The following is a 60,948-nucleotide window of genomic DNA, read 5'->3' as shown; positions in this document are numbered from 1 at the left end:
CCACTGACCAAAACCCATTGATCAAAGACCACTGATCAAAGACCACTGATCAAAGACCATTGATCAATGGCCATGAGTACCATTCACAGAGAGTTGGGGAATGGCTGCAATCACAGCATTGTAAGATGGCGAAAGATGTACCCTTAGGCCCCCTCCTCGATTCAGAGATGGTCTTTCCCTTTTCACGTAAATGGCCTCCTTGACTCCGCGCTCAAACCAGCGTTCCTCCCTGTCCAGGATGTGTACATCCCCATCCTTGAAAGAGTGTCCACTGGCCTGTAGCTGTAAATAGACTGCAGAGTCCTGGCCTGACGAGGTAGCTCTTCTGTGTTGTGCCATCTGCTTCGCCAAAGGTTGTTTGGTTTCCCCGATGTATAAATCCTGGCAATCCTCCTGGCACTTAACAGCGTACACTATGTTACTCTGTTTGTGTCGGGGGACCTAAAAGCCACAGAGACCCGGTGTTTAGAAAAAATGTGTCTCAACTGCTCCGATACTCCTGACACATATGGGATCACTACAGGTTTTTGCTTGGGCAGCGGTTGTCCTTCTCTCATGGATCAGCTGGAGCTTTCTTTAGGTGCCTTTCCAGCTTTGACAAAAGTCCAGCTGGGATAACCACATTTACTCAGGGCCTTCTTGTTGTGCTGTTCTTCTGCCTCCCTGGCCGCTGTGTCAGTGGGGATGGTGTTCGCTCTGTGTTGTAGCGTCCTGATGACACCCAGTTTGTGCTCCAGTGGATGATGAGTCAAACCTTAGATACTGATCCGTATGTGTAGGTTTACGTTACACGTCAGCTTTTAGATGTCCCCCATTACTGATGGAAATCTCACAGTCTAAGAAGGCTAACCTGCCACTTTTCATATCCTCCCTGGTGAATTTGATGTGTCGGTCCACCGAGTTAATGTGATCCGTGAAATGTGGTACGTCCTGAGATTTGATTTTCACCCAGGTGTCATCCACATATCTGAGCCAATAGCTTGGTGGTGTTCCAGGGTAGGATAGAAACGCCCTCTTTTCCACTTCTTCCATGTACAGATTGGCCACGATGGGTGAAACTGGGGAGCCCATGGCACACCCATGTTTCTGCCTGTAGATCTGACCCTTGTATGTGAAGTAGGTGGAATGAAGACAGTTCCAACAGCAAACACACTTGGTCGATGCTGAGAGTGGTCCTGTTGCTGAGGTTGGTGTCATCCTGTAATCTCTTACGGACTACCTCCAACGCTTACGTGACTGGGATGCAAGTGAAGAGAGATGTAACGTCGTACGAGACCATGGTTTCATCTGCCTCCATAATGACATCTCTCACCTTCTCAACAAAATCCAGGATGTTCTGGATGTGGTGTTCAGAGCTGCCCACCAGCTTGAGGATCGAAGCCAGAAACTTGGAGATGTTATAGTAGGTGACAGAGTCGATCATGCAGACAATCGGTCTTAAAGGAGCACCCTGTTTATGTATTTTCGGTAAACCATACAGACTTGGTGTAGACTCCCCTGGGTACAGCCTGTGGTATGAGGTCAATAGCCTTGTCTTGTTCTAACTGCTTCAGACAGTCTATCGCCCTCTTCCTGTAGCCACTTCCTGGGTCTCGTTTCAGGAGCTCATTTGTATTTTCATCACTGAGTAGTGACAAAAAATTTTTATAATAGTCTTTCTGGTTTAGCAATACTGTGCACCTACCCTTGTCTGCCGGAAGGATGATAATGTTGTTGTCATCACTAAGTGATGTGAGTGCCTTCCTCTCCTTCATGGTGATGTTGGATATTGGGGGCTTTGCATTGCTGAGACAGGCCGAAACTTTCGTCTGTAGTTGCTCTGCTTCCACTTCTGCAATATTGTTGTTACGAATTGCTTTTTCTGTGGCTGTGATCAGCTCCACTAGCGGGATTTGTCTCGGTGTGACAGCAAAATTCAACCCTTTAACAAGGATGTTGAAGAAGTCACTTGGATGAGTGATGAAAAGTTTCTCCCACTGAAAACGCTACGTCCAGATGAACAGAATCCTGGATGATTGAGAATGCATCAAGACTGAATAGACTCTGTTTGAAAGAGACTTCTTCTTCCCCCACATCGCCAAGTACTTGTTTATAGAGGATAACTGCAACACTCTATGGTCAAGATCAATGTTTTGAATTACCGCTGTATGAATAAAATGGAATTCACCTAAAGTGAAGAACAAATATTTCATCAATCATGACAGTAAATCCATAAACTGACTAGAAAATTAATCTCAGTTGTGCAGCTGGAAATTATCAAAGTGACTCATTTGCAAACGCCCTTACTGACCAGCAAGCTTTAGGTTTGCACAATAAGGTAACAGTCAATAGGAGCAGAAGCCTTAGAATTACAGTGTATAACTTGGGAATTTCCAGCTTTGAGCAGAACAGCATGTCTATGTCTACTGGGGGTCAGCAAATGTGGATTTTCACTTGCATTTTTGGTTCACCTCTTCCTGTCAGGCCTGTGAGTACTGCGTATTAAATTGATCCTGTAAAAGTTCAGAGTTTGCCGTTCATTGGGGAGGATTAGTGTAAAAATGTATGATGTCCACTACAGTGGTTTTGCGACACAGAGAAAAAAAATTGAACGTCGTACATTCAATTTGGAAGGTTACATAAAACAATATGACTGACATCCAGTCTCCATGACAATGTTAGGACCCCTTGGGCATCTGTGTCTGTCCAAGTTTTCAAATCCTCTCTGCTGTGGAGTCAGGGTCATCCTGGGACTGTCTGTGGGGGAACAGAGTGTAGAATAAGACTTGGACGAGTGACCGCAAACACAGCGCTCCCGGTGAAATTCCACTGTCAAAAGGGGCTTTTTCCAGGCCTGGTGCACCACAACCCTCCGGAGACCCTCTGTTGACTGTATTTGCAGAGACTGAGAAAGAGGCAGCCCATAGCTGCGCTACAAGTTCTCTATTAAAAATGTAAGCCCTTAAAACAAAAGTGCAGTAGAAAAATGATAAATGCCTACGTTTATTATTTACGGCACCAAAAACTGAAGGTTTGTGGGGGGGAGTTAACACTGCACTCCCTGCGGTTTCCTACCTCCTAGACAGGAAGTGATGCATTTTACAGTTGTACAGTCTGCTCACCACAGGTCAGCTGCATAAGAGAAGAGCGCCACCTACAGAAACCAGAACTTCAACAGGGGAACCTTCTGGAAAGACTGTCTGATTGTTTTGCCATCCACACTTCTGCAGTGCAGAAATATTAATGTCAAGCATCTAAAAAGTGGGATACAATAGAATCCCAAGTACTTTAACAGGTCTATAACACCCCTGCATTCCCTTATTTTGAAAGGGCTTTAAAGTATGTTTATGAAAGTCAGTACTTTTATCAGCTTATGAACTATAATTCCTACAAAAGCTATGAGGCAAGCATGTGAAAATGCTAAAATGCAATGTTTTTCCACTAAAAAGGAATTTTTGTACTCCACAACTCTTTCCCTGAACCTCTTTATTTCAGCAGTACTGTTTTTGAGAAACACACATCCTGTAAATCACGCAGTTTTTCATCCACCTCTGCTGGGACCAGCTCACTCAAGTGTTTGCTTTGGAGCACAGCGCCATCCTGTGGTAAAGAATTAAAGAAAACCAAACAAATATATATCCTTATTTCTGGAATAAAACACATGCTTCATTTGTATAATAGTTTGATTTTATTCAACCTTTTAAAATCATGTTTTAAAAAGAAGTCAGCACAAAAATGAACCCAACAAAGGTATAATTATTTTGCAGATGTTATTCAAGACATATTCATTAAAAGATGCTTGTTTTTTTCTATGCACTTGGATGGTGTGGACAATTTCAAAAATGTGTATTAGGATCTCTCTATTTTTCTTTTTTTCCATTTCCTTTTTTGAGTGCTTTACATATGGCTGCTCTTGTGCCAGAATAATTAAAATTTTTTAATAGTAATGTGTGGAGTGTTAATAGCCACAAAAAAAAGAATTTTAATAAATATCGCTAGCTTGTTATGGCTTTTATAACCAGCTTTACATGGAATTTAATTCCTGGGTATCATGAACATATGTCCCTGATGTCACATATTTATTTCAGTCAAGTCTTACATGTTTGCAGATACGCAGCACTATTCCAAGGAGTTTGAGACCAGTACTGAGTGTGTGTGATCAGTGTCCATTTGCATTGCTCGATTGAAGTTCGACACATTGAGAGTGCTCAGACGAAAGAGGCTAAACGGCATCTGATGAGAACACAGACTGTATATAAAAGCTGGACGTAGCCGCAGTGACCTCACCCCTAAGTTATGACCATCAAGGATTTTCGTGTTTAAAACGAGAGGTGGTGCGTAATAAACATAAACATGAATTTGACTCTTAATAAACACAACTTACAAAATGAACATCAGACTGTATGAATGTAGACTTGAAACTAGTGACTGAGCCCATAAAGTTCACCAGGAACATGTTTAGTGAGATTGTAGATCATGGGAGAAGTAGGGGGATTTTCATGCAAAGATTCTATGCAACTGGATTTCTGCTACACTGACAGTAGCTGCCCCCTGCTGGATAAATAAGAGAATGCAGGTTTAAGGCACGTTCACATTGTCACTGTTAAGACCTGAAAACTATGTCCATGTTTTTTATACAGTCTGCAGTTGAGAATCACCTCAAAGTGTGGTTAAAGGATTTGCTCTCAAGTCCCCGCCCATTTAAAAACATCTCCAGATGCTCAAAAATATCATAAAGTTGATTTAAGCTCTACTTTATCACATTTTTGAGTGCTTGACGTCACGTAAACTGTGATTACATTTCACTGAAAAAGATGAGTCACTGGACTCAACTCAAACTAAAGGAGATGAAGTGGTTCAGGACAGAAAGGCGGGGGCTAAATAAACACACATGCTGCCTGTGCTGATGCATCTTCACAGATTATCTTAAATCATCTTTATCTTGAATTACCCGCTGTTACTCTAAGAGTGAGCTCCAAAACACAACTCGACTGACAAACATGTATTAGTGCTTAATCTCACGCCTCAGAATTGGAATTTTATCTCATCTTTCCTCTTATTCTAAGGTTGAGAGGATAAGTTATCTCCTTATGGGAACAGATTTCAGTAACTTGTATCTAATGAGACAAAGAAAAGACTATTGCGAGTGGTAACATTTTTCTCTGGGTTAGTTCACAAAGCTGCAGAGCAGTGATTAGAGCAACAACGCAAAACACAAACCTGTCCTAAATTCTGTCTGAACTATATGTGCAACAGCATATCAGAAAGACTGATAACAAGAGAATTTCCAGAGTAACCCAAGAGGGGTGTGCTACGGCGCAAGATTAATGTGTTAGCGAGGTAAGCCAGTGTTTTTAGGCTCCCCTTTAACCTGGACAAGGAACGGTTTCCCATTGACGACTATAGGATGAGAAATCTTTTTATGCAACCACAGTCGTGGCCCCCTGGTGGCCGTTAAAAACAATACCAGTTTAAGGCACTTAAGTGTAGGCTTCAGTTGTTAGTCCTACAAGCCATGTCCATATTTTATATGATATGGTGAGTGTGCACAGAGCCTGGTTTAACAAAGACATTTAATAAAAATAACCAAGGTTGTGACTAGGGTTCTAGGTTTAGGGGACTAAATAATGCAATAACTAAATGTCTGGCTGTGCTTTGAAGCACACTCCTATGATGCAACCATACAGATATTTATACTTTGCCTTTAATTGGCATATTGAACCGTTAATGGGAGGGGATGGGCTTTAGTAGTTTGTATACTGTCGATCAGGGGTCCTGTTTGCAGTTCTCTGAGGGCACCTTAAAGCACTTTACAGTGTAATAACATGTGGTCCCTTTAATGTCGGACAATGGTCAGTGCTCAAAGTCTCAAAGACATTAATAAAGAGGACAAATTGAAGACACGGAGCAAGCAAACAAGCTTACTTCAGCAAGAATGGCATAACAGGAGATGCCATAATTAAAACTGTCAGCAGAGCACCCTCAAGTCCGACGACACCAACCTTAACGGCCGAGATGAGCGCCGCAGAATGCTAAATGGACACTAAAATGAAACTGTGTAGGCAAATTTTAATCTTTTGATATTTACTCTAGAAATATTAAGAGCCCGTGGGGACGGGGCGGTCAAGGCGACAGCTAGCAACACATTTTAAAGAGACAACACAAACACAGGTGATTGCAGCACTGCAGATTGTACCTTTTGACAATACTCATGGCTGGTGCTGTTGGATATCAGCAAAAAGCAGAAATCAGACACGAAACTGATGAGGTCTATGTCTATTGTATTGCACATACAGAGACAAACGCTTGTTCAAGTTTGCATACGATAGTTACAAAACATATCCCTTTAGGAACCACAGGTAAAAGGTGAAGGAAGAAAGAAAAACATCCTTAAAACACACACAAGTTAATGAACCACAAGGCTGAAAAGTGGCTAGACAAAGAGAGAAGGAACATCATCTCTCTGCTGTGGCTCAGGTCAGTTTCATTACCTCCACGATGCTGATGATGCAGGATATTTGTGCGACAGGAGCGGAGAATGAAAACAAAGCTCGTCCAGCTGTGGACGTTTGTGACAGTGAACCAGCTGATGCGTTATTCTGCAACGTGACCTGGAACTGATGCACAGAGTGCTCTTGTATCTTTGGCTTTCCTCCTTTGTGTGCAGAAACAGGACAACAGAAAAAAAAAGTAGCTTAAATGCACTTTGAGTTTGAAATGAGTCACTGAAGAAAAGAAAAAAAGAAAATCAGCTGGGGTGTGCTACGCAGTGACATAAATGTCATGATCAGGATTATGGCTTTTATTTTTCCTCCCATACAAACAGACTCTTGTGCAAACACACTGCTCAGGAAAGCAGTCTCATATCTCTGATTGCAAATACAAGAAAGGGTGATTGTGATAATAAAGCACGGTGTTTTTCACACCGAGTGATCCATGGCTATTATTCAGGCAAAATCATCTTCACTGAGCTCCAGTGTGAACACAGCCACAGAGATTTAAAGTGGATTCAGATGGTCCAGCATGAGGGGGATGAATGTGGGGCTGTTTTGTTTGTAGCTCATCAATCTGGGAGTCCAGCCTCTGGGGACAACATCTAATTTTTCAGGGATTCCAGCATCAGCCAAGCTTATTTTGTGCACTGGTCATCACTTATGAATACTGTTAAATTTAAAAAGTTCCCAGATGATAGCTAATGCTCTCCACGGGTACATACAAACAAAGGCTGCTTAAGGTGAGCGAAGTCGAGTGAACTCTGGACTGCTAGCAGCTATAAATAAAAAGTGAAAATGTTCCACTGCCAAAGATCTTGCAGCTCGTCTGCAGATTTACATACAGATATCAGATCTCACTCGTTTGTTTCCTCTGGTGACCGCTGCGGCTGGCGACAAACCTGATGGCTCTCTTCCCTCCAAACAATTATTGTTGCTCTTCAAGAGCCGGTTAGAGTCGGGGCATGAACACTAACAGATGTGCTATGATGTAAAGCAAACAGGCAGTGCGTGCTCACCGCTCAGTGTGAAACTAAGACAGACAAACAAGCTCGAAAAAACCTCTCCTTGTTCTCTGAATCGACACCAGCTTACAGGAAAGCCACCACAGAAAAAAAACATTCTCGCCTTGAAGCACAGATTTTGGTTGGTTTTATTTTTAGCTTTCCAGTCAGATCTGTGAAAATATGATTAAATTAAAATTTGTTAAAAGAAAACTCCAGCAGTATTAGTACCCCCCTAAAAAAAAATCCCATAAAGCAGCATGCTGCATTTCCCTTTCCCTGCCTGCTTAAGACCATACCTCGCCTACTGCCATACGCTGAGTTTGCTATATGCAAAATGAATGCTTAATTCCCAAATCCACCTTTTTTTAAATCACTCTGTGGGGCCTTCCTGCCACACAGAAGGCCTTAAACAACTGCTTTTACATGAGAAGCAAACTGGACATCGTGTGGAAATCCCTGGGGTGTGCTTGTAAGCAACAGTCATGATATGTAGGGGATCACCAGTATGGCCAGTTTTACTGAAGGGAGAAAAAAAAAAGAAAAGAAGAAATCAGCTTGAGCTTTTTGTTTTCACTCGCCGCTCCGTATCATACCTGCTGGTGAAGAGAAAATGCCCTTTTCCCCTCCTTTCTTTCTTTTATTGTTCAACATTACCAGACCACATTGAGAGCAAAAAAAGCTGGATTTACATTCATCCGGTGGTGGAAGGGGAAAAACAAAACAAAACAAGTGACCATAAACAACTGATCTGATCAAATTTAATAAGGCCTGTGCTGCTCCCTCCTGCTGGTCAGGGCGTCACTGCGCAGTCAGCAATGCAGCGGTTAAGACGACACTTTTTTCAAGGGAATTCCGCTTTCCCTTAAATCAATGACGTGATTCACTTAAGCTATGACTTTTAGTCCAGTCTCGACTCTCAATGCATCGTATGGGTCAGCTTCGTAATCTTGTCGCACACCCCCTCCACACACACACACCCACACACAACCATTCTCTTCTGTCCGCAAGACTTACGAAATCTTTTAAAAGAAATAAAGGCAACACTTATAGCTTAGGTCCATCTAAAAGTTCCTGAATCTAAAAAAAAACAAACAAAAAAAAGAAGATATATTAGCCCAACAATAAAATTGCAGGTGATTACCCCCCCCCCCCCCTTTTGTCTTGTAGAAGGCACACAAACTACCACAAAAGTATAGTACTAATCTTTAAATGTGCAAAAAAAAGCCCAGTTGACTTTATTTCCTCAGTAAGGGAAAGGAAAAAGAAGAAGAATATTCAGCACGTTTCTTTTTTCCTGCTTTCCTTTCCTGTTTCTGTGGAGGAGAAAGAGAGCAACAGTGCTGAGTTTATAGGTGTCATAGCAGAAATACGCTCTAGAACCAACGCCTCTGCAGTTCCTCTGTTGGCACTGTGTTAGCAGGCTAAAGGGCAAAGGCAGAGTCTGCATGTGCAGCTCTGATGTGCACGTTCTGTGCACTGAGAAAAGGCTTGCACACCAGCGCGAGGAGCTCTGCTTTAATATGCAACGATGACAGGCATCTCTGGTTCGTGTGATGACTGGAACGACTCAGCAGATCCCCCCCAAAAAACACACACGTGCACACACAGGGACATTTAGAAAAAAGGGGGGAAAAAAGCAGCACTTTTCAGTTTCTTCTTTGTCTGTTTTTGTTTGTTTCACCCTCACAGTTTATTTCTCTTTCAGTAACAGTAGCTTTTGTCAAGAAGAATAAGTTATCCAGCATTGGGAGGCACCTCTGGTCCATCACAGACTGCATCGCTCCTCTGATGGTCCTCGGTTACTCGGGCACAGGTGAGGAGCCGGTGGTTGTCGGCGGTGATGGTTTGGGGGCTTGGAGTGCCTGTGGGTTGACGATGACCTGGATCACAAAGTCCTTCTGGATCTTAGTGTCTTGCAGCCGTGTCTTGTCCGTGAGCAGCTTCCCGGAGAAGAACCAGCGCTGGTGAACGGCGTCGATGTCTTCCTGGACTTGCAGTTGCTTCTTCAGCTGGCCTATGGTGTCAACCATGCTGACGCTGAGACGCAAGTCCTTTCCTGTGGACAGCCGCACCTACAGGGGAGCAGAGAGCAGAAGAGTGAGCTAACAATGCTGCATGGAGAGGTTAGCCAAGTTCCAAATGCAAAGAACTCAAAAACTGGTCCGTGGCTTGTTTTGTGTTGGCATTTTACAGTTTTAACCCCGTAAGAAGTCTTAATAAATGTCAAAAGCTGCATGAATGTTAGTACATAAGCTTCTCTAGCATCTGTTTGCACTTATTAGACACATATGAGGATATGACTCATAACCACAGGAAGTAAATGTTGGATGAAATCTGTTTTTCTGTCCAAAGGTGAAACCAGCTGCTGATAAACCGGCTCAAACAGCTAGCTAACACAAAAACAGAGTAATGTGTAACTACATCAACTTTCCCAGAGCCTGTCAATCTGCAGCAGTTTAACAATTAATCAGGAGAAGCACAGCCACAACATTAATGATGATTTGACCCAGATGTAGTCACACTCTACTAATATTAAGGTTTTCCATATCAGAACATAATAAAAAATTTCCTAGACTTTAGCAGTTCTTGAAACCTAAGACATGCTGCCTTGTTCTTTTTAGAGAGAAGAGACTTTGTTCAGTCTTTGTCTAGTTGTTCTGTCAAGAACTTTAACAGTTCACTTCAGCATGTTAAATGTTAAAGTAGGGCTGTAGAGTCTGAGAAGTGGGGGAATTTTCTGTTACTTCCACTGCTGGGAAGAATGGTGGCTGACATAATTGTTTTCCACATGAGAGTCATCTTTGTCACTGGAAATGGCCTCATAACCCTTCCCACATAGGTGGAAGCAATCGTTGTTTCTCTTAGGGTGTTTTCATATCTGCAGTGCTTGGTCCATTTAAATTGAACTGGTTCGTTTTCCCCCTTGCGGTTCGTTTGTGCAGGTGTGACCACGGTAATCGCACTTGGCTGCGGACAAAAACAACCACACCACTGCGGAGGAGCTGGTCTTGGTGTGGTTCCAAATGAACTCCAGAAAACTTTCTTTACGGTGCAAATGCTGTAGGCTTGAGCTAAAATCTTCCTGGACCCTTGTATGCTTTGTATTCTGGGATGAGGCAAGGTACTATAGATGTACAAAGGTCTGTACAGACAACTAGTTGTGACGTGATTGCAAATTCTTCATGTTCATGTTCAATAGTCGGGAGCACAGCATCTTCTTCTTGTATTTACTTTAGTTGTTCTCACCTCAGACACATCTGGCCAATCAGCAAACTGAACACTCTCACTTGACTTGCAGTGAAACATTTTGGTTCACTTGGAATTAATATAGATTTTTCTGTGTGCAAAAAGAAACCAAAATACAAGCAAAAGCTACAAGTTTACAAAGTCATCAACTGATTTGGAGCAGACTAAATGAACTGTAGGTACGAATAATGCTGTCATTTCTGTCTGGAACTGTGTCGACACACACCTGAATGCTCCAGAATAGCAAACTACTAAAACTTCTGCTTTTATAGAAGTGCTCACACTTGCTGACCAGCAAACAAATCTATTCAAATTACTAGCACCTGGCTGCTATCTACCCCCTTAATTGTTGTGGAAGCAGTAAGGGTGTACTCAGCATTTCACACACTGTTTCTGCATTTTTTTTTATTGCATGATTAATGGCAGTATAAAAAGTCAATTCTATCAGTTTTTATGACTTGCTCAAGGACTACACCACTTTTTAGCATGTTCTGATATGCAAAACCTTGGAACTGTAGTTTTGGCATGACTGTATGGAGATTTACATATTTAGTTTTTTATGCAAACTTTAAGGAAAACCCCAAAACAAAGACTGAGGCAACCATTGCCTCTTGAGTTACTAATACACCCAACTGAATATTCGTCTAAACTTAATCAGTTACTCTGAATTAATATTAGACCAGTACATCTATTTGATTACATTGAGTACAGTGTTTACAGTGTGGATTAATATGCAGATGACACCATTTAGTCCTAATCAGTTGGTAACGTGACCCGTGTCTTACAGGAGATGTACTAGTCGTGGTACCTTGAGCTGGAATTCCTTCTTGGATGCTGCTGGGGGTTCAGGGCTGTCGCTGGGGTCTTCGTCACTACGCTCTGAGATGAGGTTGATGGGTGGTGCCAGGCAGTAGACGGGCAGCTGGTAGCGGTTCCCAAGTTCATCGTAACACTCTGTCAGGGTACCTGAGAAGAGGATGCCACAGAAAAACAGGTCACATTGTAAGTTAAGTCTGGTTTAAGCAGCCTATGTGAGAGTGAGGTGAGAACTGTACTGTATAAGTATACTGTGTGTGTTCTGTCCTCACCGTGTGGCAGTGTGATGCTGGCTCCATCCACTATAGCCTGAGCTAATTCATGGTCGTTACACTCCAAGGCCACAGCGGCTGCTTTCAGAGCATCCCAGATTTCCTTGCGGCCCTCGAAGGCCGGCGCCGTGTCCCAAAACTCATCCCGCTTGCTCCGTAGCTGGCCCTCCGTCATCGGGTAGTCACTCTTCCATTTGGGACGATCTTTTTTCAGAGGCTCGTTACGCCCTGTAAAGGTAGAGGAGTGTATTAATTTAATGCTGAAGTTTCACACTCATAATGCGCAACAAATAAAACAAACACCCCACTAAATTCTAAGGTCAGAGGCAGAATTCTGAAAACATCTAATTTAAGGTAACATTTGAACACAGCATGAGGTCCTCTCATTACAAAACAAGTGTTGATTAATTCACCCACATGTACAATTTATTTCCCTTCTTACTATTGTAAAAATGGAGGAAGAAACAACAGGAATCCAAACACGACAGTCAGTGGAAGTCGTTTTCACAATCCTCATTATCATGTGTGAATGCCGAATGCAGAGAGCAGGCAGCTTGGCTAATGAGGAAAGCCCAGCCTTAACTCTGTTCTTTCATCTCCTCACTGTAATAAACAGAACTGCCAGACAGAAACTCGAGCTGTCATCAGAGAAAGATCGTCCTACCCCACCCTAACATGTCTTCTCAATCTAAAATTAGGAGGTCATTCAGAGTTTGCTGTATCCATGAAGCGTATGCTTACTCTATATCTGTCTATGTAACCTTACCTTCATGTTTCCCACTATTCACTATTAATACAGAGCACACCTAGGCCAGGAGAACACTGACTGATCTGGAGGGAAAGCATAAGGACAACAGGCTAGGATCAGCCACCCATCATTGAAACTTCCAGTGATTTTCCACACCTGTTTGTATCATAGCCGGCATAAAATTCCTCTGACTGAAGCTACGGATGTCCAGAAATAAAATACATGAAGCTATAAATCAACGTAAAAGCTTGACAATAAAACTGAGTACTAAACTTGCCTATAGTTGCTAATGCCTGCGTCACAGCTGCCACACATTGAAGAGTGGACTGATGGAAAATACAGCATACAAAAGGGACACCTCGCATGCAGAGTTGCCTTTCTTCCAGACTAATTATCTATAGTGCAGGAGGCTCAGGACAAGTAATCCTGGTGTAGGATTAGCATTTAAAGGCGAGTGAATCCCAAGTAAAGAAAAGCAGGTTCCTCACTACCACTGAGCAAAAATTAAAAAAAAAAAAAGGCCTGTGGTGTCCATGAGAGCCAAAAACATTTGAATTGATATCCAATGCAGATTAATTGCTGTGTCCCAAATGTTATGCAGCCATCTGCCATCAGATGGAGGATCATTGTTGAGAAACAGCATGAATGCACCAATCTTGGGACTGATCTTATTATTAACACAAATATTGTTAGTCCTTTTAAAAGGTATAAGCACGAAATCGTGGATACAAGCGGCGAAAATGGACTTTCACCCAGGGGTGCATGGTTTTTCCCTGAGAAGTACAGCCATTCAGGATGGGCTCAGAGCCGCTGCTACTCCACATCGAAAGTAAAGGCGGGCAGTTTCTGGGTGAGGTTTCTGGGTGACCGGGCATGTCTTGCTGAGAGGAGGCACCAGATATGCTGGAGAGATTATATCTATCGGATGGCCTAGGAATGGTACAACGTTCCCCAGATTAAGCGGATCAGGTTGCAGGCGAGAGCAAGGTCTGGGCTTCTCTGCATAGGCTGCTGCCCCTGCGCCCCGACTCCAGATAAACAGAAAAAAAAATTGCTATCGTTCTATCGTTTTGTCATTTTAGATTTAAACTTTTATTGAAGTGGTTGGCATGAATATGGAACAGCGTGCATCATTCATAACACACAGCACAATGTGCCACACTTTTCAGTCACAGTTTATTTGTTTTTCTGATGATAATTTGTCACATTTTCAACAGGTGAAGAAGTGTTTTTCTGGAGAACATGAAATGCTCATAATGCTCATAACCAAGGTGCTGCACAGTTAAGCAACATGATTGATTAAGGAATGTGTTAAATGCTTAAAATGCCTTTGTGTAGAGAGTTTTTGACAAATTTAACTTGTTTCTTCATTTTAGAATAGTTAGTTGACTAAATGAAGGGGAAAAGTACGCTAAGAAATTATTCACTAGGAACATCCCTAGTTTTAGCTTTATTTTCATAACTTTTATAGCATTACTGATGAAAACCTACATGGCAATATATACTACACCAGGTAAATAAGTAATTCATACAGAATGAAATGGCAGAAAAGTCGATTTTTTTCACTACCTACAACATGTTTTTGTTTTTGCTTTTTTTAAAAATGTATTTATGGGTCCTGGTTAAAAAATGTTATATTATTACAGAGTAACAACCATTTTTTTCTGTAATTTTACACACCTAATATGTACAACCTGGTTCCACAGAGTCATGGTGACAGATTTCTTTAACTTACAATTTCAAAAGTAAGTTTTTCTACATGATGAAGAAAGGTTGTAGTACTTCTTTCCTTAATATGAAGATATCTGAGGAATTCGATGTATGGTTAAACTTCTGTATAAGATAAGATAAGATAAGATAAGATAACCTTTATTAGTCCCACACGTGGGAAATTTGTTTTGTCACAGCAGGAAGTGGACAGTGCAAAAGTTATGAGGCAAAAATTAGAATACAATAAGAATAAATACAGTACACAACTGTACAGAATAGAATAAAATACTATATACAGTAGAATAAAATAAAATAAATATACAATAAGATAAAAATAGAATACAAATACAAATACTATATACAACTGAGTAAAAATACAACGATGACAGAAAGGATTATTGCACTTAGTATTATACTATTTTTACTATTATATTATTTACTGACAGAAAGGACTATCACTGGTCTGATTAGGCTGTATGTGGCCCATGATGTGAAGATGTGTTTGACATTCGTGAGCTATAGACATATTGCAGTTATGTCAACGTGGACGTACACAGTGTACAGGACACCCAAGTGGGCTCAACCTTGTAGTCAGTTATCTTATCACCACGCTACATCATTCAGCTTTCTGCAGTTAAAGACACGGCCCGCCTCTGTAGTTTAAAAGTGTTTTTAAAGCATCTGTAATGGTACTTAAAAAAAAACCAAAAAAAACACCACATGCATTATTACTACAATAGTGCCGCCACTGTCTTTATATGCTCTGTTTACAGATCACTCAGCTCAGAAAAGCTACCGACAGGTCCACCTGCTCCTATTTTGTAGCACATAGCCCTTAACATGGAACATGCTGGCTCTTAGAAGCTTATTGCATCAGTATCATCAGTAATAAACACTGCATACATTAAAGGCACTATGAGATTCCAAACTCTCATGAGCTCATTGAAAACTCCATTGTGCAACATGGCTCTATAAAACTTGGGTACACCATAAAGACCTCCTCATTTCTAAGATGAAACACATGCTGTAAATCCTCAACTATCTGTTTCCATTCTGCCGAGGCAACGTGACGTAACACTTGCAAAACGCATCATACAAAAGAGGCTTGTGTTACAACAACAACAACAACAACAACTACTTAAATGTCTTCTTTTCAAGTTTTGCCTACAGCTATTGCAAACTGTTTTTTTCCTCCCCACAGTCTGTGTCACTTTATTCTGCATTTATATCTATTGGTTAGTACAGGGCTGCTCTAAAGTCTTGAGCCAGCCCTTATTTCTTTATATTTTGCTTCCAAGAAACCAGACTTGTAATTTTTAATGGGATCTTGAGCAATAGTTCTCCCAGCTTTCTGAAGGTCTTGCAAAGGTTTTCTTTGGACCCTACTCCTTTTCTGTTTGCTTGTTAAGCCATTTAACAACGACCTATAAATCATTCAAGCATCAAAAAGGCTTCTAACTCAAGGAATGAACCAGTTTTGTGCCTAACAGGCAACTTAGAAAAGAGCCAATTGTGAATGGCTTCTTTAGGCACTTTGTTACTAGCAGCCTGTCACCAAAGCACGAAATACCCATTTCTTTTGCTGAATCTATGAACAATGCCAAAGCTTACACATTTTGACAGGCACAGCATTGTAATGTTGTCCTAAAAGTTAATTCCTAAAGAGGAAAGCCGACAGGTGGAAGACCAAAGATAAATGGAGTGGCCTTGAATATCATCTACAACAAATTAAGTGTCTAAAAGTCATGTTCTTAAGAATAATAGCAGACAATCCAGCAAAGACTTGGCAAAGGTCTTTGCTGGATGAATCCAGATATGAGATTTTTGGTTCAAAGTGTTATCAGTAAGTACAGATGAGGTCAGGAGTGGTGCAAAGGGCAATGTCTACAGCAGGGGTAGGCAACTCCAGGCTTCAAGGGCCGGTGTCCTGCAGGTTTTAGATGTGTCCTTGATCCAACACAGCTGATTTAAATGGCTAAATTACCTCCTCAACATGTCTTGAGGTTTTCCAGAAGCCTTGTAATGAACTAATCATTTGATTCAGGTGTGTTGACCCAGGGTGAGATCTAAAACCTGCAGGACACCGGCCCTCGAGGCCTGGAGATGCCTACCCCTGGTCTAAAGCAGTCTACTGCCCCTTAGTCAGTGATGTTGGAGATCTTCTCAAAACTAACGGAATTATGAACACAGGAAAGTACCATTAGGGTATAATCTGCCAAGTAGGGCTGCCACAAACGATTATTTTGATAGTCGACTAGTCACCGATTATTTTTGCGATTAGTCGACTAATCAGATCATCATCCATTAGACGTAAAACTACAGCTTATTGCACCAGCAGCATCTGCTCTTATATAACTATCATTAGCTTACAGCTTTAAGTGTTTAAGGTCTGTGCTAACTAAAAATAAAGACAAGATGATAGTTTATTAAATTTTAATGAAATTTGCAGATTGTTTCGGTGAAGTTTAATAAACTCCTTGCTATCTAAAATATAACAGGACACTGGAGTATATTCTGGAGCATCTCACACTTCTGATAATCAGCTGTCTGCTTGACGTTTATTCAGCTGTGTAAAAACTATAACTTTAATCTCAGACAAACTGATTTACTCAGGAACAAATAAAATACTAAAAAAAAAAAGCCAAACAATAACATTTTAAGTTATCTAAGTGACTCATATATATTTAACCTGAGTAGCGAAAGACGGCGGTGGGTTTGAAAACGATTTGCGGGGAGTCCGGTGTTCTCACGGCGCTAGTGAGCCTAGCCCCCGGCTCGCTAACGAGCTAGTGGGTAACAGATGTCTCCGAAAACGTCGGAGCGCTTTTGAAAATATGTGGTGTCCTGATAAACTGAGCAGATATTTGAGGTTTACACAGCTACATTCTCGCCTGAAAATATGTTAAACGTTTATTTTGTGACCCAGAAAGAATAATAAGAGTAACATTAAAACTAACTAGCTGCCGCCATTGTTGGAAACTGCGCTGGGCCGCGCTATGAATTCTGGGACACAGCTGCTTCTTCTTCTTCTTCTTCTTCGGGGTTTAACGGTAGCTGACATCCTTGTACATGCAATGCTGCCATCTTCTGTTTCAGTCCGTTATTACACTCTTAAATCCTGCCACTTATTCCTGCGTCTTTTGTGATCGTACAAAGTTTCAAACGACGCGTCGACTATTAAATCAGTCGTCGACGATTTTGATAGTTGACGTAATCGTGACTAGTCGACAAATCGTGGCAGCCCTACTGCCAAGCAGTGCCATCTCTTTCCAAATGGTACTGCATGGTATTGATTCACAGTTGGCATTTTTCAGCATGACAATGACCTCAAAAACACTATAAATGCAGTAAAAGCATACCTGGGTAGGAAATATGTACGTGTAACACTATCGGTCACAGACTATCCTTCACAAAGCCCGGACCTCAACGTTATGTGAGCAGTGTAGTGCACATATAATGTCTTAGTCATTAAGCTTTTTTATTTTGGTTAAATAAGGTAACAGAGACTTTGGCCTCATACTGGTTAATCCTCTTCATCTTCCACTGAGATGCTCAGGAGTTTAAAGTTTGAATATTAACAAAATTCATCAGAAGAGGGGATGGGTTGATACACGCAGGCAAACAGCAGTGCTGCAGTACACTCCTATGAATCAGTGTCACTGTGTCTGTACTTATAAGCAGTGAGCTAAACTGTATAGAAAAAGAATAGGGAGTGTGACCGCGTGCAAAAATGTTCACATTATAGGAGAATACTGCTGAAACTGCAGTACGGTGAGAGAGCGCGAGTGACAGAAATAAAATTTATGGGGATAAGTGTGTGTGTCTTAAAAAAAAACTCGGTGAAATGCCTCATAAAACAGAAAACAGCAACAAGGCTTCCTTGTGCTGCAAAAACAGCACACCCGACAACTACAGGTGGCTGATGAAGATTACCTAACGCTAGGAACAAATGCTTTACTTTACCAAGATGTTGCTTTGAACCTGCAAAGACATTTAACAGCTGCACACATTCCCTTGAAATAAGGCAAACTATCAGGGGGGAAGGTGTGGTTGTCCACGTTCTTCCTTTAAAGAGCAACAAAGATAACGCCGCTGCCAGATGACACTGACCGAATTGCCACTGACCAAATCAATATGAGGACGTACTGGCGCACACTCACTCACGTGCTGTAACTGTTTATCTTATCACCACTTTTGTTTCCTTCACCTTTCTGCAGCTAAAGATACAGTCAGCCTCTAAAAGCTACTTTCGGCTGCTCCCACAGCCACAGGGGGTCGTCACAGCGGGTTGCTCTGCGTGTTGGATTTGACAGGTTTTTATGCTGGATGCCCTTCATGACACAACTCCAAAGGGATTCAGGTCTCCTCCCAGGATGGATCTGGGGGATCTTTTCCTTGTCAAACCAATGTTTACACTACACTAAAGATACAATGAGTCTCTGTAATCTGAAAATGATCCCTGAAGCAACTATAATATTTTACAGAATATTTTCAGCAAACTCTGAGCAAAAGTAATTAATCTTAATATTAAGACTGGGTAATTATTTTTGTTTTTCCAATTATAATTCGGGCATTCAGCAAACATAAAAACAAGATAATCATAAATGCAATAAAAATCAAGCCCAAGCATGTACTGTAAACTGTAAGGCCAGAAGTACTGGGACACCCACATGTAACACAAACTGCTCAGCTGTGCCATACCTTGTAGTTCCCGGTGTACAGTTTTTGTGCTGATGTTAAAACCAGAGAAGGACCCCACTCATTAACTTTAGCTGGCTGAGCAGCTGTCTTTCCACTTTGCAAAAAGATGTGACTGATTATATACGTTGTGACAAAGCCTGCATTCAAAGATTAAGAGGTGTGGCCCATTACTTTTGTCCATGTGTATGTTTATGTTGTTTATGCTGGATTGATCACTCTAATAGCGGTCACCCTTTAAATGGGAATGTGCTTGAGACAGCTGTGAAACGGGTTTGGTTCAACCAGAGCGATGATGTGTTGATGTATCAGTAACCCTGCTCGGTACGAGACGAGCCAATTAAGTGAAAATATGACTTGAACGCCTCCAGGTCAGAATCCAGCCTAGACGTGACAATACAACAGCCCAGCTGATTTCTGGTTAGTCTGAGACAGCTGGATACAGACAGTGCTGAGAGCCACTCATGGGAAGGCTGGTTTGAGGTTTGATCTATATTTGCTTTTTACTGAAATTGTAAACCACTGTTACAGAGATGCTTAAAAAAACAAAAACACAACAACACTTGTAAATTATAGACATTGTCAACTAAAACAATGTGTTTCTCCTTAATCAAGCTGTTTTCTAAAGCAATTACATTCAAAATAGATAGACCACCTTGGAACGGGCAGGTTTCACTTTCATTTACAGTTCAGCTTACTTTCCAGTGAATTGTTTTGTTGATTCTTGAGATCCTAATCATTGAGAGCTTTGACATTATCATGGTTAATCAGTCTACCGTTATTATTAGGTGATTTACAAAACTAGCAAGCGAACCTTGTGCATATATATTCAGCAGGTTTTGTATACTCTTATAGCCTGATTGATATTTGACTTTTTAAAAATCAATATTTAAAATAAACTGGAAATTGTGCATTTCTAATCACCTTTCAGTTACATCCATGCTGCTTCTAAATGCGTTACTATCTTATAACGGGTTTCTGCAGATGTTTATTTAAAGTCCAAACATGTTCTTCCATTATTTTTCTCAGCATCACAATGCAAACGAGACTCCTTTTTGTTCCTTTAAGCGTGTGGTAGGCAGACCTAACATGAACATAGTAACACAAATTAGTGAGCTCTTATCCAAACAAAATTGGAACAAACGAAAAAATTGAGATCCCATATGAGCTATCCAATTCTTCCTCTTATCAAATGGGGTTTCTTTATGAGCATGTATGTAACAGAGTTACAGTCAGTATCAGTCTCAGTCACTGATACAGCGGGGCATGATGTGACTTGTTCTTGATCGAAGCCTTGTCTAGCAAAGGGAGCGTGTTGAGTCTAATCAAGTTGGGAAATCAACATGAGCCACTGCCAGAAAGCCTGGGTATCTTGGCTCTGACAGCTTTAACTTTAAATAGCTACTCTGGCACACGACAAAGAAACTTACCTTGAAGGTCATATTGGCATCAAAAATCTATGTTAGAGTCTAATTTTAGGATGCAACTCCATAAGCAGGGGTCAGAAAGTCTATTCAAACAACGCCCTTTTTTATATGGCGAAAGTTGGACTCCATCTTCAAAACCTCCCATCTTTCTGATGCAAACTGGAGACAATTCCCACTGGAAAAAGGCGGACTGAAAAACTTTCCAGCAGTAACAAATCAAGGGGACAGAACCTGCATCCAAATGAATAACAGACATTTAGTTTCCTGAGCAGCCACTCTAAGGCAAACACTGAGCTCAAGTGTGCTTGCACTGTAGTCACACAACCGTGCATGCTTTTAAAGCAATATGACAGAAATATGAAAAAGCTGGAAAGTCTTTTCCCATCCCAAAATGTTTACGTGACCCCCATTCATGAACCTGCCAGGCTGTAAAGCCCTAATCTCCCAATAATGACTGTATCATAACAAGGTCACACAAAATATAATCACCATTGTTTTCTGCAAAAGTAGAAGTTCCCAGTGTCTAATAATTCAGCTGCACTGCGCCTGTGTGTTGATGGTTAACTTTAGTTTGATTAACAAAGTAGCAGTTTATTATTATGTTAACTTCCAGGAAAGTCCGTAACCAACAGACATAAACTGATGTGAAAAGAGAGCAACTTCTGGAATTAATGTAACGTAGCTGGCTGTTACAGTAACCACAACACAGAGCTTACGCCCTAGATTTTAATATACGAAAATCACCCAACGAGCTTACTGTCATCAACTTTGGTACAGATGTTATCTGAATATACAGCTTCACCAGTCTGAACTGATAAGATGAAAAACTACCTCGTCAAAGCTAAAGAATCAAGCCCTTTTTTACTGATACAGAAGAGGCACACATCAAAGTCAGACAGCTACAGCAGAATCCAGTTTCCTGATGTGTGTGAGGAATCGTGAATGGAGATTTCGTGCACCTGCCCTCTCGTGGCTGCTGTTAAACAGAGGTATCGACCTCTGTTTAACAGCAGCCACGACACAAAAAAGGGATGCGAATCACAAGTGGTGGCCAGAAATGCACTCTCAGATAAATCTGAACCTGCTATTGTTATAGCAACACAAAACTATCAACGCCGAAATATTTCTCTTTTTTGGCATCACTGATCATCAACGGACAGAGACACTGTTGACTTTAAGTTTCCAGCTCTTATATTTCAAAGAAACCTCTCCGCATATTAATACAACATCCACACAATGTTGCCTTACCTCCTCGTCCACCGTTCCTGGAGGAGCCCCGACTCTGCGAGTCTTCCCAGCCTTCCAAGTATCTGCCCATACATCCCCCCATGGCTAACGGGCTCCAGATCGCTTTTACGGGTCTCACTGGCTAAACAGGGGCCCCATTGCGGACGAGGACGATGTACTAGGTCAGATGAGGAGGATGGTTTTCACGCACAGGGACGCAAGCCTGATATGTCATTCGTAACCGCACTGAGGGCGGCAGTTAATATTTAAATCACGTTTTGCAGGTCTATACGTTTGAGATTAGGGCTTAAAGTGCCCTCTTTGTAAATAACTTCTGCCTGCGTGTTGACACGCGCACGCAGAGTTCACGGCTCGTGGCCCGCACCAATGTTTCAAGAGTTTGAGCAATCCCCAGCATCTGCCACCAGCTCGTTGTTAGCTTCAGGATATATACAGTATGTTTCTACTGTTTAACGTAGCTGGGCTGACTTGTAAGTGTTGCTATTAACCCGTCCAGACACAGCGCACCTTTCTCGCTAACAGGCTAACAGGGCCAACACGCTAGCTACCACGGCGTAAGTAAACACAAACTTCCGCGCGCACGATATCATTTCCCCGCATCTTCCGTCTCTGACAAACGCAGCGGGTCATTACAGTCTCCCTCTGTCCGCCGTACGAAGGAGTACTTCAGTTCTTTGACGAGCTCGGTACAGTGTTTTCTTTAAATAGCCCCCCTAAAAAATTCTCCCTACTTCGCTGGTGAAAGGTGACCAGCGGCAGTCTGCTAGCGCCGCCGAACTTTTTTCTTTACGCTTGCGCAAAAGCATCCAGCCAGGTGTTGGTTTCTATTGCGTCGGGACTTGACGCAATTATGAACGGAGGAGTCCGCAAATTAATTTGTACAGCGGAGTTATCATATAACAGATACACGTTCTTCTAATGTCAATACTCTTACTTGAAATCATACTGGTAGTAATTAATTGGAACCTCTTGAAAAGCAAAACTTTAGTGGAAGGGAGAGGACGTACTAGTTCTAGTATTTGTAATGCATTGTTCGGACAGTACTTGAATGCAGCATTAAAGGAAAACTAATATTGAAGATTTTCTTCCACCATTTCTATAAATATGAAAAACGTGTGGAAATAATATTATACTGGTTTTAACGGTTTTATTTTTATCAGATATAATCTAAAACCCATCGCTTTTTGCGATTCACCTCAAGTTTTCGCGCATGCGTAGTGCCAGTGAAGTAGTTACAGGGACACGATGGCTGCGGACAGTACCTTGGCGCTGTCTCTGGTGGAGGAATTTGTGTCTGGACTGCAGGACAGCAAGGCCAAAGATGCAGCAAAAGGTAAAAGGCTTTCGTCGCGGTTTGCCGGTGACATTTTTCATAAGAGTAACACCGGAGAGGCTGTAGAGCTGCTCTCCGAGGATGCGCAGCGAGACGTGATGGTTAACTAGCTAACTTAGCGCCACAACATCCTGTGTAGTGTTATAACCGCAAGATAAAGAGTAAGCATTCGCCGTGAAAATATATTTGCTCATTTTGTCGATGTAAATGCACACTCTGAATGTATACATCGAGTTTGAACACATTGCCACTTCACAAGGACTCTTAATTTGATGCTAGTCCGTAGTGGTTAAAGCACATGCTGGTTGCTAGCTGCTGAGTTTGTGTAAGGTAGCCTGTCAATAGCTAGGTTTCATTTGACGTAGACGTGACGTCGACGTAAAGCGCGAAATTTGACTGGCGGTCGGAAGTGAAAAAGATAAGCGCAAAATCACAGACAGACAGTACGCAAAATGCCTATGTCCTGTTGTGTTTACGGATGCTCCAGTAGGTCGACCCGAGAAACTGATAAACGGTATTTTAGGGTACCAAAAATAGCCCAACGAAGAGGAGAAAAATGGAAAATTCTAACCGAAAAACGTAGGAAAAAATGGATTTTAAATTTACGTTTACAGTCGGGAGGAGCAGAGTCTGCCAATGCCCGTGTCTGCAGCGACCACTTCGTCAGAGGTAATGTTATGTTTGCAAACGAACTTATTAGCATTAGGTTGTCGTTAAATTCTCGTTTACTTAGTGCTTTTAAATTAGTAGTCTAATATTGACTTGATTGGGACTATAGGCTGCCCAAGTGCTTTGGATGACGAAGAGTCGGAGGACTGGGCTCCGACGGTCAATCTCGGCTACGAACGAAAACCCAGATCGGAATCAGTTCTCAAACGAGAGAAAAGAATGAAGCTTAAGGCAGAACAGCATCGATGTGCAGAGGCGATTTTGGATATGCAACAGACGGCTGAGAGCCCGGATTTGAGCCTACTTAATTAGGCTACTAACCCTGCCATACAATTGCAATGAGCTGCAATCACTTCTCCATCCTCCTTTGCAATTACCCAAGTCTTCAGAGGTGTCTCGTTAGACCTCTGAGAATGGTTTACCTTGAAACAAACAACTGTCACTCTAACGAAGTCCTAAGGATGTGGCATGTTTGTTGACGTTAAAGCCGCTACCGCTAACTGTTAGCGTGTTTAAGATAAAGCAATATAAGAACAAACACTCACCCTTGCAAACACCAAACTGTATCCATCACGGAGACGTTTTGTTCCAAGGTTGTGGACCCACCCGCTGACAAAAAAATTGTACGCCTCCAGACTCTTGAAAGCTTTCATTTGCTGCCTAGTGTAGTAAGAAGTCTGGAGGACCAAGTAGTTGGTGATATCCACAGCCTCGATAGTAGGCAAATCCTTTACTTCTGTGGTGTATTCGGACATTTTCAAAGAATACGGATCACGTCCGATATATTTTTTAACTATCTGTTTATATCTCTCCCGAGAAACGGGGTCTAAAGTTGCACAATAGCTGCTCTCCTGACTCTCCACAGTGTCCTCCATGTTTACTTCCGCCCTCCACTCAAAAATCGCGCTGCCTCCGCACGTCATCAGAACCACGTGACCGCAACCCAACTATGAACCCTGTGGCCTTACCTTTGAATTATAACCTGGTACAACTACTAGAGTTAAGAGCATGCGTGTTCTTGCATTGCTGTAGCTCATCACTTCACTTCACTAAACTTATTTGTTTGTTTGTTTGTTTGTTTGTTTGTTTGTTTGTTTGTTTGTTTTGTTCAGGTGTCAAAGATGGGAAGTTTACAGTTCTGCAGCTGGTGGAAGCACTGGGGTAAGCTGTGTTCATCGTCATGTCAGGGGAAAATATCAGCCCGAACCAGCCAGAGTTTGCAATTAGGGCTGGGCCATATTATACCGTTCACGGTAATACCGGTATAATGTTAGGCAACGATAGGAAAATGAAATATCGCGATAGAATGGGAGTAAAACGCGCATGCGCAGTGCCTTTGTTTTCATACGCACATGGCCGATTGTTGAGTGAAACAGATGAACCAGAATTGGTTTGTAAAAATGGTGCAACTTCCGTGATGTGGAACTGGTTTGGTGTTTGTCCATCAGATACACAACAAAGCACATTTTTTTGCAGAACATGCAAGCGGCCGTTGTTATTGTCATATTTGTCGGACTAAGATGCTCTTAAATCTGGGAGTAATCTGGGTCCTAAACTCCTCAGGTCAAACAACACTGCAGCATCACTTAGAGTTAAAAACTGTCTAAATTCTTTCATCTTTAATAAAACGATCAGCATTGCTGCTTTACCAGGTGTAACTATAAAGTTTAACTTCCAGGCATCCATGAAAACAAAAGTTATTACATTTAACGGAGTTAGAAGTTAGCAGGAAGCTAGCGGAAGTTAGCTCGCTAGTTTCGCTAGTTACCTAAGCATGATATTGCATGTTCTGACTGAGAGATTTCTGAAAAAAATCAAACGTACAGCTCTGCTATCACTTCCAACATAAATGAAGACAGGAAACTAAACAGCAGTGACGTTTGTAGGGTTACTGAAGTTGGGCTAGCTGGTATATAATGATGTGCTACGTGATCGCTAGCGATACAGCTATGTTAGCATAACATAAACAGTGAAGCTGGAGGACGAACACTAACACTTTTCCACTTATAAAAGTTAACGTGAAGGTTCTTCATGGTTAGAGACAAATGCAATCGCATGGCAGGATGCTGTAAACGGACCAAACTTCAGTCAGGAGAACAACTGAGATAATCCATCCACAATACGAGGTTAGTCATTAATATACTGCAACAACATGGGAATAGAACAGCTGCCAGAGAATTCAACATTAATGAATCAATGGTACAGAAGTGGAGGAAGCAAGAAGAATGAGTTTAATAAAGTTTGATTTATCTGACTGCTTTGTTTCGCTTAATGTGCCTTATAATCCCGTGCACCTTATGGTCCGAAAAATGCGTACTGCACACTGCAGTTTAATGTTGCAAAGCACCTATTTTTAACTTCAGTGGATATTATATATGGTTATGCTCAGGATATGTCAGCCCATTTCTACTGGAAATGCCTTTTGGTTAAACTTTCAGCAAGGAATTTGCATTTGCACTGTTACATTTTTATAAAGCTTTAATGTACATAAAAACCAGCTTCTTGTTTAAGTGAAAATAAATGGAAGGTTGTCTTTTTGCGCTAGTAATGTTGTGGAGTTGTATTTTGTCTCACATCAATTATATCGTCGGTTATATCGTTATCGCAAATTTTCAAATATATATCGTGATAAATATTTTTGGCCATATCGCCCTGCTCTATTTGCAATTATATTCCTATCTAATATCAACTTCCATCTTCATTACCTTTCCTGTTAAAGGTCCAGTCTGACCAGTTCTCAGCCTCACACTCGAGCCCGAGGAGTCCTTCTGCTCTCTGAGGTTTTGCAGGAGTGCTATAGAGAGCTTACAGAGAGAGAAGGTACACCTTTCTCCTTCCATATACTGTGCCAGCATTGCACAGCTTCTTGCAAAGTGACAAATCAAAAATGCACTCAAATAACTACATTTTATATTCATATATGTCTTACGATGACGCTTATTCATGTCAAGGGGCGATCAGCACTCAGCATTTCTTCCTGTTCTTCTCCACAGTGGAAGTGCTTATTGCCTTCTATGAAAACCGTCTGAAGGATCATTATGTCGTCACACCTCCCGTCTTAAAGGGGCTAAAGGAGCTGGTTAGTCGTTCTTTGATAACATTTAGTTTCTGCTCAAATCTGCAAGTTCATTTCAGGCTGAGGGACTTTTTTTGAGAAGTTCCAGATGTGAAGGTTGTGGTTGTGGATTTCCTCTTACTGTTTTGTTAATGTACACCCCCCCCCCCCCCCCCCCCCCCCCCCCCAATTCAGACAAAGTGTACAAACCTGCCTCCTGGCTCAGCTGTGTCCATGTTGAGGTCAGTGTTCCAGGACATCCACGTACAGGTGAGACTGTCATATTGTTGTACATTTAAAGTGTTATTCTGAGGAATAATGACAGTGCTGGGTTGATTTTTACCTACATAATGTCATAGTTTTAATACTTAGTTGTGAGCTTTGTTGTCTTTGTGTTCTTTAAAATGGGAATTGAAGAGAACATGGATTTTACAAAGACCGCATGGTGTATTTTACTTAACCAAAATTATTGCCAAGATCAAGTTGTTGCTTAGAAATAACTCACCTAACATCTATAACTAATCTAGGTCACTGTACTTGGAGGGTTATGCTAATGTTAAAAATTACATTTAAGCAATTTGCAGTGCACGAGTTTGCACCATTAATCAAAGAATTTATTATGATTAACCAAACAATTCACGTTTTATATTCCACATATGATGTCAACAGTTCCACTGTCTGAGTTGTTTTTTCTGACGTTAGTGGACATTTTGTGACTTTTCCTAGTTTTGCGGTGTTTGATTTTTCCGAAACTAATGCATTTAAAACCTAATGTAGCACACTGTCGGAAACATCGTGCCACACTTGTTAGATGTTCTTGTTTCCTCTCTGTTATTGTTTTTGCTGGTAAAACTGACTCATCTAAAACCGTTCCTACTAATAACAAATGTATTTATTTCCCCTGCAGTCTCTGATGCTGTCAGAGAGAGCATGTGTTTACAGCATGCTTATCAACATCATGGAGACCAGAGAGGCGGGTAAGAGATTATGGTTTGATTCACAAAACCTCAGTTAACAGAGACAGAAAGCTCTGTGGAAGGAAGCAGGTCATGTTGAAATAACCGGTGATTTAAGAATTGAGCATGAGTTTTAAAAGTCGGACAATCTCACAGCAGTAATGGAAGGCGCTGACACGCTGTCCTCTGTTTGGCTAATATTTTAGGATAACAGCCATATGTAAAAAATGAAAATGGAGGGCTGACAGTGGAATAGTTGTGTTTAGCTACCAGCTGTTAAAATGGAAACGCTTCCAGGAGGGATGGTACTGTGACCTGGGCTTTGTTCCAGAAAGCAGATTTAACAAACTTTAAATGTAAGCTCTGATTGTTTGGTTCCAGACCATGTTCACCGTGGCAACGGGCAAGACCCTCCTGTTTAATTCTGTGGATCATGTTTGATTGCGTTGTTTGTATTAACAACAGAAGAGGGGAAAAATATGATTTTTATATATATAAGTAGCAGAGACGTTTACTCATTTACACAGAATCATTTCATTATTATATATAAAAAACAGCTGTGACCTAAATAGATTTTAAATGAGTTGTAAATCTTCGTTATTCAGCTGTGACCTGACATGTACAGCATGCAGGTTACAGCAACTGTAGATAAAACAGTTTAATTACAAACTGGTGATATTAATCCGATCCAGTAAGGCTGATTGTAGGTGATTTGTGGGGTTTAATGACTCTGTTTTAAACTATATTAAGAACACTGTCAGAGTCTTAAAAATCATTACACTCTTCTTCATCTCCAATATGATGATAATCAACATGACTAATCACAACATTCTAATCACGATTCAGACCGAGTCATCAAAGACTGATTTATCAAAGTAAACATGAATGAATCTTGCTGGGATCTCTGGCTCTGATATGAGCTTTGATATCTGCCCTCTGACTTAGGGAATGAAACGTCATACAGCTGCTTCAGGAGCAGTCAGAGTGTGTGTGTGTGTAGGTTAAATAAGAGGAAGTGAATGATTGAGAAGAAGATGCAATCATTAGAAAACTGACAAATCCCCTTAGTACCAATGTTTTTTTTTTAGCTGCTGTTACTTGTTTCTTCCATTTTAATATTTTAACTTCACATAAGAAAATTAATCTTGTGGGTTTTTTTGCTCTTCATGCCAAAATAATAATCATCCCCACCTGGAGATGGTAGTAAGCTTCACCGATACACCCTCACCAGCTTTCCTAGTTTTGAGGAAGAGACGGTTGGTTGTATAGTTCCTTTATCGTGGCACTCTCACGCAAGCCATTGTTAGTCATTGTGTGAACCAGTGTTTGTCTGTTGTGTTGCAAAACTTTTTTTTCCCCACATGATGTGTCCCTGCTTCGTTTCCCCACAGAACTTAAGGGTTTGGGTGCCGACTTTGTCTTCGGTTTTGTGCAGTCCATGGACGGGGAGCGAGATCCTCGCAACCTCTTGTTGGCCTTTCAGATTGCCAAAAACCTTATTCACAGAGGCTATGAGCTCGGTGAGAACACCATAATTTCTTCTCACCGTCACCTCTTCTGTATTTCTGTGCGTCCCTGACCTGCAGCTCACCTTTTTTCTGCCACAGTGATCAAACTGTAACTCCCATTCCTTTCCTATCTGCTGTCTCAGGTAAATTCACAGAGGAACTGTTTGAAGTGACGTCCTGCTATTTCCCAATCGACTTCTCCCCAGTAAGTCCCTGTTTACTCAGCTGGTTTGGACCGAGAACTGAGTGTAGCAGACATAAATGTCATCACTGACTTCCTGTGACCTCAGACAGACTCTGTAGGAAGTTATAACGCAGCGACTGCTCGCGAAAAGCAGCTCAATGTCACAGAGCATCACAGGTCTCTCTGGAGCAAAGCAGCACATGGGTGCAAAGCTTGTTGTGTATGTGACGTAAAACATCATGTAAAGTATAAGAACGGGCATATTTAACCATGTGTATTATTAAGCATTCAAGGCCAGCATCCCTCATCAGTCTAAACTGAAGAGGAAACAGGAAACAGTGCAGGATCAGCATTAGTTTCTGAACACTTTAGACAATATATCCCAACACATCAGTCGACAGATTGGATCATTTAGAAAATCTATTATTATACATTTGCATTGATCTATATGAGCATGCTATGATAGTCATAGTTTATATTTAATAATGATTATATTTACTGATTCACTAATTAGTGACCATTTTAAACCATAACATGTTACAAAGTTTTCGTTTTCACAGCAAATTTTGATTTAGCTTTAATCTTAATCTTCTGACTAAAACATCATTTAGTTTCATTCATAATTTAGGCGTTTAAGTTTTTATCAGCTAAATGTTGTAATGTTATCATAGACTAAATCTAAAGGTGACAAAAAGTGTAAAAGTTTGTTTCTGCCACTGAGTTATTTACAACTCATTTCATTTTTATTCGTTAATGAACATGTTGATACGTTAAACTGTAGTTTTTGTCCTTGTGCATTTTTTGTGTGTGTGTGTGTGGGGGGGGGGGTGTTGATGAAAGCGAATGCATCAACAACCTCATTAGAATTATTGGTTGAGGAAATTAACACTGATGTTAGAACTCCTTGTAGGCCAAACTGGGATACATGTGACAACAACGTGTAATAAATATTGTTCATGTGTTGTAAAGCAATATAAGACAGAGATCTAAAGTTTAACCCTGTGAATTTTGGGCAGCATTTTTGCTTCACGATTGGTTGCCAGTTGATAATGACTGATCAGTGGTCTTTGAGATTACATTTTTATTGTATTATTTCAGGTATTAAATGAAATGCAAATGCAAGTCTGCAATAGCACGAGTCTTTCTGCATTTATATATTTGTGTTTGTCAGAAATATCGACACTCACCTTGGTGCTTGTATAACAAAAGAGACATCTTTCATATATGCATTGGAGTCTTTATATTCATTATTTGATAGCGCAGTGAAGAGGGACAGGAAACTGGGAGGGGGTGTGATGTACTTTCCATTATCTGTGAATGTTTGTAGGGTTCTGCATGTTTTAATAGACTTCTTAAATCTCTTCTCACTTCAGCCTCCTAATGACCCACATGGCATCACCAGGGAGGAACTGGTTCAGGCTCTGAGGGCCGTCCTTACTGGGACTCCAAATTTTGCAGAGGTGAGTGAAAGTATTATTTATTTATGTTTTTTTCAAACGTCGTTTACTTTTTCTGTTTTGGAGCTTTTCCTCCTAAGCAAACTAAACGAAGGGCCTCTGCGCTAATATTTGTTGCTATCTTACAGTTTCTGTTACCTCTCCTCATCGAGAAGCTGGACTCAGACGTTCAGAGCGCAAAGCTGGACTCGCTGCAGACTCTGGTGAGAAACTCGTCTCTAAAAATGTTGTGTGCCTCCAGCTAAAACAGGAGCTTACAGTTCAGATATAAACATTTGACTGTCAGCTGCACAGAGTATGCATGAGTAAAGGTGAATGATGCACAGCTCACGATTCCCTTAAGCAGCAGAGTCGTTTGTCACAAGTGGTCCAGCGCAGAGTCATGTAGATAAATTGTGATTATTTTTACATTTTCAGGCTGCTTGTGTGTCACAGTATGAACACAAGCATGTGGCTGAATTCCTGCAGGGACTGTGGACAGCAGTACGCAGAGAGGTCTGTTTGAGATCAGTTTTTAAATGTAAATAGCAGTAGTACTTGTAGTACTTATTTTGTGCCTTGGCTCTGTTAAGACATATTTTAATATCTTGTAGCTGGTCTTTATTCGGTGTGGTGTGATTTTAATTTCTGTTTTTAGCTCGTTTTGACCCACTCCACCCTCATAAAAAACATAGGCACATTTAAGGCCAGTAGTGCTTTCTGAAACACCAAATACTAGGTTTCTTTTGTAGCATTAAGCGAATGAAGACCTCACTGCTGTTTAACTAACAACAGCAGAGTCAAGTTAAGTTGTGCTTGTTGTGTCGTTGCAGGTGTTTCAAACCTCCAGCGAGAGGATCGAGTCTGCAGGCCTCGCTGCTCTTACCGCACTCACTTCCTGTCTGTCTCGCTCAGTCCTCAGCTCTGACTCTGAGGACTCCCTCAGCACATTCCTGGATTTCATTCTCACAGGTAAAATGCAGCTTTGTTATGCATGCATGAAAATGTGAAAAAAGGTACATTTGTTCCAGAAAGAAACATAGAAATGAAATTCTGTATACTGATGAGGAGGAATATGGCACTATGTAGTACAGTACACTGGGGAGGAAGTTGGCAGGAAACTTTTTTTTTAAATATATATACTGTGTATACCACCACAACTTTTTCATAACCTAATATATCATGTTTGCTGTCTAACAGATTGATTGTACAGGTGGGTTGAAAACACAATATTTGAGTCTTAGGGCCGGGTCCAAAAGGCCTAGATCCCAACTCCTATGGCAACAATCACTTGCTATGGAAAAATTGGTACTTCTCAAGGCCCCCTGAGGCTGACTTCAGTGTTAAAATTCCCAACATGACACCATGAAATGCATTTTTACAACCTGTTAGAAAAAGTGTTCTACCCGCTGCTTTTTAAATACAGCAGATATATTTGGATACTGTTGTAAAGTTAGGGTCGTGGCCTCTCTGACTGACAGATGTCTACACAGATAGCTGTAGCCAGGGGTTCTCTGCCAGGCCTTTGTGAGCTTTTTAGACTTAGCATTAGCTAATAACTTAGCAACCCCCTCTTGCCTAAATACTAAACACTTTTAGCTCCAGAAAAAACAACAGTGCAGTGACCAAAATTGCTAATGTTGAGGCTTTATAATGAGGAGCCCAAAAAACTGAGGGTGATGTCACAGTTACTGGGTCCATCTTTTATTTACAGTCTATACAGTCAACGTAAACACACTGTAATTGTCAGCGGTTCTTTGGAAGAAATCAGTATTTATTGTTAAACGTAGTTTTAAACAATGAGTCTCTGAGACATTCAAATGGGTCTTGTGTTGTACTGTGTTGTGCTTTTTTTCAGACTGCAAACATCACCTGTGTGAACCAGACTTAAAGCTTGTATGGCCGAGCGCAAAGCTCCTCCAAGCCGCCTGCAGCGCCTCCACTAGTGCGAGTCACATCATTACAGCTGCTGTCATGCCATCGCTACTTGAGCAATATAACAACAGAGCACAGGTAATAGAGACAGCTGATGTCCACATGTTTAACTGGTTTAATATGAGCTAAGGTTTGGGCTATTTAAGTATGGGTAGAGTAGAGAGAATGTGTTGTATGAGAACTCTAGAGCCTGTTTTCTTTGATTAACATCTGGATTTTTATGTTTTTGTTTTGTTTTTAACACAACTAAGTCCATGATCACATCTGTTTCTCTCTCTGTGCAGTGTTCCCATAGAAGGATATTACTGGAGGTGGTGCAGCGATTTATCCATTCAGTAAAAAACTGCCAGTCTTCAGACAATGGTGAGTGCTGTGTTCACTGCTGTTTTTCCCTCTTCTAGTCACCGCTGCATCTCATTAAACTTCAACATCGGCCATAAAATCTTGAAATTATAGCTCTTCATTTGTTACTCTACATTTCAGATATGCACGTCCTCGATCCTGTAAATATTTGAATCTTCTTGACTGTGACTTTGCTGATATATATCAAACAGTTTTGTTTGTCTTTTGTTTGAACTGAGTCAAGCTAAAACATTCAGTCCAGTGACCAAAGAAAAACTTTACTTGGTTACGGCTGTTGACCTTTAATCATTGTCAGTTTCTGTGTGTTTACACTGTAATTGTCACAAACTTCAAACAGTTATAGTGTGGTTAAAAAAAAAAAGATAACTGTTTACTTGCTGCTTGACTGTGACCAAGGGAACTACAGCTTTGACCTCCTCTGTTTCTCGTAACTGCGTTTCGTCTCTTTACTTCAGATGAGAGTGTGTTTTTAGCCTTCCGAGAATCTCTGTGCGGCATCGTGTGTTCTGCTCTCTCTGAGAACGACTCCAGCCTGCAGATCACTGCCACCTCTGTGCTCACATCACTGGCACAACAAGCAGGTACTTAAATTTAAAAATATATAATTGCTTAAAAGCGTTATAACAAAGTCAGACGTTTTTCACGAATGTTGTAAATATTTTCCCCTTGTTCAGGTCTGCTGTTAGAATCTGATATTGAGCTAGCTCTTGATCATCTGACCAGACGGCTGCTGATTGAAGAGGATGACAGAGTCAGGTGAGCTTTCGTTTCTCTTTGATGCTCCCTGTTATCTATTTGAATCCCGTTCATCCTGACACCTCTCTTGTGTTTGTCTTGTTTCTGCCTCCAGTCTTGCTGTGGCGGAGTGTGCTGGAGCCTTAGCGCAGCTGCACCCGGCACTCGTCATCTCCAAACTGATTCCAAGACTAAGGAACGAGATGTATACTGGTAAGCTGCTGAAAATATCATGTATTTTAGGCACAGGAACACATACAAGTAGTGTTTATGTGACCTGGCCCTCCTGTCTGTTCAGAGCCCATGAATCAAGACCAAGGGGAGGCTTCTGAACTACATTCCCATCATGCAGTGCGTCAGCGGTGTTTGTCAGCTCTGGCTGCAGTGTCCATCCAACCCAGTGTTGTCCAGGAGAGCACACCTGTCCTCCTGGAGGTCCTTCGTTCAGCACACACAGGTAATCTGGCAAAAAAGATGCTTTTTTTTTTAGCTTCAAGTACTTATATTTATATATAGTATGTTTATAACTGATCAGTGGGTCATGGTGCAAATTTACAATCACACATCACTTCACTGGAGTTAGTCTCCAAATTCAAAAAGCTTTACCAAAGCGTGTTGTTGTCCTATGAAATGCTCTAAGGTTAACACCTCTGTGACATCTTGTTCATTTCAGGTGATGTTAGTTTTTCAGTGGATGAGGTGGTGCTGACGTGCCGCAGCCTTCAGAGAATAGCAGAGCAGGTCCAGGACACCGAGGAAGCGGGACGCTGCTTCCACAACATCATCATCCCACACCTGTTGTCTCTGGCGCTCCAGGCAGCACTGCAGGGTGAGAAAGGATCAGTGAAAGGATTGACCAGCTTCATCTTACGTCATCAAAATAGTTTTAATTTGAATCTTCTCAGTATAACTTATGAATTAACAGACTTCCATCCATTGAGTCCTGAAGCTACAGTTATATTTTTCTAACAACTGAATTGAGCTTTCATTTGTAAAACGTGTTCATGTCAAAAACATTTAGTCCCCCAACTTTAAAAAACAATTGCTCTTCAGGTGAGGGATCATCTGGAACTCCTAGTCCTCTGGTAGAGGAGGTGGTCTTGTCTGCCATGGTTCCTGTCATCAGCACTTCCTGCTCCAGACTGCAGCCCACGTCAGTAATCTTGTTCACCTCTTGGCCTGATTTTATTTTGTCTTTTGACACATTTACACATAGTAAATGTTGTTATTCTTATCACACCTAGTGTCTCTAAATGCAGAGATAAACAAAACAAAGTTGCACTAAAAGTAGCTTGTACTTGCTGTATTTCCTCCTTTGTGTCACACCTGCTGATCTAAATATACTATTTCCTGTCTGTTTCACAGTCTCTCTTTTTTTCTTCTTTGCGAATGCCTTTGATTTGTTTGCACAATGCAGAGCGTACTTTTTGATGAGGTGTGTGTGGCTTCCTTTCAGCCTGGCGGGGCAGACGGCGTCGAGAGCTGTGTCTCTCTTCCTGGATGGCGATGTCTCTTTTTTGCCTGACAACTCGTTCCCTTCACACTTGCAGCTTCTCAAGGTCTGTTTTTGTCTGTGCTCATTTATTTTATGTATTAAATATTAGTGACTGTATAATTAGAGTTTATAAAGAATCAGACGGTATACAAACTGATGCAGTCAACACAAATGTCAAGGCAGTGTTGTGTTCTGGATGGCTTTTTCTGATTTTAAGCTTTCTAAAATAAACAATGCTAGAACTACATATAGGGTCATAAATGTACTTAACCATTCATCTATTCTCTTCAGTGGGGCGCGGAGCCTATCTCAGCTGTCTTAAGCTGGGCATACACTGTGCAATTTTTTTTTTCAGTTGCGTTATTCAGCTCCTGCTCAAACTGTACGATTGACTCGCAGAGGTTAGAAGTTCGTAGGTCACGATGCAGGTCTCACACTATACGGCCCGATGCTCTGATGCGACCTGAGTGCTCACACTGTGCGTCCATAACATGAAGGTTATAACATAAAATCTGTCTCTCGCTCTCCCTCTCTGTCTTTCACTCACACAGACACACCACCACCATCAACTTTGCTAAATTGCTCATGAAAAACATTGATCAGGCAGCTGTGATTGAGCAGCAGCGTAGATCCAACTATTTTCATGGTCAGAGCGGTCGTGATAACTTCGTGAGGCCACATCGAAAAGGCTCAGATGAGCTTGCCAAAGTTCTACAAGGTGTGCTTTCATCGCTTGTGTCCAGATCACATGCCGCACTGCCGTGCTGCTCCACCTTTTCACTTTCATTTCTGTGTTTGTGCGTGCGCAGTGTGAGAGGCTGCGGTGACACCCTCACGAAGGCCGACAGGATTTCAAACACGTTTGATTTTCTTACGACTAGGGCTGCCACAAACGATTATTTTGATAGTCGACTAGTCACCGATTATTTATGCGATTAGTCGACTAATCAGATCATCATCCACTGGACGTAAAACTACAGCTTATTGCACCAGCAGCATCTGCTCTTATATAACTATCATTAGCTTACAGCTTTAAGTGTTTAAGGTGCTAACTAAAAATAAAGACAAGATGATAGTTTATTAAATTTTAATGAAATTTGCAGATTGTTTCGGTGAAGTTTAATAAACTCCTTGCTATCTAAAATATAACAGGACACTGGAGTATATTCTGGAGCATCTCACACTTCTGATAATCAGCTGTCTGCTTGACGTTTATTCAGCTGTGTAAAAACTATAACTTTAATCTCAGACAAACCGATTTACTCAGGAACAAATAAAATACAAAAAAAAAAAAAGCCAAACAATAACATTTTAAGTTATCTAAGTGACTCATATATATTTAAAACCTGAGTAGCGAAAGATGGCGGTGGGTTAGAAAACAATTTGCCGGGAGTCCGGTGTTCTCACCGCGCTAGTGACCTAGCCCCCGGCTAGCTATCGAGCTGGTGGGTAACAGACGTCTCCGAAAACGTCGGAGCGCTTTTGAAAATATGCGGTGTCCTGATAAACTGAGCCGATATTTGAGGTTTACACAGCTACATTCTCACCTGAAAATACGTTAAACGTTTATTTTCTGACCCAGAAAGAATAATAAGAGTAATATTAAAACTAACTAGCTGCCGCCATTGTTGGAAACTAAGCTGGGCCGCGCTATGATTTCTGGGACACAGCTGCTTCTTCTTCTTCTTCGGGGTTTAAGGGCAGCTGGCATCCTTGTACATGCAGTGCTGCCATCTTCTGTTTCAGTCCGTTATTACACTCTTAAATCCTGCTACTTATTCCTGCGTCTTTTGTGATCTTACAAAGCTTCAAACGACGCGTCGACTATTAAATCAGTCGTCGACGATTTTGATAGTCGACGTAATCGTGACTAGTCGACAAATCGTGGCAGCCCTACTTACGACCAAGCGATTGATGATCGGGAGCTGGTTGTGAGGTGTTAATCGCTTCTCGTTACCCCATGTTTACAACACGATGCACGACACACGATTAACCCTCCTCTCGTGTTAGGGTCGGCACCGACCCATTTTAAATTTCAAATGCATAAAAAAATCACATACCGTATTTTCACAACCATAAGGCGCACTTAAAAGTCTTAGATTTTCTTCAAAAAGTGCGGCGCGCCCTATAGCGCAGTGCGCCCTGTGTGTTGTAAGGAGGACGTAGTAGAGAACACCATGAGAACGCTAAAGGGTGAAGTGTGTGCGTTGACTTTATTGCACATACCTGTATAAAAGAACAGGTATGTGCGTTATGCAGGACATCGTTGTTTTAACAACCCTGAAAATGGCAAAGAGACACGCTTACGAAGCACAGTTTAAACTGAAGGCCATCAGCTACGCGGAGGAACATGGAAATCGAGCAGCGGCGAGAGAATTTAAGATTAATGAATCGATGGTTCGCAAGTGGAGGAAGCTGGAAAACAAGCTCCGGCAGGTCAAGAAGACGCAGCTGAGTTTCCGCGGACATAAGGCGATCATCGAGCAAAGAACGAGCGGGAGAAGCGTTTCGACGGTCACCATTCGGCTAAAAGCAGTTTCACTTTCACTTTTTATGAAACGGTGCCATTTTTCCATCCGGACCAGGACTACGGTAGCGCAGCAACTTCCAGCGGATTATAAGGAAAAGCTGGCCATCTTCCGCTCCTACTGCAGCAAACACATCGGCGACAAACACATCCAGCGATGGATGACCGATGGAGTCCACAGTTTAACCAAGAGTGGAAACCAGCGCCGGGCGAGTTACGCCACAATTTGCCAATGGATTGTAGATGCTTGGGCTAACATGTCTGCTGGCACTGTTGTTCGAGCTTTCGCGAAAGCCGGCATCATTTCCGAGGAGCCGCACGGCACGGAAAGTGACTCTGACAGTGAAGAAAGTGAACCTGGCATGTTTGATGAAGATTTAGCACAGCTGTTCAATTCAGACACAGAGGATGAGGACTTCGATGGGTTTGATTGATGATAAAAATGTGAGTACTAAACTTTGTTTTGCTCCTGCTTTATTTTTAAATACGCACACTTGTATGCTTGTGTGTTGTTGATGATGACGATTACTGGTAATAAAAATGTGAGTACTAAACTTTGTTTTGCTCCTGCTTTATTTTTAAATACGCACACTTGTATGCTTGTGTGTTGTTGATGATGACGATTACTGGTAATAAAAATGTGAGTACCAAACTTTGTTTTGCTCCCGCTTTATTTTTAAATACGCATACGGTACTTGTATGCGCCCTATGATCCAGTGCGCCTTATGTGTGTGTTAAATACAGTAATGGCACACATAACTGAGACTGCGCCTTTTAGCACAGTGCGTCTTATGGTCGTGAAAATACGGTACATTTGTTTATTGTATCAAGGCTTTTTGACTTTGTCAGGAACCTCTATTTCTACAAAATAAAACAAAAAAAATTATTTTCACTAAATTATAAAATGCCTAGTTGAAATTATGACCTTTGTGTTGTTAGGGTCAGTTTCGACCCAGGTATAATATTATGAGTATAAAGCAATAATTAAAGCCAAAACTGAAATCATAAGTGCACTGTCAGCTAAAACACTTACAGCAAGCGCCTCTCCTAATCATATGAGCTTTAGGGGATTCTTATTTTGCATGTTTTTTGCAGTATACCTGCACAAAAACAAAACAAAATAAACACGGGCATGTGAGGTGAATTCACTATTTGAGTGGCCATTTGACTTCCAGAGTGCACATTTACAATTTGCAGCATACAAAAAATGAGAAGAAGATTCACAGTGAGCTAAGTTCTGGATCATATTTTTGGTGAAAATGAAGGAGAGGACACAGAGCAGCATAGCGATTCAGATGGGCAGGTTTCTAAGGAGGAAGACAATGTGGACTATCATCCAGAAGACACAGACACATCTGATCAGAGGTGGAGGCCGCTGGTGCTGAAGCTACTCCTGCTGAAAGATTCAAGTCCAAAAATGGTAAGATCTTTTGGAGCTCAGTACCTCATGATGTACATGGCAGGGCAGCTGCTGCAAATGTCATCAAAATGACCCCTGGAATCACAAGGTTTGCTCTGACCAAAGTCAGTGACATCAAGAGATGTTTTGAGATATTTATGCCATTGTCACTAGAAAGAATCATCATTACTATGATAAACCTTGAAGGGAAAAAAAGTCCATGGCGAAATGATGAGGAATACCTGGATGCTTTCATTGTTCTTGCTGGAGTGTACAGATGCTGCAATGAGGCCACTGATCGTCTATGGGATGCATCGACAGGCAGAAACATTTTCTGGGCAACAATGTCACTTCACACATTTGATATCATTTTGATTCAAGAGTCCTCAGATTTGACAACAGAGAGACCAGACCGAGGTCTGACAAGCTTGCTCCCATCAGGGATGTCTGGGAGAGATGGGTGCAGCTTCTTCCACTGATGTTCATCCCAGGGCCAGTGACAGTGGATGAATGTCTTGTCCACTTTTTGAGGAAAATGCACCTTCCGGCAATATATACCCAGTAAGCAAGGGAAAAACGGCAGAAAAATCTGGGAAGCCTGTGATGCAAAAACCAACTATGCCTGGAATGTACAGATTTTCACAGTCAAAGCTGCGAGTGGCATCCCTGAGAAGAAACAATGAAAATGTGTGGTCCTCCATATGACCACTGGACTGCAAGATCAGCTGTGATATTTTATTTTATTTTATTTTTTACCAGATATGACCTTGGACAAGAACTTCACAAAGGAAACTGAGGTGAAGCTGTATCATTGGGAAGTGATAAAAAGCCCACAATTACCCACGGCTATAACCAAAACAAAGGAGGAGTGGACTTTTTCTTTTTTTCAGTTTATATTAAAGGTCTACTGCTGAAAAAAACAAACTTTTTTTGTCTTTTCTTGATGTAAATGTCTATGGGTCGAAATTGACCCGTAACACCATCGATGTCATTTTAGTTATTAATCTTAAAATGAAAAAAATCAATAAAACAGATTTATTTAAGAGATGTATCCTATACCCCTCAGTAATACTCAGGTAACACAGAAACCTTTTATTTATTAATATGATTCTCTTGAGGTTAATTTTACAAATTTTTTTAAATTGAAATCGAGGGGTATAGTGACAAAAAAAGACCCAGAGGCCCACACCAAAAGTATTAAAACCAACATTTTCATGGATAAGGAAGCCTAACAAGGTAACCAAGAGATGAGAAACAAATTGGATGATAACTTATTGTTTTTAGTATATTTTATAGCTGATTTAATTCACGGGTCAAAACCGACCCGCTAACATAAGAGATGAAAACAGAAAGCTAACACGAGAGGAAGGTTAAGGCGAAACTCGGCCAACCCCCAAAACGGTCGCACGACTGAAAACTGCTCAAAATGGGCCAAAAACCGCACAGTGTATGCCCAGCATTAGAGGCAGGGACCCTGGACAGGTCGCAGGGTTAACACGTAGAGACAAACAACCATTCACACTCACGTTCACACCTATGGGCAATTAACCTAAACACCCAACTGGGTATATGCATATTTTTACAATGTTTTTATTTCAGAAAAGCTCAAGTGAAAAGTCATTTGTTTAGTTTTTATTTATTTATTTTTATTTGTTTATCTCTTAAATGTGTGTTTTGCCATTATTTGACTTGAGAAAAAGAGCAGTTGACAAAAGTATTGAAAGCACATTAATGCCAACATTCACATTCCATTATGAGTAGAAGCAAGCTTTAAACTGGAACCACTCCATCAGGTCACGTCTCGGGTAACAAGTGTGATTACTTTTCTCAGAAGCAGGAGGGGGATTCCTGGAGCCTGTCTCGGCTGGTTTGTCTGCTTATGGGCAGTGTGTGTTCTCTACCTCGCGGCGTGAGTCTCATGTTAAACAACTAATTCAGATTTCTGTTAAATTTAAAGAAATAAATAAAAACTTTTAGGAAATGTATGTTGAAGTTTGTTTTGACAGTGTTAAGTATCGTCTGCAGGTGGAGGTGCCCCAGATTGACAAACTGCTGTCGGCACTGGAGGAGATGAGCTGCACTTGCAGCCACCCGCTGTCATACACGTCAGCTGCAAAGTGCTTTGCTGGCCTGGTCAACAAGAAACCACAGGGTCAGTTTGTGTCCTGTCACAGCTTGGCTTTTATTAAATCTAAAAGCTTTAGATCATTTATTAAAACATTTTCTGTTTCTTCTTCAGGAGATTCCCTCGACAGCCTAATTCAGAGGACAGTGAAGAGAGTGTGCAGCGAGCTGGACTCACCTTCATCCTCTGTTCACACTCAGGCATTTACACTTATGATCTGGGTAAGAGTGACTGTGTCTGTACTGCTCACTCCTAATCATCAGCGCATTAAGAGCTTTTACTTGTTTCACCACTCACCTTACAAATCTTTTTCAGAATGATAGTAAGGTTGTGCTTGTCCGCAGGTTTCCAAGGCTCTGCTTCTGCGATACCACCCTCTGTTCACAACACTGACCGACAAGGTACAAAACTGAGCAGCACACAGTGGAGCTTTCATGCTTACTGTGTTTTTAGTGGAAAACACATTTGGTGTTACTCTCTTTTCTGTGTACCTCGCAGCTCTTCTCTCTGCTCGACGATGCCGGTTTAGGTCCGATGGTGGCGGCAGACGGCTTCTCTCTACTCATGAGTGACTCCACCGACGTCCTGAACAGAGCTTGCCACGCTGATGTACGCATCATGTACCGCCAGCGCTTCTTCAGCGAGAACAAAGCCAAGCTGGTGGAAGGGTTCAACGCTGCACCCCAAGGTAAAGGCACCAGGACAGTCGAACCTACACAAACAATTTACAATTTACTTTGCCTTGTTTGGTATCATCCTTTTCAGCACAACCTCACGTGTCTGAATTTACAGTTATGTTTTCATTTTGACATACTGTATTAACACAATTGATCTAAAATCAGGCAAAAACATAAAATCAGAGTAGAAAAAGTTCTATTTTTTTACTGTAGCAACCACAAACATGTTTATTTAATCATATTTCATAACTTTAAATGCAAATATAAATTGTCAATTTTAAAATCATATGCACAAGTTTTGTCTTAAGCAGAGAGTGCTTGCTAGCGCTGTCCTTAGAGAGTAAAGGTGACGAAACTACTCAGGAAAAAACGCCGCGTATATATTGTTTATCATGACTCTGGTTTTACGTGGCCTATCAACACAATTTAAAAACTGGTATAGATCACATTGTTGCTTTCTTAAAGTAGTCATGGTAAGCCAATCGCAGTCAAACAGCAGCACTCATACGATTAATTACCCCCTAGCTACAGGTGTTTTGCCAAAAAGTGATCGTCTGCCAGAAAGTGATTGCCGTCCGCGGGAGCGCGCGCAGCTGCTTAAAGCTGTAGCGCCCAGATTACTTACAGCTACTTCCGTGCAACTGATATAAAGTGCGGTAAGCTGAACACAGCTTCTGCCGTCTGTTTGTTGAAAAATAGTAACGCGACCGCATTTTCTTGTTAGTAACGGTAACGGCGTTGTAACGATAGAAATAGTAATTAGTTAGATTAGTTAGTAACGCCGTTACTTGTAACGCCATTATTCCCATCACTGCCGTTAATGTTTAGAAGCAAAAAAAGAAACAGCTTTTTATTCTTGAGTACTGCAAATATTGCACCAATAGTTTCTTTGGATGGAGGAGACTTAAAGGGAAAATAGCAAAAGTCTTAGCCAACACATGATGTTCAGGTTTAGAAGTGTTATTCACTAGACCTACTAATTAGAGTGCAGTAGCAGTGCTCAGATGTACAAGATTACTGAAAATAAATGTGTAAAAAATGTTTCACCATTAGCAGAAACATATAAAACTACACGTGTGAGCTGTTTAGTCCAGACATTTATATTACAGTGGTGTAAAAAAAAAAAAGTTCCTGATTTTCTAGTGTTTTGCATATTTGTCACGCTTACATTTTTCAGATCATCAGACAAATGTTAATATCAGACAAAGATACCCAGAGTAAATACAAAGTGCAGTTTTTAGATGATGATTTCATTGATTGATAGAGAAACGTCCAAACTCTCCTGGTCCTCTCCGAAAAAGTAATTGCCCCTCCTGCTAAACTATGAATTAACTGCGGTTAACCACATTTTGTGGAAAGATGAGTTCAGTTTTACTAAACACACTGAGGCCTGATTACTGGCAGACCTGTTGAATCAAGAAATCACTTTATTAGAAGCTGTTTGACAAAGTGAAGCAGGCTGAAAGATCTCAAAAAGCAACACATCGTGCCACCATCTGAAGAAACACCTGAGATACAAAATCCCTGACATCTATCAGTCTGGCAGGGGTTCTAAGGCTTGGGGACTCGATTGAACCACAGTAAGAGCCATCATACACAAATAAAGAAAACTTGGAACAGTGGTGAACCTTCCCAGGAGTAAGCGGCTGACCAAAATTACCCCAAGAGCGCAGCGACGACACATCCAAGAGGCAAAAACAACACTGAAGAACTGCAGGCCTCACTTGTCTCAGTTAAAGTCAAGAGTTCATGATTCAACATTAAGAAAGAGACTGAGAAAAAATGGCCTCGGGGGGGGGGGGGGGGGGATATCAAGGAGAAAAGCACTGCTGACCAAAAGGAGGATAAAGGCCAGTCACACATTCGCCATTAAAAATCTTGATGATTCCCAGGACTTCTGGAAAAAAAACGTTCTTTGGACTGATGAAACAAAAGTGGAACTTTTTGGGAAGGTGTCTGTCTGTTCTGCAGCAGGTAAATGATCCAAAACACACCAGAAAGTCCACCTCCGAATGCCTCATGAAAAACAAAGGGCAATTCACAGCAATTACAACTATTCTGCAAAGATGAGTGAGTCAAAAATCCTCCACAGTGGCAGTTATCGCAAATGCTTAATTACAGTTGTTGCCACTAAGGTTTGCCCAACCAGTTATTAGGTTAGGGGCTCAATCACTTTTTCTAACAGGGCCAATAAGGTTTTGATATTTTTCTTCACTTCCTTCACTTAAAAACTGCATTTTGTGTTTACTTGTGTTATATTTGATTATCTGAAACATTTAAGTGTCACAAACATCAAGAAAAAAAAAAAAAGGAATTTGTCACCAAAAACTGATGAAGACAAAGATTTCCATGCTTTAAACCCTGTTTGATCAGTGTATATACAAGATTCAGAATGTAATGTTTTTGGTTTATTTGTGTATTGTTTGTTTCCACCAGAGAAGAAGCCCAACTACCTGAAAGCTTTATCTAACACCGTCAATAAGCTGCCCAAGCAGGTTCAAGTCACTGAACTTCCAGCGGTGAGTAACACAGAGCAGCTCTGATGCTCGTAAGAAATGACTCGAGCTGGTAGGTGCCTGTAATCATCAAAGTCCTGTTCCTGTGCAGCTTCTTTCTCTGCTGCTGGAAGCCTTGTCGGGTCCTGATCAGGACATTCATCTGACAACTCTGTCCTGTCTGGACCCCGTCCTCGTCAACCCACCACAAGTTCTCATACAGCAGCTGGAAGCTTTGGTCAACAGGCTGCTGGCCCTCCTCTGCAGTCCAGCTATGGTTAGTTAGATCACCACAGTCTGTTCACTAACTATTCAGTCTCCTCAAGATTATAAACTGTTGTTTTGTTTTAGTATTTAATGCTGTAAGTGCTCTACAAAAAGCCTACCTTCATTATTGGACTGTATAAGTTCATTAAATGATGACAGTGTTTTTTCCTTTACACTGCAGAGTGTACGGATTGCTTCGCTGTCCTGCATCAACGCTATTTCCTACTTCCCTGTACATGAGGTAAAACGTACCATCTTTGAATACTTTGGTTTCAACCTCCATAAGATTTTTTTTAATTCCTAATTTGTGTGTTTTATCTTTAACTGTTTGAAAAACTTTAAATTCAACCAGTTTATTGAAATGTGTTTTTGTTTTACAAAAGCTGAATAAGGACTCACAAACATAAACTACGGTTCCTGAACATGGAAACATTTAGCAATCAGACTGAATTGACCAATCTGACTAAATGCAGTCAGTTATATTGAAGCTAATTACTAAAGGAGTCTTTATGATTGTTGGATTTCACCACAATGTTTGAGTCAGAGAATTACAAGCTACAAATTTGTCATCGTGTGACACTATTGATCCTCATAAGTCAAATTTCTGTATTTTCCCTCCTGGACATAGTGCTGTTTATCAATGGCATTTGTGCTTGGTTGCCAAAAGTACCGTTAAATGTATTTGAGAAGCTCAGCAGTGATGTTTCTCTCTAGAAATCATGAGTTTTTTTGTGAGCAGCTCCATGTGGGACCTGTTTTCTGTCTACTGTGTACTTAAACCAATGAGAAACATTACAGCTCAGCCGAGATGAGCACCATTAATATTTACATCCTGTCACCCACTCATGAGCATAACAGGATTTCGTGGTGAACTGCCCCTTTAAGGCCTTAGAAGAAGAGTCCGTGATTCTAATCGTCACTTTTCCCAACATTTTTTCAACAGGAAACTTGTATAAAAAGTGTAATGTTAACATATTAATTGCTTTACCGATTTTTTTTCCTCCTATCTGTGTGTGATTTAAGGTGTTGCCATTTCGGACCCGAGTACTTCGAGCGCTCGCCAAACCTCTGGATGACAAGAAGAGGCTGGTGAGGGGGGAGGCGGTTCAGGCCAGAGCACAGTGGTAAGAACTACCTTTTCCTATTAAAGATGGACTCCTCTAAAAAATCCAAAAACAAGTGATTTATCTAGAAGACATGTCAGCTTGTGATTATACTGATGTTACTCTAACTCTTTTCCTAGTCCTGTGAATCTTACTAGCATGTAAACAGGTGCCATAGCATTTAGTAAAGCATGTGTTTATGGCTATTTCTCTAACTGTCCCTGTAGGTTCCTCTTAGGAAGTCCTGGTGGAAGATGATTTCCCCCCTAATCGCCACCAAATTACAGATACCAAGTAGCACTCAACTCACTCAACGGCTCACCCTCTGCGGGTCAGCTCTCCAGCAGCCTCCACCCTCGAGGATCTCCCAGCTTCCTTCTGCCCCTCCTACTCTTCCCCTTTATACTGAAATGTTTTAACTGTCTGTATTTTCACAAACGCACAAGACTGTATAGACTAACGCACATAAATCTGATGGCAGAGCTTAGTCAAAAGAATGAAATGAGTGTTTTGTTATTACGCCTCATGAATATTGTCCTGTTGGTCCAAACAGTCACATGAAATGAGATGACGCCATTTTGATTGGGAAATATTTCACTGCTGAAGGTGCAAAAATTTCAAAATGAGATTTTAGGCGTATTTATATTTTAGGTTTTACAGCTGGTAAAATCATATATGCATTAAGGTCATAATCATAATGAAGGGACACTGGTTTGGTCAGCTAACAAAATAACAAAAACCACTTACAAAGATCATGTAATCATTTGTGTTTCTTCAGAATGTCTCAAATCTAGTGTTACTGTCCTGAGATCATGAACATCTGTCAGTAGGCACCATAATGAGGTAGTGCCAGGGAATTGGATTTTTCAGCTCCTGTATAAAAAGAAGCAATTTTTTTTCCCACTGCATATAAAAGCAGAGAGCGTGACGCTAGATCTGCCTCGATGCCTTTTAAGTAGCAGCCATTATTTCAGCAGATTTGAGAACTGTAACGTAGCAGAAACTTGGATACTTAACAGTGGTTAACACACTGTGTCCCAGCAATTTCACACTGCAGACAAAGCAGGCACCTACTCCAGTCTTGGAACCACTTTTCTTCCAACCCCCACAGCAGTGGAAGACACATCAGTGACCTTTTTACACTCTCATGTGAATGTATACCTGAGCAGTGACGTCTCTAACCGATGTTGAGACTTGCTAGAATATGAATGTGCCAACTGTTCATGGATCGAGCGTGAAAGCTTCCGCTGACTGAAATGTTAGGATACTTTTTACAGAATGAAATATCCGTTTAGGTTAATGTACTTTTGTTTGGCTTTTAAGTTATGTGAACGTCATGTTCAACATCTGCCTTGTATTCTGTTAATATTAAATCATAAATGTTGGCTGACTTTGGACCTCACATCAACTTATGCCAAGAAAACAAGACAATATTTAAGATGTTTACACTGAAATTTCACTCGTGTCTGTCTGAATATCGTCACCTCAAAACGGAAACACGTCAACCCAGAAATATCAAAACCTTGTTTTATTTTAAGGCGGCGAGATAAATGAAATCAGAGCACAGCTCCAACACTATCACAGCTGGATGTCTGTTTCTATGGCAACTGCAGAGCCTCCAAAACCATCATGAGGTTGCCGATATGAAAATGTGGCTTTAGGGGAGGAAAAAAAAATTAAATGACAGAATAATATTTCAGTGTCTGAGTCACATATTTCAAGGCTGAATAACCAAACAAGGCACACAACCACATCTGTGTTTAAAGTTCTCTGAAATCAAGAGCTGTGTAGTTGGTTTTTCACTCGTCTTTGGCACCAAGAAATGAGTTCAGGTCAGTGGCTCCCAGTAAAGCCAGGGGATGGTTTTTGAAACACATGTAGAGTAGTTGGTATTAAAAACTTACAAATAACAATTATTTACATACTAACACAACACTTCTTAAACAATGTTTTCACGATTTGCCTCCCACAGCTATCTTCTGTTATTTTGAAGACGCCGATCCTTAAACAGAGCTGGAGATTGATACAGTCTCAGCTGCTAATGGTGCCGTGTTTTGCACTTTTATCACTAATTTATAAAAAGCACATAAAGGTGGAACGCTCTCTTTTACAAGCTAAAGTCAGATTGAGGGGAAATGTGCAAGTCTGTTTTACAGCATGAACTGAGAAGAAGAGTCTGCTGTAAACGGTCTGCCGACATGACTTTCAGGTCTTCACTTAATAACGATAAAATAGGTTTTTTAACGTGCTGTACTGTATGCAACACATAGCACCATTAACAAGCTTTAACTTCGGCTCCTGTGATGGTGCCAAACCACACCATGTAACAGAATCCCACAACATTTCATCACCTCTTCAATAAAAGTTGTGTGAACGAGGCGTTACTGAGATGCTGACCAGCAGCATCCATGAATCAGATCAGTCGACAGCTCTGCAGTCACAGCTTAGTCTCACTGTACAATGCTGGAAAAGTGACAGTTGGATCTAAGAAGTTGAGACACTCCTGTGTTTCTCCACTTTTATCAGTGCTGATACAGACACAGCAAAAGGCTGCTGATCTGTGTAACCAGTCTTTTCTTCTTTGCTGGTTATAAATGCAGGTTTGAAGTTTTTTTTTGTTTTTTTAAATATGGTACGACATTAAAAAGCTGAAAGTCAGATGGCCATGGGGTCTCTCCTGGCGAAGGTGCAGTCCCACACGATGCCGTCTCCGCAGGGAAGATGGCTGGAGGGTAAGAGGACCCGTGTGAGCCAGTGACTGAGGAACAGAAGAACAGATGGGATGAAATGTGACTGAAAACAATGAAGGATGACAAAGCTGTGATCTTTTAAAGGGGACACAACTGATCATTTCAAAAATCATACATACAACAGTGGTAATTTGTGTCCCTGCTTTTCAGTAAGCACAACACTGAAAGAAACCTGCCAGCTGGCTTTGCATGAAAACCATCAAATGTGTCAATTTAATATAAAAATATTTTCCTATTCTTTTCCTTTATGCAGTTAGAAAAACAGGTGGAATAATAGTTTGTATTGAGCACATGATCCCAGCTATGACTAATAAGAACCTCTCTCTAGATGGAATACTTGCACATATTCATCAAAAGCTGAAGCAGTGACGGAGCTCACCTCCTCTTCTGCACACCAAACAGTAGCTTCAAGTTGTTCATTTTACCGCGATGATATGGATTTCGGAACACCTGATTAGGAAAAGAAGAAAACAGGATTTTCAGAGACCCTCGATGAGTTTGAATTTTGTTCCTATGCAGGATTCATGTCTGGTGAACTTTAACTGGTTTGTCCAATAAAAGACTAAACTTTTGCTCATATATAGCAACTGACTCTGCACAGGAGTGCACGTACCTTTCCTTTCTCCTTTAATCTTCTGGCTTCTTTGCGGTTGATGTGCCGCTCTATGCTGGTTTCTCCTCTGCTGATAAGCATGGCGTGCCACAGGGTGAGTCCACCCAGAGCGACTGCCACAGAGCTGCAGGGAAGAGGGAGAAGGGGCATATTACAATTTGCACTATACAAGTGGCATTATGGACTTTTTGAAAAGGTAAAGTGTCTCACACCTGGTCAGCACCCAGAGGAAGATGATGCTCTTATGAGCAGTGGTTTCTCTAAAACTGTAGTCCGGAGGAGGGGTCTGATAGTAGGTCTGAGGTGGACAGGAAGGACAGTTAGTAGTGTCCAAAGTTTGTATTTTGTGCTGAACTGCTCCTTTAACGTTACTATCCAAAGCCTACAGTTTTGTTTACCAGCTGGCACAGTCTTTAATCAGAGTAATTTTGCAAATCATGCTTTACTGACAGATGCAAATTATTTCCTCATAGCTCCTCACCCAAACTGTGCAGAGGGGTAGTGTTAATAATACCTAGAAAAACCTGCTTAAAGGAATATGTCGTGTCAGAATGGATCTCAGTTGAACTGGAACAATGAGATGCAGCTACTATGACGAAAACGCCACCCAAACATATAGATGGTTGAATCTTTCCTTATCGAGCCTTACCTCTACAGCGTCGTAGGCATCCAGAAACAAGTTCCTGCTGCTGATGCTGCAGTAGATACAGCCCATGGTCATGTAGACGCAGAAGGAGAAGAAGTAGCGATGGTTGAAATGTCCCACGCAGTTATTCAACCAGGCTGGAAAGAGCTCAGTTCAATACGTGTAACAAGCGGGAACACCAGGAGACACCAAAACAAAAAGTGAACAGAATAAAAGTCATTTTCATGAGTTTTTCCTCGCTCAAAGGATACGACAGTGGTGGTCCATCTTCAAAACACACCTGCAATATAGCAAACATTTTAATATGATAAAAGAAAACAAACATATAAAACACGCCAACTCTCCACATTGGAACTACGTGAAGAACTTACACGTTGCAGATGCTGCAGTGGTGTGTCCTCGGTGGTTTGGGAGTGATGCATTTCTTACAGATGGACACAGAAGGGAAGGGACTTTTGTCCTAAAATAGAAAAAAAAAATGCAGCTTGACAAAAGCTCTTCTGTCATCTTCAGAAAATACCACAGCCTGTACATAAAAGATGGAATGATGGACCGCTGGGTCTGAGAAGTGACACATAAACCTGCATTCTTTCTAACGACCATCAGGGGCAGTTCCTCTGCTTTTAAAAAGTCCAATTGTATAAGTGTTTATAAAAAAAACACTTTACCTACTTCTCACTTGATTTATGACCTTAGTAAATTATTTCACAGGTTTGATGTCTTTTGTTACAATGTTATGTTTTGTGAAAAGGTTTTTGCCTTTTCTGATTTCTACATTTTTTGACTATTTGAATATTTCAGATGAAACTAATTTTAATATTAGACAAAGGTAACCTGAGTAAATACAAAACGCTGTATTTAAAGTCAAGATTTCATTCATTAAGGAAAAAAAAAAGGTCACTCCAAGAGTGCAGCAACGGCTCATCCAGGAGGTCACAAAAGAATCAGAACAACATCTAAAGCAGACTTCAACTTGTCTCGGTTAACCCTTTAAGACCTACCATAGAACCAAGTCCGCCAGAGCTTATATTATATTTTTACATGTTGTGGAGCCATTTTTGGGAGCGTTTCAAGTTGCTATACATCAATACAACCATTATAGCCCAAATTTTAATAATATGTATGCATTAAGTGCATAGTAATTACATAAATTACAAAAAAGTGCAATAAACTACAAAAAAAATTGAAAATCGTTTTGGTTTTTTTAACATATATTTCTAGTTAGAGAAACTTAAGAGGTTTATCCCTCAAAACTGTAAATACAAAAAAGTTGCACAAAATAGTTTCCCACCACAGGAAATTTATTTTGGATGTCTTCATAGTTTTATTTTTGAAATACACCAATTTTTATTTACTACAGGAAAAACGAAAATAAATATTATAATGCAAATTTGCAAAAAAACAGCATATGCATCAAAATAAACTATTTCCAGCAGTGCAATATGACTTCTAAGCATCCCAGAAACGACACAGAAAGTCATAAAGTCAAACATAACTTTTAAAACACCAGTATAGGCTGATGGGGCCCTGAAGGTGAAAAACTACATTTCCGAGAAAATGACGTCACTTCCGGTTTCGGGCAGGTAATGGCGGACGTGCGATAGTTTGCGCTGATGATCTATTCTAACATAGGAAGTGTTACGAACAGCTGATCGGATCGGTAAAGCGTGTTTCTGGAATATTGTGTTTTTATTGCTGCAAGTGGTTTTTATGCCATTTTTGCAAAGCTATATGTGGAAGGAAACTGTGACCTAGGACAAGCTGATGGCATAAGATGTAAGTACAACTCCTCTGGTTTCATGTGCAAAAAAAATTATTGCGCGAGCTTACCTGGTTGCAGTTCTACCGGGATTTAAAAATAGCTACGCAAAACAGAGCGTGCCCGCTCTGACCAGCTTTAAAGGGTTAAAGTCAGACTTCATGATACAACAATAAGAAAGAGATTGGGCAAAAATGGCCTCCACGGGAGAGATCCAAGGAGAAAACCACTGCTGATCAAAAAGAACACAAAGGCCAGTCTCATATTTGCCAAAAAACATCTTAATGATCCCCAAGTCTTTTGGGCAAATACTCTGATGAGACAAAAGGTTACATCTGACGTAAAACTAACACAGAATTTCTAACCATCAGTTAATGGCCTGAAGCTCAAGAACACATGGGTATGCAGCAGAACAATGGTAAACACACCAGCAAGTCAACCTTCGAAAGGCTCAAAAAGACAAACTGAAGGTTTTGGAGCGGCCAAGTTAAAGTTTGGACTTCAATCCAATCGAGACGCTTTAGCATGACCTTAGCATGACCTTAAACCGACCGTTCGTGCTCAAAACCTGTCCAGTGTGACTGAATCAAAAGAATTCCTCCACAGCCATTAGAAAGCCACATAGCCAATTATCACAAATGCTTGACTGCAATTCTTGCTACAAAGGGTGGCACAACCAGTTATTAGGTTTACGAGGCAACTACCTTTCCACACAGGGGCAGGTAAGTTTGGATAACTTCTGCCTAATTAAATAAAATCATTAAAAAAAAATTCATTTTCTTGGGTTATGTAACATATAAACATGTAAGTGTGACAAATATGCAAAAAAAAAAAAACCCTAAGAAATCAGAAATACTTTTGTATGTAGATTTTTACTTTATGATTTTATGATTTGTTAATATTCAAAAAGTAATTCAATTACAGTCTTTGAAATATAATCACCCTATCTCAAAAAATACCTACAAACCAACGCATAAACCAAAAAAGAAATGTTTTAAATGTTAAAAAGTATTCACATTTGTACTTAAAAAAATGTAAAAATCAATGATGGCAGCAGAATAAGTCACTATGTCAGCCTCTGAGGAGTGTGACTCCTACCTTTGGTGGGTGTCCTGGAGAGGTGGTGGTCGCTTTGTAATAATGGAACACCACCATAATGAGAAGCCAGTGGCCACAACAGAGGTGCCACACAATCCAGTGTGCAGGGTAAGTGCTGACGATCATGGGAAGGACAAACAGGTAGACAATGACCACAACTGAGGATGTCAGCAAGACGACAAGACAGACAAACACCTGGGAGGGTAAGAGAAGGAAAAATGATTAAGGAAAGCAGCAGCAGGCGTGGGAATCAAGAGAGGAGGGAAGTGAGCTTACCACTCCAAACCAGTGGGTCACGTTGTCCACAATCCAATAAACGGGTTCAAAAGCACAGTCCAGCAGAGTGTCTGAGTTGGTGAGGCTGTTGAAGTACAGCGACTTGAGCAGGAGCTTGCTGTAACGCCACACCTCTGACAACCTGCCGCCGATCCCCGCTTTGGTACCCCCGCCTTGGCCCCCCCTCTGCGTGCGGCACAGCCAGCACCAGCGCAGCGCCAGTCGCATGGCTCGGGAGAGCTGCCACCTCCAGCTGCTGCTCACACGCATGCCACCACCGCCACTGCCTCCTCTCCTACACACTCTGCCTTCTAAACACACGCAGACACACAGACACACAGACCAGCAGTTAGAAACACAGGCCGCATAAAACAGCAGCTCCTCGTAACGCAGCCTGACAGATGCGGAGCTTTCCATCGTCACCGAGTGCTTGTTGAGAGCTCCCAGTGTATCTGAGAAGGCAGGCAACAGGAAGACTAGTGAGCTTTATAGAGGACAAGGGATCCCTTTCCCAGAAAGTGTTCCCTTTCCCTAGAAAACACTGAAGTTACTCAAGTACAGTAACAGCATCTCCTGTGTGACATATGCCCATCAAAGCACACAAGGACAAGGGCTATCAGGTAAGGAGTTACGCCCATCAGCCCCTACAAATAAACTTCTCCTCTTAATAATTGAAGGCAAATCTTCATCTGCAGGCCAAAAACCTATTGGGGACTCTCAGGGGAGATGCAGATTGGTAACCTTATAAGAGGGAAACGCAAATGGACGTCTTAAGGAAAATAAAGTGGCCACCTGATCCTGGAGCATCGGGTCATGAAAGTGAGTATTGGTTACACAGATAAGACTTGTTCAGGTTCTCCAAAACAGGATGGCATTAATAATGAGAGCGCATCTCTCATTATTTACATTTAAAAGAAGATGAAAATAAGACGGGACATCCAGCAACAGGTGACATGTACAGATCTGTCAAGTTTAACATAATCGCATAAGTCAGGGACTACATGTAACATACAGAAACATTAGACAAATTCTTGTTGAGAGGGCCTTTACTTCCTTTACTTCAGCAATAAAGAGAGCGAACACGATTTCTGGTTGTGTGACAAGTTGAACGAGTCTCACCACTGCACAGGAAGGCTGGTGGGCGTCTGAAGGGTGTTTGAAGGGCATAATATTAACGTGCATGGTTGTATCTGACAGACAGAAGGAGATCGTGCCACACAGATGGGGGATTCATGGGAGAAGAAGCAGTCTCTATGGCAACCTGCTGCCCTAAATCTGGACTTAGATAGAATAAGGTCACTACCTCACAGTCTCACTATAATAAGCTTTACTTTGTCCTCTTCCTCTGCACTGTCTTCTGTGAGTCAGAGAGGAGGAGGGGGGATTGTCTGATATTTTTCACTTGTAGTCAGCAGCTTGCTTTTTCATGTTTTTGGATTCTGGATATTGGAAATGTTCAAAGAATATCATTCACTATTTCTGAAACTGATTAATTAAACACAGACACGGAGATAATCTTAAGTATAGCCCTGTCTTCAGTCCCTTTGATAGCAGCTTTAGTGACTGTGATGTGGTTTGCGCATTATTGATCATGCTGCTGGATGAAAGGTTTTTATTTCACTTCTTCAGCTTCAAGTTATAAAACTAATGGAGACTGTGAATCAGAGTCTGACTCTTTGCCACCTTCAGCTTGACATGAAGTGAGATCACAAGAACACTTTCGTGCTATCATATTATAAAAATCATCAAACCGGCGTCTACACTGCGCTGCTGGATGAATGGAAACTGATGGATGTTTCACAGGAAGGTCCGGCTGAGTCAAATGAACACAAGAGGTCTCCACTTGGTCATCACTTTGACATGTAAGCCATACATTGTGCTCAGACCCCACCACAGTTCAAAGTTTATCAAATCACAGTTCTGCTATTGGTTTTAATGTTATTATATTTTTTTAAAAAAACAACAACAACAACAAAACATGTTTCTCACAGTGACTGGTTATGACTGATGAAGTCTACATATAAAAGACAAAACAGTATTACTAATGGCCACAGGACTACAACCAGTTTGACTCGTGTCCATTATATCCAAACAGTCAGACATGTCACACTTTAACGCTAGCTGGCTAGCTGCTAGCTAACTGTAGCCGCTTCCAAACGCCAGCCTTTACGTGTTTGTTTTAATAGAAACTATTTGCCGCCCCGAGCCAAACTTAACATCGCTAGACTGTACCTGGTCAGGAGAACTGGGCAGACAGACCTGCAGCACCACGGTCAGGTCATGGTTCGGCTGAACTGGAACCTGCAGCTACTCCCCTAACTGCAGCAATCAGACTGTAAGCGGCGAGACTCACGAAGAAGATCGTGTATTGACGAGATGAGTTGCTTGACAGCAGCAAAGCTGGCAGCTTGTTCTGTTCTGGCTTCTAGACTGGAGTGCTAGCGAAATATCTGGAAAATATTTGTAAGGAAAAGTGTGCCAGGAGTTGACAGCAACAGTCAGAATTATGGTAAAATCAGTAGCGTTAAACATAAAAAGTCGCTACCCGGTATATTGTTCCAAAGTGGCGCCTCCTGTCTATTTGTTCTCTTCTGTGGCGAAAGTGCGTCGAAAGCTCGCAATATATCCTGGGAAATGAAGTTGTATTTTGCGATAGTTCATTAAAATGCCTCTTAAATCACGCTGTCTTCGTAAAAAATTATAAATGAAACTTAAATACATATTCACAGCGGTATCCATTAAGTGTGGCGGCGATAGATATTTAACTAACCCCTCGACTGTGGAAAAAAACCACCCAAATTAAATTAACTTCCGAGCTGAGGCCTGAGGTGTCATATGATGCAGAAAAATGGCTGCAGTGCAGTGGTAAGATGTTGTCTTCTTATTTTACAAACGGTTTATTAACAACTTAAATCTTTAGTATTTAAACACTGAGCCACGCCTGAGCACACGCGTGTAGCGTAGATACGATTGTCGTGCGTTTAATGTTCAGTTAGCGTCGTAAACTAAATGTCAACTTTTTTCAGGCTTGCAACATAACATTAAAGACGAAGAAGCTTTTTATGGTATTATTATGACTGTGACTTTGAATCAGACGCCTTCTTCGGTTACGGTGTAGATTTGGCTTATAACGACATTTTTCCCTCCTCGTCTTTTCTGACGATTTTTCACTAGTTCTGCATTTGCCTTGGGTCATTGTCACTGCTGGCCGCAGATACCTGGACCCTACAGAGATTGTACAGGTAGTCAAACTCCTCCAAGATGGCATATTAATACGTGCCACTGCCACAAGTTTTTGTATGTCTTCTAGCACAGTCTCAAGAGCATGGAGGGGATTTCAGGACACAGGATCGGAGAAGGTCCTTAACCAATCAGCAGGATCACTATCTGCTCTTTTGTGAGGAGCAGGATGAGAACTGTCAGAGCTCCAGCAGGACCCTGGTGTCAATGTCTCTGACCAAACAATCAGAAACAAACTGCATGAAGCTGGCTTGATTGTCCAGCATGGTCTAGTGGGCCCTGTACTCACTGCACAGCACTGTGGCATTTACACTGGCATTTCCCATAGAGTACCAGACCTGGCAGGTCCACTGGCACCCTGTTCTTTTCACAGATGAGAGCAGGTTCACCCTGAGCACATGTGACAGGCATGAAAGAGTCTGTAGAAGTTATCGAGAACATGATGCTGCCTGTAATGTTGTTCACTGTGAGTGGTATGGTGGGTGGTGGCTCAGTAATGCTTTTGGGAGACATATACATGGATGGACGTGCACTCTAACTCTACAGGCAGTGACACCCTGACTGCCATCAGGTATCAAGATGAAACCTTTGAGCCCTACATTGGTGCAGTGGGTCCCAGATTTCTCCTGGTGCACAACAATGCCCAGCCTCATGTGTTGAGAGTATGCAGGCAGTTCCTTGAGGATGATACCGATGTCTGGCTTCCACACTTGCCTGACTTAAATTTAGTAGAACACCTCTTGGACTTTGTTTTGGTCCAACTGCCTCTGTCAGGTTGCACCTCAGACTGTCCAGGAGCTCAGTGATGCCCTGGTCCAGATCTCGGAGGAGATCCCCCTGGACACTATCCATCATCTCATCAGGAGCATTCCCCAACATTGTTCGACATACCTACAAGCATGTGGGGGCTATACAAACTACTGAGTACAGTTTTGAGTTAGTGCAATCAAATTTTGTGTGTTTTGAAGCTTTTAGCCATCTGTAGGTTGATAACGTACCATCCTTTCACTCCTTACCCATTACACAGTCCTTATCAGTGTAGATATCCAACATATTTCTCAGAAATGTAGCAGCCATTCACTTTCCTGTACGTTTATTTCTCCAGATTCTTTTAGACTTTTAATTATGAACCACAGACGATGAAATCAGACATTTCTTTGTAATTTCACACATTCTATGCCTTTCTTTCACAGAGTTGTGCCATAATTAGTTTAGCTTTGTTTGTGTGACTGGGTCATGTTCGTCAGTGCTTTATCAACGATAGCAGGACCAAAAAGCTGTCTTATCTCTTTTGCAACCAGGCGTTCGCATGGCCGCAACTATGACACAGAGCTGCAGAGGTGTCGTCTTGAGGCCGCTCTTGTCGATTTTGGAGACTACCACCCACTCAAACCCATCATGGTATCAGTGTTGAGCTGCATCTCTATTCGCTTTAATTCACTGAAAACATGCAGAAACCTTGTTGTGGTTTTTTTAATGGGCCTGTGACAGGTTTGACCCTCTCTCAATCCGTCCAGGTGACCGATACAAAGACCCGCCGTGGGACCCGCAAAGGCAGCACCTCTTCCTCTTCATCCTCCTCTTCCTCAGCACCACCAGACCCTCTGAGCTCCATGCTGGACGGGACCGACCCCCTGTCCATGTTTGCCGCGGCCTCGGCCAGCGAGACGCCACCCATGTCCCACAGCAGCTCCACAGGAGTCAGTGACTTGGACAAATGTAAATCCTGAAGCATGTGCTCATTTGAAAGTGACACTAAATAAAGATGTGCTTTCAGGACCTGGGGAGGAGGAAGAGAGAGAAGGAAGAAGAGGCAGTGGGACCAGATTTTGAACCTTGGTCACTGAAGCGAGGGGAAATCCTGGCCAGGTTCACCACCACCGAAAAACTCTCCATAGTGAGTCCTCTATCGTAGCAGCAAGGCTGTTGTTATGCTTACCTCTTACCCAAGGGCCTGCTGTCTCATAATTTAATGCTGCTTGAAAACATAGTGGAAATGAACCTGATGGCTTCACCAATTAACAAAATATTCAAGAGAGTTTAGCACTTTTTTGATGTTCTAAAATTTAATTATAATTTGTTTTTTCTCCATAGAATCTGTTCATAGGCTCTGACAGAGGTAAGAGCAACCTGTTTCTATCACATATAATGATTTCAGAAAATTTCTGAATGCTTTCAATGTCTATAGTTATCTGTCGTATCGATAAATCCTGTGACAGCATCAGAATATATTCATTTTACTACCTAAATCCTTTCAAATTGCTTTTTTCTGTCTATCATAACCATAAATGGCAGCAAAAACAAAATGGGCAAACAAAAAGAATGTCAGCATCACTTATTAAGTTGTTATTTGGTCTTTAACTTCACAACTTATACATCACTTCCTGTTTTCACTAGGAAAAGCCACCAGTCAAGGATCGGCTGTTTCAGAGAAGGTTCGCACTCGTCTGGAGGAGCTGGATGATCTAGAGGAGGTAGGCGTCCCACTGTTGGCTGGCCTTGCATTATTCTTTCAAGAAATACGATGGGGGATGTTATTGGATCTTCTTGCCTGTGTGTGTGTGCAGGGCTCCCAGAGAGAGCTGCTGAACCTCTCGCAACAGGATTACGCCAACCGCATCGAGGAGCTGAACCAGTCCCTAAAGGAGGCCTGGTCCTCTGACCAGAAGGTCAAAGCCCTGAAGATTGTCATCCAGGTAATGTTTATTTAATTGGTGCTCATTTTAACTGGTGTCGCCTTAATAAATATCACCCCTGATCTGTGATCTGTGCTGCAGTGCTCCAAGCTTCTGTCCGACAATTCGGTGATCCAGTTCTACCCCAGCAAATTTGTTCTCATCACTGATATCCTTGACACATTTGGTCAGTAAAGATTTTTTTCCACAGTTGAACCTGAACAATGTGCAAGTTTTGTGACTCGGGTCCTTGTTGTTTGCAGGCCGGCTGGTGTACGACAGGATCTGGACCATGTGTTCAGACCCACGGCCTTTACCAGGTAAAGTGGAAATGCTGACAATCAACTTAAAGCTTTAAATTCTTCAGAGCATTTAGACGATCCTTGCACCTTCTGAAGTCATGTTGGATTGATTTAGTTTTTGTTAATTCACATTTGACTTTTGTTTGCCACCTCAGATAATTTCACAGTTGAAGATGTGAATGACACCGCAAAGGAGACGTGCCTCAACTGGTTCTACAAGATCGCCTCCATCAGAGAGCTCCTTCCCAGACTGTATCCTTCAACACCCTCACTCAGGATTTCTGTTCATAGTCTGCTTTTGGCTGGAGTTTCATTCACTCGCAGACCTGGTTTTAAAATCAAGTTCAATTCAGTTTTATTTACATAGCACCAAATCTCAACAACAGTCACCTCACCTCTCTTTTAGCAGGAAGTAACCTCCAGCAGAACCAGACTCAGGGAGGAGCACCCATCTGCTGTGACCGGTTAGAGGTGTGGGGAGGGAGACAGGCCAAAAACACAAACTTTGAAAGAGAACCAGATATTAATAATAACGATTAAATGCAAAGTGGCTCAGCTATGTATGTTTGTAAGTAATTTGTATGTAAATTTGGTTCTTTAACCTCGTGATACAGCTATGTTGAAGCTGCCATTCTCAAGTGCAACCGGTTCCTCAACAAATCGTGAGTCCTCACAGTTTATCAGCTGGTTTCCACAAGGATTTTTCTTTAGAAAACGTAAAGATTTAGCAATAATATTTGGAAAATGTCATTTTAATAGCTGTGATGCATCAACCATGTTTGTAAACTGGAATAAAATCGTTTGACATAAAGAAAACACCATCTGTCCTGCCACTGTCCGCAGCGGCATTCAGGAGACCCTTCCTCGGTTGAGTGCCATGGTCAGAGGGATTGGAGACCCTCTGGTGGCTGCATATGCCAGAGCTTACCTCTGCAGGGTGAGATGGACTCTGCTCGTCTTTCCTTAATTTCCCTACCTTGCTGATTGTGTTTCTGGGGTGTCCTATTTAGGCTGTTGTTGCTACATCTGCAACCCACTGTGACCCCAGCTTCTCTCCTTCATGTTATGACTTATTTCTGTCTCCTGTCGTTTGTCGTTGATGCCTCTTTTTTCTGAGTGAGCATATTGCAACTCCTCCTGTCCAGATCAGTTGCCATAAAAAAATGCTGCAAATGCATGAACATTGCTATTTTTGACTTGCGCTGTTTACCAGCTTTGTAGGTTTTGTTTGTTTGACACCTATATCCTTCTTTCCAGGTGGGCATGGAGGTGGCCCCCCACCTGAAAGACAGCCTGAACCGCAACTTCTTCGACCTGCTCGGCACTTTTCGACAGATCAGCAGCGAGAACGTCCGGGCCCAGCTGGTGCTGCAGAGGGTGGAGATGCCCGAGTACCTGACACTCTACTCACCTGCCATCAGCTGGATCCTGCAGTGTATCGCGTACAGAGCTCCAGAGGTATTTACTTAGACTTTATTGAAAAAGTGGAGCTCGGTGAGAGCGTCGCAGGGGCACAACCTCAGTGATGTTTCTGCTTTTAATGCTGCTTGTGTTTCTGTTTCAGTCTCTGCTAACAGAGATGATGGAGAGATGCAAAAAACTGGGAAACAAGTGAGTGCTTTAAAATTATTAGTAGCTGTTTCTTGTCATGTGATTTACCTGGAAGTGTCACGATCCTTTTATTT

At 41.5% G+C, this 60,948-nt stretch overlaps 4 protein-coding genes and 1 pseudogene across 4 annotated transcripts in view; 2 read left to right on the top strand and 3 right to left on the bottom strand.

Annotated features, from left to right (window-relative positions):
- Positions 1-560: 560 nt before the first annotated feature.
- LOC146626322 (uncharacterized) lies at positions 561-2,394 on the bottom strand (annotated as a pseudogene).
- Positions 2,395-3,748: 1,354 nt separating this feature from the next.
- Positions 3,749-22,405, bottom strand: ubtd1b (ubiquitin domain containing 1b). The gene is made up of 4 exons (XM_085361252.1): positions 21,643-22,405; positions 11,812-12,039; positions 11,532-11,689; positions 3,749-9,549 (listed from the first exon to the last, which is right to left on the bottom strand). The coding sequence occupies exons 1-4, from the start codon at positions 21,722-21,724 to the stop codon at positions 9,277-9,279; spliced, it is 741 nt and encodes a 246-aa protein (XP_085217378.1). The 5' UTR covers positions 21,725-22,405; the 3' UTR covers positions 3,749-9,276.
- A 480-nt stretch (positions 22,406-22,885) lies between these two features.
- Positions 22,886-46,830, top strand: mms19 (MMS19 homolog, cytosolic iron-sulfur assembly component). The gene is made up of 31 exons (XM_085361251.1): positions 22,886-22,975; positions 24,757-24,805; positions 26,364-26,464; positions 26,638-26,723; positions 26,895-26,969; positions 27,607-27,676; positions 29,047-29,175; positions 29,307-29,368; positions 30,721-30,807; positions 30,933-31,007; positions 31,222-31,299; positions 31,617-31,755; positions 32,642-32,796; positions 33,003-33,081; positions 33,537-33,662; positions 33,756-33,837; positions 33,932-34,029; positions 34,115-34,273; positions 34,490-34,645; positions 34,870-34,969; positions 35,273-35,375; positions 41,069-41,146; positions 41,263-41,389; positions 41,477-41,583; positions 41,707-41,763; positions 41,861-42,050; positions 44,476-44,558; positions 44,647-44,811; positions 44,983-45,042; positions 45,825-45,925; positions 46,132-46,830. Exons 1-31 carry the CDS (start codon positions 22,888-22,890, stop codon positions 46,160-46,162), a joined length of 3,096 nt encoding a protein of 1,031 aa, XP_085217377.1. The 5' UTR covers positions 22,886-22,887; the 3' UTR covers positions 46,163-46,830.
- Positions 46,831-47,448: 618 nt separating this feature from the next.
- zdhhc16b (zDHHC palmitoyltransferase 16b) lies at positions 47,449-53,463 on the bottom strand. Its single transcript, XM_085360455.1, has 9 exons — positions 53,047-53,463; positions 52,771-52,965; positions 50,285-50,373; positions 50,165-50,193; positions 49,917-50,050; positions 49,480-49,565; positions 49,268-49,391; positions 49,034-49,104; positions 47,449-48,662 (listed from the first exon to the last, which is right to left on the bottom strand). The coding sequence occupies exons 1-9, from the start codon at positions 53,461-53,463 to the stop codon at positions 48,560-48,562; spliced, it is 1,248 nt and encodes a 415-aa protein (XP_085216581.1). The 3' UTR covers positions 47,449-48,559.
- Positions 53,464-55,868: 2,405 nt separating this feature from the next.
- Positions 55,869-60,948, top strand: part of vps35l (VPS35 endosomal protein sorting factor like) — a 10,162-nt gene continuing 5,082 nt past the window's right edge. The window contains exons 1-14 of the mRNA XM_085360454.1: positions 55,869-55,911; positions 57,588-57,687; positions 57,804-57,986; positions 58,064-58,183; positions 58,381-58,405; positions 58,684-58,760; positions 58,854-58,982; positions 59,064-59,148; positions 59,225-59,281; positions 59,419-59,515; positions 59,878-59,925; positions 60,107-60,200; positions 60,521-60,721; positions 60,828-60,874. Coding sequence (XP_085216580.1) covers positions 55,895-55,911; positions 57,588-57,687; positions 57,804-57,986; positions 58,064-58,183; positions 58,381-58,405; positions 58,684-58,760; positions 58,854-58,982; positions 59,064-59,148; positions 59,225-59,281; positions 59,419-59,515; positions 59,878-59,925; positions 60,107-60,200; positions 60,521-60,721; positions 60,828-60,874 — 1,280 coding nt within the window. The 5' untranslated portion in view covers positions 55,869-55,894. The remainder of the gene's footprint in view (positions 55,912-57,587; positions 57,688-57,803; positions 57,987-58,063; positions 58,184-58,380; positions 58,406-58,683; positions 58,761-58,853; positions 58,983-59,063; positions 59,149-59,224; positions 59,282-59,418; positions 59,516-59,877; positions 59,926-60,106; positions 60,201-60,520; positions 60,722-60,827; positions 60,875-60,948) is intronic.

This window comes from Diplotaxodon limnothrissa, linkage group LG8, assembly GCF_057381915.1.
Source record: "Diplotaxodon limnothrissa isolate DT_005_m linkage group LG8, D_limnothrissa_male_GT1.1, whole genome shotgun sequence".
Taxonomy (NCBI): domain Eukaryota; kingdom Metazoa; phylum Chordata; class Actinopteri; order Cichliformes; family Cichlidae; genus Diplotaxodon; species Diplotaxodon limnothrissa.
Note: the sequence above shows the minus strand (reverse complement) of the source record. Positions and strands in the feature narration are given on the sequence as shown.

Excerpts from the sequence above, each read along its gene's own strand:
- ubtd1b (XM_085361252.1), bottom strand. The coding sequence starts at position 21,724 with ATGGGGGGATGTATGGGCAGATACTTGGAAGGCTGGGAAGACTCGCAG. Across the intron at positions 12,040-21,642 it reads CAGGAACGGTGGACGAGGAG|GGCGTAACGAGCCTCTGAAA; the intron begins GTAAGGCAACAT and ends CTACCTTTACAG. Across the intron at positions 9,550-11,531 it reads AGAAGGAATTCCAGCTCAAG|GTGCGGCTGTCCACAGGAAA; the intron begins GTACCACGACTA and ends GCTCCCCTGTAG.
- mms19 (XM_085361251.1), top strand. The coding sequence starts at position 22,888 with ATGGCTGCGGACAGTACCTTGGCGCTGTCTCTGGTGGAGGAATTTGTG. Across the intron at positions 26,465-26,637 it reads AGAGCTTACAGAGAGAGAAG|TGGAAGTGCTTATTGCCTTC; the intron begins GTACACCTTTCT and ends TCTTCTCCACAG. Across the intron at positions 27,677-29,046 it reads CATGGAGACCAGAGAGGCGG|AACTTAAGGGTTTGGGTGCC; the intron begins GTAAGAGATTAT and ends GTTTCCCCACAG.
- zdhhc16b (XM_085360455.1), bottom strand. The coding sequence starts at position 53,463 with ATGGAAAGCTCCGCATCTGTCAGGCTGCGTTACGAGGAGCTGCTGTTT. Across the intron at positions 50,374-52,770 it reads CTCCAGGACACCCACCAAAG|GACAAAAGTCCCTTCCCTTC; the intron begins GTAGGAGTCACA and ends TTTCTATTTTAG. Across the intron at positions 49,566-49,916 it reads ATGCCTACGACGCTGTAGAG|ACCTACTATCAGACCCCTCC; the intron begins GTAAGGCTCGAT and ends TGTCCACCTCAG.